General features: G+C 50.7%; 3 protein-coding genes across 6 annotated transcripts in view; 2 read left to right on the top strand and 1 right to left on the bottom strand.

The window, feature by feature from the left end:
* The first annotated feature begins 14,189 nt into the window (after positions 1-14,189).
* On the top strand, positions 14,190-44,387 carry Smarcd3 (SWI/SNF related BAF chromatin remodeling complex subunit D3). 2 transcript variants are annotated; one of them, XM_021164009.3, is made up of 13 exons: positions 14,190-14,323; positions 38,234-38,445; positions 40,218-40,260; positions 40,992-41,114; positions 41,221-41,343; positions 41,581-41,676; positions 41,823-41,924; positions 42,074-42,235; positions 43,053-43,150; positions 43,282-43,417; positions 43,712-43,834; positions 43,942-44,043; positions 44,257-44,387. In XM_021164009.3, exons 2-13 carry the CDS (start codon positions 38,243-38,245, stop codon positions 44,308-44,310), a joined length of 1,365 nt encoding a protein of 454 aa, XP_021019668.1. In that variant the 5' UTR covers positions 14,190-14,323; positions 38,234-38,242; the 3' UTR covers positions 44,311-44,387. The 2 variants fall into 2 exon arrangements, with proteins under 2 accessions (XP_021019668.1, XP_021019667.1); XM_021164008.3 differs by lacking the exon at positions 14,190-14,323 and adding an exon at positions 34,975-35,262.
* Positions 42,692-50,720, bottom strand: Chpf2 (chondroitin polymerizing factor 2). Of its 2 annotated transcripts, none has more exons than XR_015046896.1 (5): positions 49,132-50,720; positions 47,416-47,980; positions 46,595-46,777; positions 43,706-45,992; positions 42,692-43,436 (listed from the first exon to the last, which is right to left on the bottom strand). XR_015046896.1 is itself a non-coding variant. In XM_085836524.1 (5 exons), the coding sequence occupies exons 2-5, from the start codon at positions 49,392-49,394 to the stop codon at positions 44,697-44,699; spliced, it is 2,307 nt and encodes a 768-aa protein (XP_085692650.1). In that variant the 5' UTR covers positions 49,395-49,651; positions 50,312-50,720; the 3' UTR covers positions 44,574-44,696. The 2 variants fall into 2 exon arrangements, 1 of the variants encoding a protein (XP_085692650.1); XM_085836524.1 differs by lacking the exon at positions 42,692-43,436 and having other exon boundaries at positions 44,574-45,992; positions 49,132-49,651; positions 50,312-50,720.
* A 9,778-nt stretch (positions 50,721-60,498) lies between these two features.
* The window catches only part of Abcf2 (ATP binding cassette subfamily F member 2), a 12,351-nt gene continuing 3,468 nt past the window's right edge, over positions 60,499-69,381 (top strand). Inside the window, exons 1-8 of one of the 2 annotated variants that reach the window (XM_085836522.1) lie at positions 60,499-60,605; positions 61,225-61,433; positions 63,741-63,953; positions 64,358-64,712; positions 65,986-66,081; positions 66,837-66,939; positions 69,022-69,117; positions 69,310-69,381. The exon at positions 69,310-69,381 is cut by the window's right edge and continues 48 nt beyond it. In XM_085836522.1, the coding sequence (XP_085692648.1) occupies positions 61,265-61,433; positions 63,741-63,953; positions 64,358-64,712; positions 65,986-66,081; positions 66,837-66,939; positions 69,022-69,117; positions 69,310-69,381 (1,104 nt within the window). In that variant the 5' untranslated portion in view covers positions 60,499-60,605; positions 61,225-61,264. Of the gene's footprint in view, positions 60,606-60,927; positions 61,082-61,224; positions 61,434-63,740; positions 63,954-64,357; positions 64,713-65,985; positions 66,082-66,836; positions 66,940-69,021; positions 69,118-69,309 lie in introns of those variants that run through there. The other variant, XM_085836523.1, reaches the window with a different exon arrangement.

Here is a 69,381-nt window from a genome sequence, read left to right as displayed (position 1 = left end):
TCCCTGGTGCCTGCTGAGAGTTTGCCTGGCTATTTTTCACAGAAGCAGGCTAGGTCCCAGTTCCCACCAGCAGAGAGCAGGGCTGCACTAGCTTGTCTTCCCTCGGTATCCTTGCTGCTCCGACTTCTTGATTTTAGTCCATATAACAAGTATAGCTTCCCAGCACTTGGGAGGTAGAGGCAGGCAGATTTCTGAGTTTGAGGCCAGCCTGGTCTACAGAGTGAGTTCCAGGATAGCCAGGGCTACACAGAGAAATCCTGTCTCAAAAACAACAACCCCCCCCCCCAAAAAAACAGGTGTAGCTATGACAGTTTTCAATTTTTTTGTGATGGTGCAGGTAAAACACATGCATTTACTATCCTTTTTTCTCTCTTTCTTTTCTTCTGAAAGACTTCCATATAGCTCAAGCTGGTCTGGGCTTCCCTAAAGCAGCCATGGTGTTGGAGTTTGTCAAAAGACCCTCACTCACAAAGTCCACAGAGACCACCGCCATCGCAGCAAACCGCATGAGGATTTTTATTGATCCAGCATGTTGGGGACTCCCCTCTCAGCACGCAGGCCTGAGGAGAGACCCAGAACAAAGAAAGAACACACTTTTTATACCTTTGTAAAGGACAGATTTGAGCAACAGGGTTTTCATTGGTGTAGCAAGTAACCCTTTCCGGCATTGGTTGGTTTGTATAGTGACTAAGTAACCCTTTGGCCTAGTGACTCACTTTGCTTGTCCCCATGGTGGGTTATTATGATTTGGTCAGCTTTTAGCTATTAACGTCACAGAGAATTCTAGCAAGGTCAGGGCGGTCTACAGTCTTTCTCAGAATTTAGTGTGGGGCGGGGTAGGGGAATTTCTCTGGGAGCTGCTATCTTGTTATGGTTATTTCTCTGAGAACAGCTAATATTATTTGGGCAGTTGCAAGCTTAGTCATTTTGACCGCTAAAACTATGTTTTTACATTTGTTTAGTCAGCCAGTTTCCTTATCTGGCTCTGCACTTTGCCTGATAGTACAGTTTGGAAAGTCCTTCTAGAAGGGGGAAGGTACTGGGTGGTCTTGAATTCATTTTGGATATTACAATGGATGGCTGTGAGCTATGCTTCCTGAGTGCTGAGACCACAGGTGTACACTGCCGAGTCCGGCTCATTTGGTGCTGGGAATCAAACCCAAGGGTGTGTGTGTTAAGCATCTTAATGATTCTGTAGAGGGAACACACTTTGAGCCTCACCTGATTGGCATAACTCCTACTGGCCAGTTCTGGCTTTTCCTGCAGCTGGCACAGACACAGCCTAGGCATTCCTTGGACTGGCAGGTGGATGGGCCCACCCTCAGTGGAAGGTCTGCTAATGCTCAATGGGGCTTGGTAGACCCATGTTCTTCTTTCACATAACAATGGCTACGCTGGGGCTGGTGAGATGGCTCAGTGGGTAAGAGCACCCGACTGCTCTTCCGAAGGTCCAGAGTTCAAATCCCAGCAACCACATGGTGGCTCACAACCATCCACAACGAGATCTGGCACCCTCTTCTGGAGTGTCTGAAGACAGCTACAATGTACTTATATATAATAAATAAATCTTAAAAAAAAATTTATAAAAAAAAAAAAAAAAAACAATGGCTACGCTGAAAATGTGGTAGCTCCTAAAAGGACAGGCCCACCAGCACTTGTGGGTATAAAGGCCTGGAGTGCCACGGGAAATAAAGCCAAACTGGGGACAGTGTCCAAAGAGTGTAGGACCAGACTGAGGGGACAGCAGTCAGACAAGCTCACAGTTCTCACCGGAGCAGCTGAGTCCAGTTTTCCCTAGGAAATTCCCCATGGCAACATTGGTCACTAATGTCAGTCCTCACTGAAGGAAGGGCTGAGGAGAATGACCCGAGGTGGTCAGAGGCTGAGGGGATACGGTGTCTGTTCCCCTAAGCAAGAGCCAAACTCTCTCATAGCACCTGCTCCAAGGTCCACACCCCAGCTCCTGCTGTGTGCTGACCTGCCTCGTACAGCAGAGTAGACCTCTGCAGGTCCACCTTCCCTTGGCCACTCCGGTTTTCTGGCTTCTATTTGTGTTTGACCAATGACAGTGTCTGTGGGAGATGGGAGATAAGGAAGAAAGGTGAATCTGGGAACATATAGTGACTTTGGCCATGGTCACATGCCCTTGTGTGTGGTATCACGTTCCACCTCTCTGCCAGAGGGTGTGTCACCTCTGTACCACCACAGAGAAGTCAGGGCAAAGTTCAGAACGGGAGAGGAGGGTCTGGGATGAATGCTGTGGTTCCAAGGTTCCAAGGTTTCCTCTTGGGGTGCCAGGATGCCATAGGTACTCTGGACCTGAGGAAGTCAGGAATGGGGTCCACAGTCCACATTTCCCCTCAGGATGTCTGCACTCTGGGCAGGAAGGGGAAAGCAGGGCCTGAGTGGAGCAGAATGTGGTCCAGTTGGGAGTGCTGAATGCTGCAGGGGCAGGAGAGGAGAAAGGCCTTCTCTAAGGGCTCTTTTAGGCAAAAGCCTTCCCCTGTCGCTATCTAATGAAGCAGCCCTCTGAGATGATCTTAACTTGTTCATATTTCAGTGTTGGGATGCATGTAAATGGTGTCTCTGACCTCTACAGGTAGCCCATACATATGTAACCCCCCCCCAACACACATCTTTAAAAGCAATAAAGATGAATTATTTTTATGATTTTTTAAAAATTTTTATATATATGAGTACACTATTGCTGACTTCAGACATACCAGAAGAGGGCATCAGATCCCATTACAGATTTTGTGAGCCACCATGTGGTTGCTGGGAATTGAACTCAGGACCTTTGGAAGAGCACCAGGTGCTCTTTCTTTTGGGTGGGGGGGATTGTTTGTTTGTTTGTTTGTTTTTCGAGACAGGGTTTCTCTGTATCGCCCTGGCTGTCCTGGAACTCACTCTGTAGACCAGGCTGACCTCAAACTCAGACATCTGCCTGCCTCTGCCTCCCAAATGCTGGGATTAAAGGCATGCGCCACCACGCCCGGCTGAGTCTTATTTTTAACATAAGAAATGAAGTTGTGAGGGAGTGTGGTGAGCTGTTCGGAAGACTGTGGTGATGTCACCTGGGAGACTGGAAAAGTCATCTATCCCAATGTCTTCAGTCATCACCCACAACACGAGGACAGGACACTGGTGAGAGCCAGTGAGGACACAGTGGAAGGACACTGGAGACAGCACCTGCAAGGCAAGCCATAGCCAGATGCTACATATTTTTTTTGATGGAGAGTTGTAGCAAGGGCTTAAAAGAGGAGGGCCCCAGATCAGAGCTGGTGATTGAGAAAGCTGCTCTGGAGAAGTGAGAAGAGGGGAGGGGTCGGTCTGCAGTAGTGAGAGGAGCAGAGTAAGATGAGATGCAAGGATGTCAGAAGGGCTCCACAGGTGACGGTGACTTCGACTAACCCTGTCAACTGGAGTTCAATCCCCAGGATCCACATGGTAGGAGGGAGTTGTGCTCTGACCTCCACGTGGGGATTCTCCTATCTCTACATCTCACCTTGCTGTTAGAGCACTCAGAACACAGATGCATGCTGATGTGCCCAGAACTCAGGTCCGCACACTTGCATGGAAGTACTGTACTCACTGAGCCGTCTTCCCAGCCCAGTCTCCCTATTTTAAAAACAACTAGCTAGGTGGGTCCCCCAAGAACTGGAGTGGGGGCCCTCCCTGAATCTGTTGTCTGTCTGTGGATCTGGTCCCCTAACTGAGCCGCCTGGTCTGGCTCAGCGGGAGAGGACTGCCTCGTCCCAGTCTGCAGTGTGGTGATAACCAGGGGAGGCCTCCACTTTCTCAGAGGAAAATGGGAGGAAGGCTGTGGGAGGGGCTGTATGAGGGGAAGACCAGGAAGGGGGGCTGTGACTGGGATGTAAAGTGAACAAATAAATAAATAAATAAATAAATGAAAAAGAAAACATAGAAAACCTAGCCAGTCTGTGATGATACTCATTTGTAATCTCAGCACTTGGGGAGATTGAGGCAGGAAGATCAGGAGTTTGAGGCCAGCCTGGACTATCTGGTGAGCTTGAGGCTGGCCTGGGATACATGGGAAGTTGGCTTTTGTTTGTTTGTTTGTTTGTTTGTTTGTTTTCTTTTTTTAAAGAAAGAATGGAAAGAAAAGAAGAGGAAAAGAAAAGGAAAGGAATGGAGAGGAGTGGAGAGGAGGGGAGGGGAGGGGAGGGGAGGGGAGGGGAGGGGAGGGGAGGGGAGGGGAGGGGAGGGGAGGGGAGGGGAGGGGAGGGGAGGGGAGGGGAGGGGAGGGGAGGGGAGGAGAGGAGAGGACTCTTCAGCCTGAGAAGAGTTTTCTCTGGTCAAGAGCAAAATCGGGGAGTTCAGCTCCCAGCAACCACCTCGGGCTGCTGCACCCCACCTGTGACTCCAGCTCCAGGGCATCTGACATCTTCCTCTGGCTCCACAGACACAGCAAGTTTCTCCTAACATCAAACCCGGTGCACCAAGAAACCTGTGCTGCTAGCCTTCCCCCAACCCATGTAAAATCTTTCCTCACAAAACAAAACCAAAAGCCGGTGGTGGCAGTGCACACCTTTAATCCTAACACTCGGGAGGCAGAGACAGGTGGATCTCTATAAATTCAAGGTCAACCTGGTCTACAGAGCTACACATGCACACAAAGACACATACAAAATCTTCCCTCCCAAGCCTAATGTGCTGGCACACGCCCTGGCAAATTTGGTTTTCAGGTCAGATTTGTCTACACAGCAAGTTCCAGGCCAGCGGAAGTTACATACCCTGTATTTTTTTTTTTTCTTAAAGAAAAAGAAAACCTTCCCTCCCTTCCTTGCTTTATTACTTATTTACCTACTGTCTTTGGAATTGTGTGTGCACGTGTGTGTATAGGTATGGGGGACAGTGAAGGTGTCAGGGGCCCCTCCTCTATTACTCCCCAGCTATTCATTTAAGGCAAGGTCTCTCCCTAAACCTGGGGCTCCCATTTTTTTCTCCAGGAAGCCAGCAAGCCCCAGCTCTCCTCCTGCCTGTCACTGGGGAGCTGAAGTTCCAGGCACAGACAGGATGCCTAATTCGTCACATTAGTGCTGGAACCTTAACTCAAGGTCCCGACGATTGTACAGAAAGTACACTTAAGTGTGGAGCCCATGCTACAGCTCTCTGTATTTTTTATATATGATTTTATGTAGCCCAGGATGGCTTTGCCTTTGAACTCACTGTAGCCCAGAAAAACCTTGAACTTCTGATTCTCCTGTCTTTACCTCCTGAGTACTAGGATAGCAGGTGTGTCAGACCATGCTAGTCTATACAGTGCTGGGGATCAGACCCAGGGCTTCATGCTAGTAGGCAAGCACTCTCCCGACTAAGCTACGCCCTCAAGCCCCTGTCATTTTTTATTGGATGTTTTTATTTTGAAATAATTGTGGATTCATTTGCAACTATGAGAGAGACCATGAGCAATCTTCTGTGTCTTTACCTCTTGTCCCCCAATGGTAACCCCTTGCAAATCTATAGTAATACTTCAGTCACGCTGTTGACCATATGCTCAAGTTAGGTCACTGTGGCTGCTGTAATGGCCATAAACTTGGTAACTTGACTCCATGAACTGGAGTCAAGGTGCAGACAAAGCTGTGCTCCCTGTAGAGGCTCAAGGGCAGAACCTGTCCCTTACCTCTCAGCTTCAGCCCTGGCTCATCTCTGTGTTCCGTCTTCATTCCATCTCTCTCTCTATCTCTGTGTCTCTGTCTCTCTGTCTGTGTGTGTGTGTGTAAGACATTGTGTGTTGTGTGTCATTTCTTCATTTCTCAGGCACCTTCCATCTATTGTTGGAAACAAGGTCCAGGCTAGCTGGCCAGTAGGTTTCCCCGATCCACTTGTCCCTGCCTCCCATCTCACCATCGCTGGGATTACAGGTGTGTGACACTGCACTTGATCTTTTATATGGACTCAGGTCCCCAGACTTGTAAGGCAAGCACTTTATCAACGGAGTCAGCTCCTCAGCCCTACACTCTGCCAAGAAGGACTTTTTTTGTGGTGTTTAAGGTTCACCCAGGTAAGCCAGGATCTTCTCTCCGGAGTTCAGTTGGTCACAAGTCAGAGACCTTTCCAGAATAGACGGCCTAGGTCCTGGGCACTGGGGTGTGGGCAAGGCTTCAGGAGCCCGCATCAGCCTGGCTCAGCAGTGTAGACAGGGCTTTTCTTTGCCAGGATTCTGTTCACCCTCCTTCCACGCCGCCCTGTCTTAACTCCTGGCAACCACTACACTGTTCCCTATCTCTTTGATTTTGCCATCTCAAGGATGATATATAAATGGAACCATGCAGTGTGCGATTTTTCTTTTTACTTACTTGGCTTTTTTTTCACACTTTTCAATAACTCAAAAGATTGAAACCAGCTCTCAGTTGTCCTGAGGTCCCCTTGCGAAGCTATGTCTAGCATCAAAATGTCCCTTTTTATCTGGGTATATTCCCCAGCCTGTGAGTACAACCATCTACCACTCTCCCACTAAAGAACACATGGGTCCTCTCCAATTTGGAGCTGTCCTGGAGAAAGCTGTTGTGAACATGTTTGTGGGCAGGTTTGGGGGTGAATGGGAGATTTCTCTGTGATGGACACTCGGGATTGAACACACTGGGTTAACAAGTTCTTAGTCATAATAAGACTACAAACTCTCTGCTGATGGGTGTCCTTTCCATCCCTGTCTGGAGGATATGATGGCGTGGTCTCTTCACATGCAGCCAGCAGCTGCTGGGGTCCTAGTGGCAGGGCAGGGTATTCTGTGCAGTGCGCAAAGGCTGTGCTCACCACCTGCCCTCACAGGGGCTACCTCCTGTGGCAGAAGTGACTGAGTCTCTCTTGTTGGTTTTTCTGTTTCTTTTACTTTCTTTTCTTTTCTTTTCTTTTCTTTTCTTTTCTTTTCTTTCTTTCTTTCTTTCTTTCTTTCTCTCTCTTTCTGTCTCTCTTTCTTTCTTTCTTTCTTTCTTTCTTTCTTTCTTTCTTTCTTTCTTTCTTTCTTTCCTTCTCTCTCTCTCTCTCTCTCTCTCTCTCTCTCTCTCTCTCTCTCTCTCTTCTTTTGAGACAGGGTTTCTCTATAAAGGCCTAGTTGTCTTGAAATTCACTCTGTAGACCAGGTTGGCCTTAGACACACAGAGACCAGTCTGCCTCTGCCTCCCTAGCACTGGGATTAAATGTGTGCACCACCACCCAGCATTTACTTGATCCTTCTGTATAGTTCTGTCTGTCTGTCTGTCTCTCTCTCTCTCTCTCTCTGAATTCTGAGTTCAGAGTTCTTTACAAATACTAAGTACAAATACTGATATGACATATGGGTTTTTTTCTCCTATGTTGTAACAAACTTTCTCTTTAATGAAAATCAATCTATTGCTTACCCGAACATCAAGTCTAGTTCTTCATTGAGCCCTGGTCTCAAAGGTGCAGTTGATAAAATGGCTGTGTCTAAAAGTCTCATACTTTTCTCTTTTGCACTAGATTGTGACCCACTGAATCCACATTTTACAGAGCCTAGGGGGGTTCTGACTTTGGGTGTGTGCTCATTCTGGCTTTCCTCCATTGTTAACTTTAGGATCTGTATTAAGCTCAGGTGGGCACATTTTTCCATAAGCCCACCTATAGGCAATGCTATAGCACAGTGCCTTGTCCTTTGCTTCTGCATCCTTTCCGCCCATCTTCTGTATCATCACACAAGCCTGGGCTAGTGGCAGTGTACACCTCAAACATGGGATGAACACTCAGTAGTCACTCTCTCAGCTCTTTCACCAGCTGTGAGATTCTACATTGATGCCTGCCCATTGCAGAGGGAAGGTTCTCTGACTGAGGTTGAGAGCAGCGTTAATGCAGGGCTATAAACACAAATGCTCTGGGGCCTCCCTGACCAATAATTTGTAGAGAGGTGTCCCGTGCCTGATGCTGAGATTTTCACTTAATAGCTTATGTCTTCTGGGGGAAGCACTGTACATCCATGTAGGATGCCTGTGATATAAATGGCTATTGCTGTTTGCTGTTACTACTAGAAATAAATGGTAAGACACTATTTCTTTTCTTTTTTTTTGTTTTTGTTTTTTTTTTTTTTGTTTTTTTTTGAGACAGGGTTTTTCTGTGTAGCCCTTGGCTGACCTGGAACTCACTCTGTAGACCAGGCTGACCTCGAACTCAGAAATCCGCCTGCCTCTGCCTCCCGAGTGCTGGGATTAAAGGTGTGTGCCACCAACGCCCAGCAAGACACTATTTCTGAGGATACTATACATTTAGATGCAGGTGCAGGACATAGAGAAATCAAGCTATAACCAACCTGAAAACATTCTTCCTGCTGGCTGGCTTCCACAGTGTCTAACAGTGTGTGTGTGTGTGTGTGTGTGATATTTTTTTAAGACAGGATATTTGTTTGTTTTTGCATAACTCTGGTCATACTGGAAAGAACTTTCTCTATAGACCAGGCTGACCTCAAACTCAGAGATTCATCTGCCTCTGCTTCCTGACTGCTGGGATTAAGGCATACACCACCACACCTGACTTTTATTATTATTATTATTATATTAAAGTTAGCTTACAAAGTAGTGTAGTATTTATTTATTTATTTATTTATTTATTTATTTATTTATTTATTTATTATATCTAAGTACACTGTAGCTGTCTTCAGATGCACCAGGAAAGGGCATCAGATCTCATTACGGATGGTTGTGAGCCACCATGTGGTTGCTGGGATTTGAACTCAGGACCTTCGGAAGAGCAGTCAGGTGCTCTTACCCACTGAGCCATCTCTCCAGCCCCAGTAGTGTAGTTTTGGTTAACTTATCTCTACCGCTGAATTGAACTTTGTGTGCTGAACCAGTCTCGCATGGCTAAGGTGGACAAGTCGCATATTTTTCTTGCCTCTTACCCATCCCTCTCATCTGATAAGTTCTACGTGGGCAGAAACATTTCGGTTCATTTTGTTCTCAGTGTGCTTTATTGCCTGACTCTCAACAATGGCCTTACTAATAAGGACACCACACTCTTTTATTGAATAAACAGAAGGGAGGAGGAGGCTCTTCCCAGATGATAACAAGGCGTCCTTAAGATGGGATCATGTCAGAGGCCACAGGAGAGCCTGGTGAGTCTGGATGCCTGCAGGGGGGATGTTCGTGGTCAGCCAGGACTTGTGAGCTGACTTGATGGTATACAGGAACGTAAGCAAATAGAGGTAGATATATGCAATAGAATCTTAATCCAAGCTTAAATAAATAAATAAGTAAATAAATAGTAAAATTGATGCGTGCATTGTGACCTGAAAGAGCCCAGGAGTGTACTGTGCTAGAGTGTTGGATTGGCTTATGGAAAATTAAAAGATTAGCAGTTGCCAGGGTCTTGGGAGTGGGAGAGAGGGATGAATATGTGGAATGGGGTGGGGGTGGGGGTGGGGCCTTCAGGCAAGTGGAGATATTCCATAGGGCACCAGAGAGATGGGTGCATATCATTACACATTTGTCAAAGCTTGTGGAACTGCTAGTGAGAACTCGAGGCTGGGGATTGCCTCACTGAAAGAGTGTGAGACCCTGGGTTTGTTCCCTAGTATGGCAAACCAACCAACCAACCAAACAAACAAACAAACAGTTGTGGAGAAGTATGCCTATGATCCCAGCACTCAGGAGATAGAGGCAGGTGGATTAGGAGTTCAAGGTTATCTTCTGTTACATAGCAACTCCAATTCCTCCTAGGCTACATTGGACCCTGTTTCAGAAGGAAGGGAGGAAGGAAGGAAGGAAGGAAGGAAGGAAGGAAGGAAGGAAGGAAGGAAGGGAGTGCTATCACTCAGAGGGTAAAGGTCCCTGCTACCTAGCCTGATGAATTGAAGTGGAGCCCTGTTCCCAACACTGTAGGAGAGAAACTGATTCATAGACATTTTTTCAACAACCTCTATCTAGATACGTATCATGGCATGGAGGCAAACATGTGAGTGCATACACACACATACACACACACATACGGAGAGATAAATAAATAAATAAATGTAAAAAGGAAAAAAGTGACAAGCTGTGGCCTGCTCTTTTCACTTTTCTGGAGGAGTGCTTTGCATATGTATAGACTGTATGTGACATACACAAGCACACAAGTCATATGTGTGCTTGCACACACAGCACATGCTTGCACATGCCCACACTCACAGACATTGGTACTCTTTACACACTGTCCTGTACCTATTGCTCCCCCCGACTTGTATCTGAGACTCTTCTAGATCAATATATATCTTCTTATTGAAATGTCCTTAGAAAACATTAAGTGATTGACTTAGGGTTTTTTTGTTGTTGTTTTTTTGTTTTGTTTTGTTTTGTTTGAGACAGGGTTTCTCTGTATACCCCTGGCTGTCCTGGAACTCACTCTGTAGATCAGGCTGGCCTTGAACTCAGAAACCTGCCTGCCTCTGCCTCCGAAGTGCTGGGATTAAAGGCCTGCGCCACCACTGCCCGGCTTAAGTGATTGTCTTACAGGCACTATTTATGCCTGTCACTCTGCTGACAGGACATAATCTATTATGTGCTGATGGGATTCAGATTCTTTTCAAATTCTTACCATAAATGCAGCATTCTGGGGTCTACACTCACTGTAGCCTAGTCCAACACCAGCCTGGTCCCTCTTAGCTTCCTCGCCCAGCTCAGGTATCTGGGGCTGGTGCTAGCCCTGATTTCCTGAACCCACGTCTTGTCTTATTTGTTGTCAGATACTGGGTGTGGTCAGGAAGGCCAGGCTGCCATGCCTCCTGGTACCATTACAGAGTCCCTGTCCAGAGGCAGAGAGACAGGAGAGTAGTGCACAGTCAGGACTGTAAGCACCGTGGTAATCTCACTGACTTTTCTGCCATTGTTCCCTGCTGACTGACTGAGAAGTGCCTGAGAACCAGATCCACTTTCCGTCACTTACCCCTGATTGGGGTGCTTGGCGTGGCTTCCCTACCAGCTCTGAGGAGGACAGAAGAGGGGTGCCACAGCCTGCAGACAAGGGTCAGAGGGATGGGGTACCCGTGCTGTGATCTCAGGTAGAGGCAGGAAGATCAAGAGTTCACAAGAGTATACTCTGCTACATAGCAAGAATGAGGCCAGGCTGGACTACATGATGTCCTCTCTCAAAAAGGGGCGGGGGAGGTGGCTCAACCGGTAAGCCATTGACTGCTCTTACAGAAGACCCCAGGACTGTTGTTAATTCCAGCTCTAGGGGATATGACTCCTTTTTGCCTTTGCGGGCAGCTGACACATGAACATACCCACATACATTCACACAATTCCAAATAAAAGTAATCTTTTTTAAAATGATATATTTTGCCAGGCGGTGGTGGCGCACACCTTTAATCCCAGCACTTGGGAGGCAGAGGCAGGCAGATTTCTGAGTTTGAGGCCAGCCTGGTCTACAGAGTGAGTTCCAGGACAGCCAGGGGTATACAGAGAAACCCTGTCTCAAAAAAAAAAAAAAAAAAAAAAACCAAAAATGATGTATTTTTATTTTCTCTATTTCTTTTCATAAAGTTTTAAGACAGTAAAAGGGAAAAAAGAAAGTGTGAGAAAGATCTGCCCATGCCTGGGAGACCCCTAGATCCTGGGGGCGGCAGAACCAGGCAGGGCTTAGGGCTTAGATTCCAAAGTGTCCTTCATGTGAGCAGAGTGGCCAGGTCTCTGTGGCAGGAAAAAGTGAGCAGGGCAAGGCCTTGACCTCAGCTTCTTCACAGCAACCTGCTGTCTGCTATGTCCTTGGGGAGCACCGCTCCCAGGCGTCCAGCAGGCTCACTCTCTGTGCTCAGTCTCTGGTCCCTCCTCACTGGTTTATTCCCACACAAGCTGGCCCTTGCTCAGCTCTTTGAACTCATTTGCTCTGCAGGTCAAGAGTGTCAGATACTTTGCTAGTTGGGATCTCGTTTTTTTTGGAGGCGGGACTCTAGGAAGACCAGGTGACCAAAGCCAGATTTGGCTGACCCTATATTGTGAAAGACCTTGATGTCTGCGTCGACTAGCCAAGCTCCACCAGAGATCTTAATTAGGTCCTGAGTGCTGCAAGCGTGTCAAAGCCTTCCTCTCATAGTGCGCACCGGAACACTACCTTAGAGGAGAGCATTTCCTTGGTAGGTAACATCTGCAGCACTTAAAAGGCTCCTGCTGTGTGCGAGCACATAGCTGTGTGCGAGCACATAGCTGTGTGTATACATGCCCATAGTGTGGAGCTGTGTGGACACAGAATGCTTGCAGCGATTTGTGGAAGATGGGCATGCAGGTGCATTTTCAAAGATACTTGTACACAGTCTTGAAGTTCATCACGGGTGGGTCTGGGTCTGGCAAGGGCTCAGAGCTGAAGATAACACGCACCGACTGATGGGGCAATGCTTCTTGCTTCGATCCCTAACTCATTATTAAGTGCCTAGCTCTTTGCAGACGCTCCCTGCTCCTCCCCCGCTCCAGGCTGCAGCAGCGCAGGCGCCAAGCCGAGCGGAGCTCGGAGCGAGGGCGGGCAGCCGCGCTCCGGGGCCGGGGTCCCAAGGGAGCAGGTGAGCGACCCGCACCGCGCGGCCCCCACGGCCCTAGGCGAACACACCGCCCAGCAGCGCTGCGCCAGCGCCCCCGCCTTCCCTGCTGGCAGTGCTGCCTCGCCTCTGCTGGCATCCCCCTCCTCCCTCTGCCTGGCATCCCTTCTCTTCCATGCCTGGCATCCCTCCTTCTGCTCTCTGGCATCCCTCCTCCCCTTGCCTGGCATCCCTCCTCCTCCTGCTGGCATTCCTTTTCCTCTTTCTGCCTGGCATTCCTCTTCCTGCTGCCTGGCATCCTTCCTCCTTCTACCTGGCATCCTTCCTCCCCTACCTGGCATCCCTCCTCCCTCTACCTGGCATCCTTGATCATCCCGCTGCCTGGCATCCTTGATCCTTCGTCTTCCTGGCATCCTTCCCTTTACCTGTCATACCTCCTCCCCTTGACTGGCATCCCTTCCTCTACCCACCTGGCATTTCCCTGCTTTCCCTTGCTTGGCATCTTCCCTTTACCTGGCCAGTCCCCTCCTCCCTATCTGTCATCCTCCTTCTCCCTTGCTGACATCTTCGCATCTCTCCCCATGCTCCCCATGCTCTTGATTCTCTTCATTCCCTCTGCCTGGCATCCTCCCTGACCCAGTTAGTACCTCTTTCTCCTACCCTCTTCTAGCCAACTCCCATCCAGGCTGACACCTCATCCCTACCTGAAACTCTCTCTTCCCACCTCTACTTGGTACCTTCCTATGCTTCCTCCACCTGCGTCCCCTCCCCCCATCCTTGTCTGGCACCCAGCTGCCTGGCACCTTCCCTTCCCTGTCTGGCATCACCCTCCTCCCCACTGCCTGGCACCTCCCTCATGCCTAGCACTTTGCCCACCTGCTCCTCCTGGCAGCCTTCTTCCACTTGGCCTATCTGACAACCTCTCACTCCTTCCCTACCTGGCACCTTCCTCCCTGCCCACTGCCTGGCACTTTCCCAGACTCCACTTGCTCCTCTCCTTCCTGGACAGCCCTCTCCCATTCAAGTTATCGCTCTGTCCTCCCTGACTGCACACTCCCACCCTCAACCTCGGACTGCAGTCTTTTCCCTACTTTATATTTCTACTTCATCCCCCTTGGCACTTCTGTCACATGGCCCACATCCCACCTCAGCATCCTCAGCCTGGGTCCCACTCCATCTTCCACCTGTATGCTCTGCATGTTCCTGGTCCACTCTCAAACCTGCCCCCGCCCCATCTGTATTCTCTTGCCCCAAGTCTGAGGCCTCTCTACTCTTCCCAGAAGGGAATGGCCGCTGTGTGGGGAGGGGAGAAGGCAGTAAGTACAGGATTGCATGGAGCAGGTTGCCTTAACGCTAGGCACAGTCCTGGCCGGAAGGTCTCTTCTAGCTTCAAAGTCCCATTCACACCCCTATGACCTGCCTTCATCTGTTGGGAACAGGTCTGTGCCTGGGGTCTCAGCTCCTGGCAGAAGTTCTCTGTCCTGGGCCACGTCCATGTGCGTCAGGCACATACTGTGCCCACCTTGAGTTTCCCTGGCTTCAGGTTGTATCGGGCTGGTCCCTTCTGTACCATCTCCCATATTCTTCCTCAGACCTCCTGTGGGCCTTTAAAGGAGGCCTGGAATGTAGCCTCCCCACAAGGCCCTTGAGAGCCTGCCCTGGGGCTCAGGATCCAGGCCACTCCTCCCACAGCCCTCTCCTTTCAGATCCTCCTCAGCATGGCCCTTGGTGCTACAGGAGTGGCAGGCTCTGGGCCCAGGCACCAAGTGGGCACTGGATGACTCCTCACTTGCAGGACCCTGCCATCTATGACTCCAAGTGTTCAGCACCCACCCAACCACCGTGGTACAGGTAGGTGCTTTCTTCCCTGCCAGCCTTGGAGCAGGAGCTTCGACGAAAGCCTGCCAGCTGTAGGCTCTGGCCTTGCTTTCCTCCCCGCCCCCAACTGTCTGCCCACTGGTCCCAAGCGTCCACACAGTGTCTCCATGCATCTCTTCCAGCATGGGGCGCTCTCCTGAACCTGATGACATCTGCCATTTAGCACCTTCCTCCACATCTGTACTACCTCTTCTAAGTGTCCCTGCCTCTCCCTAGGAGTCCCTAGGTCCTGCTTTGCAAAGCCCCTCTGGTCTAGGAACAAGTTAATCTGAAACCAAGTTCATGCGATTTGATTTGATCTCCTCTGCATCTGCCCTATCCACAGACCCTTGGATGCATGTCATCTCTCCATTCACACGTGCCTCCCGGGAACCCCAATGCTTCCTCTCACCCAGGGATCCCCATTACCTGACAGGAATCTGCTGGTCCTTGACAGACAGGCTGAGCAAAGCCCCTCAGAGGCCTCAGACAGGGGTTGTTTATGATGGAGGGAGCTGTGGCAGCCGTCCTCTGCTGCCATGCAGGCTTCAAGCTCGGATGAACTCCCTTTAGGAAAAGAGGAGGGTGGCTTTGGGGAGTCTTACACCAGTTTCCCCTCGTCCAGAGGGACATACCTGGCTTAGGAAAGGAAGGCCACTTTTCACGAACCTTTCTGGATATGGCAAAGGGCTAAAAGAAGTACCATAGGTGGTGTGGACCTCTAAGGAGGGGGCATCAGGAGACCCTGAACAGATGTAGCTTCAAGGCAGTCTGAGAAGACAGGGCTTCAGAAGGCCTGATGCTTGGGGTATGTGTAGGCAGTGAGGCCTCTCTTGGCCTCTACTTCCTCAGAGTAGGGCAAGAAGTCACCCCAGGCCTGTCCCTAATACTCTCCCTCCACCTTCAACACACACACACACACAACTGGGCCCAGCTTAGGAAAAAAATGGTATAGGGCTTTGTCAGCTGAGTAAGACAAGCTTGGCTCCGAGTGTTAGAGCCACATGGTGACTGTGAACAAGTCACCTGCCACCAATATTCTTGAAACAAGCACAGTGAGGGCAGACCCACATCGATACTGGGAGTCTCGGAAAAGTTAGGACTCCCGTTTCCTTTCTCACCGCAGCACCTCAGGTGACAAGGAGACCTCGTCCTAAGTCTGTGGGGACTTTTGTAGTGAAGATTCCCAAAGCAAATGGGCAAACAGGTGGATCCAGCAGGCTTGTCCTGGAGCAGGCTCAGGCTCCACATCCTAAGGTTTTAGTTAGAGGAGGCTGAAAGTGGGGGATGGTGCAGTCTCCAGTAGGTACACAGAAGCTGTCTGTCCTGGGCTAAGGTTCAGTAAGAATGGCTCCTTTAAGGGTAAACTGAGTTAAGCCCCTGATGCTTTCAGTAGCCACAGGTGGGTCCCTGAAGGACATTATCTCACTGTAAGGCTGGGCAGTGCGGGGGAGAAAGAAAACCTGAGAGGAGTGGGGTTTGGGACAGTAATAACTGGTCCCAGCGTGGCCTGGGTCACTAGATGGCTCCTGGGAAGCCAGGAACCCCAGCACACCTGCCTTCACTGTTTGGGGTGGCAAAGTAGAGGGCTTGTTTGGTTTTCGATTTGAGAATCACACAAGCAAGAAGTCAGCCCTCATGATTTTGCTGGCCAGGGCACGTGTACAGGCATTTGGATGCGCACGGGCCCTTCTGTGGCTTAATGGTAGCCTGTTCAGTGTAGCTGGGTATGCAGCCGCTGCAGGCTGCTGGCCCCAAGGACTCAGTGTGCCCTTGGGAGTGTTAGTGAGTTGAAGGTGTCACTGGGAGGTGGCTTTGCTTCTGGGAGGTGGGTGAGTGAAGTACCCTGGGCTTTGGTAGGTTTCTAAGCCTCTGGAACAGACACAGGACCAACCTGAGGCCCCCGTTTGCCTGCTGCTGGTGGACACTTAGCCTAGAGACATCTCCTAAGAATGTGGCTCTTGTCCCCAGTATCCTTTGATGGTGAGGTGTGTGGGAAACCTGGGAAACTCACAGGAGACTTGGTGGGAGAGCTGCTGTTCCCTTAAGCCATGCTACACACACTCTGCTCCCTTTTTCCCCAGCTGTGAAACCAGTTTCCTCGTGACCTAAGCTTACTTCTAGGCAATTTGAGAATGTGCCTCCCAAGCATGGCTCCGCACATGCCTTTACTGGAATTTACAAACTTGGATCGACTCCCATTTGCACCGTTTCTCTAGACTACAGAACACTCTGGGGCCTGGAGGGAGGAACAGCGTGCTCAGGGAGGGCAGAGGATTCGAGAGAAGGTGCCGCAGGCAGGCGTACTTTCCACCATGTTCCAGAAAGGGCTTGGCGGCCTTGCAGAGTCAATGATGCAGGGAAAATTGGTACCTAGGGTAGATGGGGAAGGGAAATGTGTTGTAGCCCTGGGCGAGGCTAGTGTGAGAGTAAACTCCGTGGTTCTGTGATTCCTGCATCCAGATTTCCCCTTCCTTAAGCTAAAACCCAACTGCTTGATCAAACTCCTGCTATTTCAGCCTGTCTCTTGTGAGTTATATAAAGAATACAGTGCGATAGAACTGAGCGAAGTCTTCAGCAGTGTCCCAACAGTGTCCCACGACTGGGGTGTGAGCTGTGTCATGCTGACTGGCCAGACAGATCTTTATGCAGCATGCTTAACCTGAAGATAAAATTTAGAGTCCCTCAGAGCTGGAGAAATGACTCAGAGGCTCTGCAGAGCACTTGTTGGTTTTTGCTGAAGACCCCAGTTTGGTTCTGTGATTCCAGCTCCAAGAGCTCTCCTGCCTTCTTCTGACCTCCACCTGCACCAGGCCTAAATGTGGTGCTCGTACTGTGGTGCTGCAGGCAGGCAAAACAAGCGAACAAAACAAAACAAAACAAGCCGGGCAGTGGTGGCGCATGCCTTTAATCCCAGCACTTGGGAGGCAGAGACAGGCAGATTTCTGAGTTCGAGGCCAGCCTGGTCTACAGCAGAGCGAGTTCCAGGACAGCCAGGGCTATACAGAGAACCCCTGTCTTGGAAAACGAAAAAAAACAAAAAAAACCAACCAACCAAACAAAAAAACCTTGTATACATTAAAATCAAATCTATTATTTTTAAAATTTAGAGAAACTAGTAAAGAGATTACTTTTTTCAAGAACTAGCCATCATGTTGATGTGTGTGACTGTGTGTCTGATACGCACAGGAGTCTGCCTCACGCAGCTCCACAGTCAGACTCATTCCATGTTCAAGTATTGCTATGGAGTAGAGACTTTCCCGGCCTCTGACTCTGGCCTGGACCTCAGGGTTGCAGACCGTAGAGCTTTTCTGCTCCCATCCTTTCCATAGGGCTCTCCTACACATCCTGTTCCTCTTTTGAGGAACAATTAGCTCTACCTTTCTGGAGAGGCTCCCCTGCAGGCTGGACAGACTTGTGGCAGATGGTGAGTGCTGCCTCCTGAGCTGGACATCATGATGCTTGCATACCTGCAATCCCATCCTCAGGATGCTGAGGCAGAGGGATTGTCTTAAGTTCAAGGATAGCGTGGACTACTTAGTAGGTTAAAGATGCACACTCACACAGGGACATCAGTTCTCCAAATGCAAGCGTCTTGTTTGCAAAATTGGACACAAAGCCTTTCTTCTTCAGGGCCTCGTTGCCTGCGAGTGCAAGACACTGCACAAAGCTAAGCTGGGAACGATGCTGTAGCCTCGTCCTCCACAGGTGCCACCTGTAAGGTCGCAGTCCCTGCTCAGAGTGTCCACATTGCATCATTGGTCAGCATGGTTGTCCAGCCTTTGCTGTACTCCGAACTCCCGTAAGGCTTGATCTTAGTGTATTCTGTCTTTATAGCCAACACCTTTCATTCTGTTGAATCTGCATGTTGGAGGGGCGTCTCTCTTGCCTTTCATAAAGTTTTAATTTGTCGTGTTTGTGGTCCTATGAATCGTATACCACAGACAAGTCACATCCCAGCGCCCAGTTTCACTTCTAACCTCTCCCAGAACATCACTGTGGGGTTTTTTTTGGTCCTCTCTTGACTCAGTTTCCTCTCTTTACAACTGCCCTACGAGGCCTCTTAATTCAGAAGAAAGTGCTTAGTCTAGGCTGGCCTCAACTTGATGTGTATCTGAGAGGGGCCTTGAACTTCTGGCCACCTCCCAAATGCTGGCATTACAGCCATGTCTTATGTAGTTCTCGGGTTTGAACCCAAAACTCTGTGCATGTTTGAAAGCGGCCCCTTCAGTGGGCAGTGGCCCAGCTTTTGAGACACTCCAGCATCTGCCTGCTTCCTGGGTAGCTCTCAGACCTGGGAGCAGAGCCCTTAGGCACCACAAGAAGTGGAGCGCAGCAGGTGGGTGGACAACAGCAGCCAATGTTGCTGGACTTTCTTGATTGTTTTAAAAATGTTTTCTGGTTAATTGAGCCTCGGAACACTGTGGTGTCAATGTGGCTAGAATGGTCATCACTTTTAAGATGATCGTACTGAGGCTCAGAAATCTAAGTAATTGTCCCAGCGGCTAGGGCAAGAGTCCCAACTGGGGTGTCTCTGAAACATCCGGCTCTCAGAGTCATGCTGTGCCCATACCCTGCTGGTCCTCAAGAGGACAGACAGCCACCCTTTGTATGCCCCCACTCCTTCCCAGCCTTTCCTCTTTTATATCCAGAATTGAGGCTCAAGGTCAAAAGTTTTACAGTCTCACACAGAGCCCTTGCCACTGTCTTATAACCATGGCTGGGCCCCTAGGGGCATGTGGGTGGCAGCCTCTAAAATAAGGAATGGGAGGCATTATGGAGTGTCTCTTGAGGAGTGGCCTCTCTGAAAGGGACAGCCTTTCCTTAGCTCCCTCTGGTTACTTTCATATGGACTCATTGACTTCAGTCACCAGGTTACTAAATTTCTAAGAGACTCTAGAAATTTAACCTCCCCCACGAAATCACCCAACTTTTAGGGATGACAGCAAATTCAAGTTTTTAGACCTGGTGTGAGGGCTGGAGAGATGGCTCAGCAGGTGATGCTCTGTCATGAGGACCAGTTCACACCCCAGTCCTCAGAACAAGCCAGGCATCCCAGGAATGCCTGCAACCGCAGCTCTGAGGATGGATCAGTGGCGCTCTCTAGCTTCCAGCCTAGCCAAGAAAAATGGAGTCCCAGGTTCAGAGAGAGCTCTTGCTTCAAGGGAGGATGCTGGCTGTTCTCCTCTGATCACTGTGTACACACCCGCACACATATGCTCATGCATCCACACAGACATGCACAGACGCACATGCATGTATACATACACACACATATACAAAAATAAATAAATATTTTTTGAAAAGACATTGTTTGGCCAGAGCAACACTGAACCCCACTTCGCCCTGCCACCCCTCTTCTCTCCCTCAGCACAGACGCCGAATCAGCCATCTCAGAGGCTAAGCCCATCCAGTTGTGCGTGTTTATTTGGAGGTGGTTGCAGCATGTCTCAATGTAGCTATGATACATAGGAGGGCTGGGTGAATGTGGTGGTGTAATCTTGTGGCTGTGTAATCTTGTCCCTCATCAGGGAAGTGGGGCAGTGGGCCTGCTCTGTGCCCTTTGCTGGATACAGTGGCATAAGTAGTCCTACCAGAGCTGAGACAGGACCCTAACATGATACTGGCTGGATGTTACTATTGTCAAATATGTTTGCTAAGAATTAAGATCAGCTGGGCATGGTGGCACACACCTATAATTCTATGGTGGCATATAGATCTCTGTTAGTGCAAGGCTAACTCGTGTTTATAGTATAGGGCTAGTATAGTACATAGCTAGGGCTGTACAGGGAAATCCTGTCAATAAGGAAAAAAGAAAGAAAGAAAAAGAAAGAGTTCAAGGTTAGCCTGGACTACAAAATACGACTCTGTGAGAATCCCATGTATATATTAAAAAATATGTGTGTGAGAACATACCCTGTTGGGCACAGAGACATCTGTACAGAGGTTTTCTTCAACTTCCATCCCTTTTCAATACCAAGTGTAAAGACTTATATGAGCAATGATTTGAACGAAGGCTGGTCGCTGCACTCCCCAGACGTCTGAATGCCACACAGCTAGAGATGGTAGCTGTGTTTGGTGTTGGAATCCAGAGACTCCCAGCCAGTTGAGTAATGAGCTAATTCTCCTAAGATACATATTGGCAGGAATTACCCAAGTACCCACTTCCGAGTCCGAGGGACGGCTCTGCAGCGTGAGGTTTGTTTAAGCACAGTGCGAGGAGAGAGGGTGTGGAGGTTTCAAGGCATGTGAGGATAGTGGGGGCATGCGTTCCACTCGTGAAAAGCTGTTCCAGGGGAGGGGGCCTGTGACCCGAAGGCTGTGTTCCTATGTCATCTCATTACTCCTGTGCTAACCACAGTGACCCAGGCAAGGAGGTAGCATACCCATTTTCAAGATGGCACTTTTGTGGAATGCTCAGATTCCGTCCCCGCGCTGAGGTGCTGACAGGGGATGTACTACTGGGACACACGTGTCTGAGGTGTCACATCCAAAGCCTTCCAGAGAACAGACACCATGCTCAGGTTCCAGATCAGGGTCACAGATAGACTGGCAGTGTGTCTCAGGAGCCCGCCAGAGGAACACCAAAGGACGATATGAGTGAGCTAGAGTACCACAGCAGTTGGGCCCGCACCAGCTTGTCCCTGTGTCTCCTCACGTTGCCCTGAGCTGTTTTCCCTTCTATAGCACACTAGTCACAGAGGACCATGGCCTCCCTGTGACCCCATGGTTACTCTACAGAGTCTAAGTTCACATTCTGATGTACTGGAGATGGCCAGAGTTAGGGGTTCACTATTCAAGCCACACAGGGGAGGGAATTGCGATAGCTGCCTTCAGTGATGCGATGTGCCTTTGGTCAGAAAGAAGATCTCGAAGTACCTCGGGGAGGGGACCGGGGCTCAGACCTCTGGCAAGCAAGGCCTTGAGGGACAAGTGGGCACACTGCTGTCACTGAGATGCTGAGGGATGAGAGCCTGGCTGCTGCCTGGCTCCAGGCCTCCTCATGTGGGGACATGCAGAACCTTATGTGGCACTAGTCACTGGCATTCAGTGCTATTCCATCTGATGAGCCCCCAGCTCAGCTGCTGCAGCCAGCCATGCTGCCACGTCCAACAGAAGTAAAGACATGGCTTCATGCTCGTCAGCATTCACTCACAGCACCTCCTTGTCACGGGTGCTGATGGGGTTGGCTCATTGAGGGCCACTTAGGGGATGACTGCTTCTTTGTGTCCTAGGAACTCCCACTATTTGCAGCCCAGGCTGTCAGCTTCCTGGCGACTTCATTGCAGACCCCTCACACCTTGGACTTGTGTTACTGCACTCGACTTTGTGGCCAGAACCATTCTGGGGCACTGCCTTGAGGCAGGAGCTGACATCAGCTCCTCTCTATGCCGTCTTCAGGAGCTTGACTTCCAGTCCACATGTGCAAAAAGCCTGGAGGTGGCAGGGACTCAATGAGTTTGAGAGCTGGTCAAGGGGTTTGGATTCTGTTAGTGTGATAGTGGCCACCTTCATTTCTTAAAAAGGACACACTGTGTCCCTAGTCTCACCATTTAAAGTATTGATCTGGCTACGGTACATGACACAAGTTGGAGAGCCTACGATACAGATGGGCTTAGAGGATCAGGGAGAGACAGAACCCCAACCTTATCCAGTAGTGGGTATGAGGGTGGAAGGGAGGACATCATTAGTAACAACAGAAAAACATGGACAATACTGGGCCCCAGTGCTCGGCTGAGATTTCTGGCCAGCTTGAGCAGAATGGCGCTAGAGGGGAGGGGCCACTGGACTTTCCTGCAGGTAGAACTCTGGAAGCAGATAAGGGCTTCATGGCTGTGTGGCATGTTGGTAAGCTGCTGCAGAGGCCACTGCAGCAGGGATAGGTGGGGCCTGTGCAGATGTGGCGTACATGCCTGTGTGAATGAGGGGTATAGGCCTTTGTGGATATGGGGTACATGCATGTGTGAATGAGGGCTACAGGCCTGTGTGGATGTGGGGTACAGGCCTGTGTGGATGCAGGGTACATGTCTGTGTGAATGCGGGCTACAGGTCTGTGAATGCGGGAACATGCCTGTGTGAATGCGGGGAACAGGTCTGTGTGGATGCGGGGTACAGGCCTGTGTGGATTTAGGGTACAGGCCTGTGTGGATGTGGGGAACAGGCCTGTGTGGATGCGGGGTACAGGTCTGTGTGGATGCGGGGTACAGGCCTGTGTGGATGCGGGAACATGCCTGTGTGAATGCGGGGAACAGGCCTGTGTGGATGCAGGGTACAGGTCTGTGAATGCGGGAACATGCCTGTGTGAATGCAGGGTACAGGTCTGTGAATGCAGGGAACATGCCTGTGTGAATGCAGGGTACAGGTCTGTGTGGATGCGGGGTACAGGTCTGAGTGCATGTGGGGTACAGGCATTGTGGATGCGGGGTACAGGCCTGTGTGGATGTGGGGTACAGGACTGTGTGGATTCAGGGTACAGGCCTGTGTGAATGAGGGGTATAGTTCTGTGTGAATGCGGGATACAGATCTTTGTGGATGTGGGGTACAGGCCTGTGTGGATGTGGGGTGTAGGTCTGTGTGGATTTGGGGTACAGGCCTGTATGGATGCAGGGTACAGGCCTGTGTGGATGCAGGGTAGAGGCCTGTGTGGATTTGGGGTACAGGTCTGTGTGGATCCAGGGTTCAGGTCTGTGTGCATGCGGGGTACAGGTCTATGTGTTTCAGGGTACAGGCCTATGTATATTTGGGGTACAGGCCTGTGTGAATGCGGGGTACAGGTCTGTGTGGATGTGGGTATACAGCCTCCTGTGTTTTGCTCTTACTCAGGTTAGGAATTGCAGGTTTATCCTCAGCCTTGATTTGAAGCATCAGACCCTGCCCTTGGCTATTTGATTTTATTATTTTCTTTTATGAAACAGGGTCTCATGTACCCTCAGCATAGAACTTGTTGTGTAGGTGAGGTTAGCTTTGTACATCTGATTCTCTTGCCTCTACCCCCTGAGTTTGTTTGCTTGTTAACTGAATATTTGGGGACATTTTCACTCCTTCCATTCCTGTTTGCCCATAGCCTAAGGCTACATACAACACAGATGGGGGATAGAGGAGGCCGATAGATAACTCAGGCACTTGCAGGAACAAAGCCCCAGATTCAGCTGCCAACACTGCTTAGACCAGGCTTGATGGCACACACCTATAGAACAGGCACACACCCATAGAACAGGCACACACCTATAGAACAGGCACACACCCATAGAACAGGCAAACACCCATAGAACAGGCACACACCCATAGAACAGGCACACACCTATAGAACAGGCACACGCCCATAGAACAGGCACACACCCATAGAACAGGCACACACCTATAGAACAGGCACACACCCATAGAACAGGCACACACCTATAGAACAGGCACACACCCATAGAACAGGCACACACCCATAGAACAGGCACACACCCATAGAACAGGCACACACCTATAGAACAGGCACACGCCCATAGAACAGGCACACACCCATAGAACAGGCACACACCTATAGAACAGGCACACACCCATAGAACAGGCACACACCTATAGAACAGGCACACACCCATAGAACAGGCACACACCCATAGAACAGGCACACACCCATAGAACAGGCACACACCTATAGAACAGGCACACACCTATAGAACAGGCACACACCTTAGAACAGGCTTGATGGCACACACCTATGTCCCAGCATTCGGGAGGTGGATAAGGAAAATCTGAAGTTCAAGATTATCTGCAGCTACATGGAGGTTTCTGTGCCTGCCTGGGTTCCCTGTAACAAAGGAAAACAAACTAGAGGCAGCTCCATCCTGCCTCTGCAGAAGCCTTGCCACTGCAGAAGCCTTGCCACAGCTGCAGTTCTTCCTGGGTTAGTCTTGAACGGGCTCTCTGGACACCTGCCGTCAGGTTCCATCTGCCATTAGTATAAAACCCTCAGTAAGGTAACGCCTGAGCCCTAAGGTGCCTCTCCCAAAGGAAGGGCACCAGTCTCTGCGCCCAGAGCCATGGCACTCTGCTGCCCACGCTTACTTCACCTCTAGCTCACGGCTCTGCACAGATGACCCACGGTGGCTTCTGTACCTCACCTGTCTTGGTATGGCACCCCTGTACCTCTGCAGAGCTGCCCAGGCTCCTGGCACTCAGCAACCCCCACCCATCTGGTCCACTCAAGGACTATAGGGTTTCCAAGGGAATGGGGGTGCTCTTCTCACAGTGTGGACACTTGCTCACGGTGTACAGACAGGGGGCACTGGTTCCATGGGCTAGATGCCTCTGCCATCAGCTCCAACTCACGTCTTGAAGAATTGTTCTCATGGCTTTGTCTGAGGTTCATGCTCAGGACAGACACTCCTGTGTGGCTCCTGAGCACTCCTCTCCTCTCCCACTGGTTTCCCGTGTTGTGACCTATCTGCACACTGTGGCACTGTAGCACTAGCCTGTTCTCCGCTGGAATGCGTCCAATGATTTGGGAAGAGTCCAAACTCCCCAGGGATCCCAGAGCCTAGCATAATTAGTCAGTCTGAGTAATTGCCCGGCTATTTTCTAGGAGCCCTAGCCAGTCTCTCACGTGCTCCCTCCAGGGCATTTGTGCAGTGCTCCCATCCTCCTCACCTCCTCAACAGCTGAAGGGCCCTGAGGGCCCTGCCACTGTGCACTAGCAGAGGCATCAGTTGGGCCTGCACTATGAGGTGGAGGCAACCCAGGTAGCCAGTAGCACTGGGGAACTGGGAAAGGAGCTATGCATCAGGTATAGAGTTGGCCCACACTGTAACCTCATAGCCACTGTGAGCCAAGGCTTGGCTTCCTGGACTGCAGACAAGGAAAATAAGCCTTAGAGGTGTCAAAGAACTTGGTACTGAGCCAGGTGTGACCCCAGGACAGGACTGCAGAGCCCAGAGGCAGCCCCTCCTCCCAGAAGCAAGGGACGGTGGCTGGCTGGGAATTGTCTCCAGTATAACACTGGAGCAAGAGTCTAGTAGAAGATACTGGAGACCAGGGATGCTTCAAATGTCCAGCAGTATACAGAGTAGCCACCACAGTCAGTCGCTCTGGAGCAGGAAGTGTTAAAGAGGCTGTGCTTGGCACCCTGCCCCAAATGCCCATGGTGCCAAAACTGAGAAAACATGTTCTATAGCTTCAGTTTAGAACATCACACCATGGTGTCTGCAGAGATTCACTCAGGACCATGAGTTAGGAACATAGAGGAACACAGGACAAGGCAGGGAAGCAAAGCCAAGTTGTCAAAGCCCTGATCCAAGACAGTTGATTAACAGGTCAGAGTGGCCAAGGCACAGACCAGTTCTAGGAGCAAGGCCTGTTGCTTCCTGCTCCCAATATAAGGAGATGCAGAACCCAGTGTTGACCATGAGGTCCTTGGTCATGGACACACCACATAGCCCCTGAGGATAGCTTATTTGATAAAGTGCTTACCATGCAGGTATGAGGACCTCAGATTGATCCCCAACTCATGTAAAAAGCTGGGACATCCTAGCACACACTGCAGCCCCTGTGCTGGAGAGGCAGAGATATAGGTCCATCTTAGGGCATGCTAGTCAGCTTAGGATGGGCAGCAAGCCCCAGGCGATTAATAAACACAGAAAGTCAAGATAGACAGCTTCTGACCTCCATACGCATGCACACCTGCATATACATGTGAATATATCCACACACCACACACAGAAACACACACTTGGGGAGGGAGGAAGACAGAGATCTGTAGTGTGTTCTTTTTTTTTTTTTTAATTATTATATGTAAGTACACTGTAACTGTCTTCAGACACACCAGAAGAGGATGTCAGATCACATTACAGGTGGTTGTGAGCCAACATATAGTTGCTGGGATTTGAACTCAGGACCTTCAGAAGAGCAGTTAGTGCTCTTACCCGCTGAGCATCTCTCCAGCCCCCGTAGTGTGTTCTGTATAACCAGCATCTTGCTATACACATCACTTCCTGAGGGCTAGGGTAGGGCCTCTGAGTTCCCCAAGCTTATGTTTCCCAGGTAATGCTGGAAAGGCAGGATGAGGTGGCGTGCCCTTCTGGTGCACAGCAGAGATGTGTGAGCATGACTCCTCATGTACATGCTTCCTCATGTTACACAGATGCACACACGTGTCCAGCTGTAATCCAGATAGAGCCATAGGAACTTGTTACAAATTTAACCAAGATTTTTTACACAGGAGCTAAGGAGACCACCATGAGTGCATTGCTATTTCTTTACCTTAGCCAACTTGGTGGTAACTCTTTGAAGATTTATATTTCCAATGTTTGAAACAATGTGCTTGAGTTTGGGGTGAGGTGTTTAAAAGATAATCAAAGGTAAATCAGCTTAAAGACAGACTTACAGGAGTCCTGATTCTCTCTCTGTGTCTGTCTGTCTGTCTGTCTGTCTCTCTCTCTCTCTCTCTGCCTCTGTCTCTGTCTCTCTTGGTGTGTGTGTGTGTATGTGTACATGTGGTGTTTGCATGTCTATGTATGGTGTACATGTATGTTTGTGGATGTGGTCTGTCTATGTGAGTGGCTGAACCCATTGTTTATGCAAGTATGGAGGCAGAGGTTGGCATTAGGTGTCTTTCTCTGCTGGGCTCCACTTTATTTTTGAGGCAGAGTCTCTGTATGAACCTGAGGCTCACTGATTGCCTAGACTAGCTGGCCAGCTAGCTCGAGGGATCTGTCCACCTCTGCTTCCCACATGCTGGGGTTACGGAGGCCCTTCACTGGGCCCAGATTTGTATGCATGTTCTGGGGATAGGACCCCAGGTCTTTATTCTAGCTGTCTTCCTATCTCCCCGGCTCTGTGATGTCCTTCATTAACAAAGCAGATGTGTGGAAAGGGGGCAATGCCTCTTTCTCTGCAACTTCGGACAAGTGTGCCTTCCACAGGAGATTCTGGGGCAGTAGCTTGAGATGAAGGGGAAACCCAAGGACCTCCATCCATATCAGGAGATCTGGCATGCAGCCCCGGTAACAGCGCAGCGACTTTGGCAAGTCACCTGGCTTCTGAGAACACCATTCTCTTTATCTTTAGATTAGAAACCCTCTCCTGCAGACAGGCGCCTGAGGTATCTGTAAGGAGAAGGCAGGTCCATGTGTGTGAAAGTGTTTGGTCAACAGTAAGAAGTCCTGTGCAAATGAAGCCGTGTGGTTATCACCGAGATAACACTGGTTCCAATAGCAGCCTCACCCAGCATGGAAAGAAGCAAACTGCAGATCCCAAGCTGTCTGACTTAGGTATCCTCATCAACAACGTTGATTGATTGCAGACTCTGTGAAGCCCAAGATACTTGAGAGGTATCAGCAAAGAAGACTGATAAAAGGCTTACCTTCTGGGAGCCTGTACCCTAAATGGGTAGGGGGTGGGGGAGTGGTGGAGAGAGACTGTTAACACAGGAGGGGGGTTATATAGACTAGGAGAGTTGGGGAAACTGAGCAGGGCAAAAGCAAGACGAAACATGGAGGGAAGAAAGAAGATGCAGGTTTCTTTTAATTAATTAATTAATTAATTAATTAATTAATTAATGTATTTACTTATAATGGACAGAAGTGTACATGGGCCACAGTGCACAAGTCTGAGGATAGCTCACCCCAGCCAGTGCTTGTTTGCCCTTCACCATGTGTGCTCTGAGGATTGAACTTACAGCTTGGAGGCCCTCACTCAGGCCCCTTGAATTATCTCTCTATATTTGTCTTATTTATATGAGACAGGGCCTCCCTTTCAGCTGCAGCTGGCCTGGAACTGGCTGTGTAGACCAGGCTGGCCAGAAACTTGTATAAGTCAGCCTGCCTGTGCCCATGCCCGTGCCCCTGCCCCTGCCTCCCCAGTGCTGAGGTCCAAGCTTTGCACCTCCCTGCCCAGCCTACAGTTCTCAGTAGGGAGACAGACTGGGTCTGGGTGGGAACAGATCTTCAGGGGTGTGAGACCTGCAAGCAGCGGCTCCCGAGTAGAATAAGGAGCAAGGTGAGGTGAGGCTGGAAGAGATCCGTAAGAGGCCATGAGCAGCCCAAGCAAGGGAAGATCAGGAAGCCAGAGCAAAGGCAGAGCCTGGGGGCAGAGCTCAAGCATTCACAAAAACCATCCCCCACTCACACCACCCTTTTTGTTTGTTTTGTTTTGTTTTGTTTTGTTTTGTTTTGTTTTGTTTTGTTTTGCTTTTGCTTTTGAGACAGGGTTTTATAGCCCTGTCTATTCCAGAACTCACTCTGTAGACCAGAACTCACAGAGTTCCTCTGCCTCTGCTTCCACAGTGCTGGGATTATAGGTGTGTGCCACCACCCAGCCTGTTTCTAAATCAATAGTGGTTTTCCCCGATGGGTGACAGCCTGGTCTTATTCCTGAACATCGTCAAACTGAACAAGTAAAGCCTCTGCAGGTGCAGGAAAGCCGGAATCTCCCTGTTTTGCATCCTTCCTATGCGTGCATGCAAGCACAAAAGCAGTTTGCAATGTTGAGTGCACTCAGATTGCAGTGTCTGGAGCAGGCTGGGAAGCTGACCACTTAGCACTGGTGGTGCTGACCCAGAGGATAGGAGCAGAAAGGGGAAATGGTTGGATTCTGGATCCAGAGCCAGGGGAATATTTCTTCAGGTTGGATGTGGGTATGAGAGAAAGGTAAGGTTTTATTTAGTGTGGCTCCGAAAATGGGGACCTGGGCCATTGGAAGATGGAAAGAGCAGAGAATGAGGTAGAACCATGGGATTAAATTTGAGCAGTCTGTTAAAGATCTGAATGGAAATGCTAAGCCAACAATTAGAGGGGAGTCTGAAGCCTGGGAGAAATGCCTGGGTTATGGGAAATCTTCAGAGGCCGACACACGGTACCGGTGGGAGCAGGCCTCCAGAAGGCTGTGGTACCCGTGGGCGAGACCTAATGGAGGACCACGGGAGCTGGACCCTTTCGAGGTGCTTCAATATGGAGAGGGAACATGAAGAGCAGGACAGATAAGGAGGGGCATCCAGGAGGCAGGAGGACAGCAGAGAAGGAAGCAGTTTCCTTGGTCAAACATTGTATAGTCTGCTAAGTAATACAAGGCCTGGAATTCAATGGTAGTATTGGACAGTGTGGAGACCAGGGTGTTCCTGATGGGACACTCTCAGTGGGGTGTGGAGCCACTGGAATTTGAGTTCAAGACAAGTGAAGATAGCAAATGTGGATATACTCCTGAGAAGTCTTTTCACAACTGGGAGAAATGGGGTGAGCAGAGTCCTTTGCAGATGGGGAAACAATACCATGTGTGCTAGCAAGAAGGGTTCAGTAGAGATGGATCATTGATGGGAGGGAAGATAGTCAAGGGGTAGATCAAGAAAGGTCAAAAGTCAATAAATACGGAATAAAGTTGACCTGGGTGTGGCGTGTTTAACGCACATGAGGCCCTGGCTCAGTTCATCAATCTGTGCCTTCCTTGCATTCCCAGAGTTCACTGGGGGGAGAGTGGGACACCAGACAGCATTCTGTCCAGAGATGAGGACAGCTGTTTCTCCCAGGGAGGACGGGGCATTCCTAGGGACACACAGTGTTAGACAAAGGGACATGAGCAACCCTCCAGAAAACCTTGGGGCTTCCTAGCAACAAACACTGAAGACTCCACCAACATCTGCAGACATAGCAAGCAGGAAGTCTGGGATATATGGTGTGGTAGACTCGCCTTAGAGCATCAGACCCATGAGGCTGGCAGAGGGAGGCCTCAGAGGCTACTGTGAGACTGATGGGCTGCTGCACCAAAGGGCTCTGAGCTCTAGAAGAGAGAGGAGAGAGAAAGCATGCAGCTTTGTGTACCCAGGCCCAGGCCATCATCCCTCTGTGTGAATCTTCTCATATTTCTAAGCCCCAGACTCTAGCCAGACCTGTAAGGCGCAGATCAAGGAGGAGGAGGTGGGTTGACTGTGTATGGCACATCCTTTTCTCCCAGGGAACTGCCTGATTTCAACCATTAGTGCAGTCCTGCCTACAGGCAGAGCCACACTGGGCTGCAGTAAGCTAGCACCCTTCAAGACCCCCCAGAAACATGGCCTCACACATAGCCCATTTCCTCAGAGAAATGTGCACCTAGTCTCAGTGGCTCCCCCTTTTTATTTATTTATTTTTACAGTGCCTTAAGCTATTTGGAGTGACCCACTCCTAGAGACCACCTAATTAATGGAGGCCTTGAGGGGGATGAAAGAAAACTGGCTGTGAATCCAAAACCTGCCTTCCCTCTAGGCCAGCGGGATGCTCAGAGCCCCAGAGGCCAGCTCTGCGCTCCTCCTGCGACCAGCAGCCTCAGCTCCCCGATGTTTGCAGTTCATTGTGTGTGCGGTGTGTGGGGGTGGGAGGGGTGTCAAGGAGCGTCCCATTAGACTGAACAAACCCACGCAGGCAGAGCGAAGGAGGACTGTGCATCAGCTAACCTTTATCATGTTCCTGCCCACGGCGCAGGACCCTGGGGACCCCACGGTAAGGTCTTTCCCTTATGGCAGGGGGCCCATGGCATGGTATGTGGTGTTGAGGGTACAAATGAGGTGTGGCAGGGGGGGCAGAGAGTGACTCTAAGGAAAAGAGGGGAGGCAGGTGTCCCTGCAGACTTCACAGAGGAGTGGCTGGCAAGCGGTTCAGGCCTCTGTGGGAACAGCACCCACTGGCTGTGGGGATATGTCTCCATGTCTCTCTGCCCCCTCCCTACCAACCCTACCCTCGTTTGCCTCAGTTCTTTTCTGTCTGTGGAATCCTTGGATCTCTGAGCAGGGAAGGTCCTGGGATCCCTGCCTGGGCCAAGACTCTCTTTTACCCCTGAGGAAGCAGGAACAGGCAGATAGCAGCCGCTCGTCCAAGGTCACACAACTCCTTCTGTGGCCGATTTTTTTCTTTGTTTTTTTGTTTGTTTGCTCATATTTGCCGTGTGTGTGTGTGTGTGTGTGTGTGTGTACATGCATGCAAAACTAACACAGAAAGGCAAAGTCACACAGAGAGGCAGCCCTCTTTACAGTAGCAGGCGGTGTGCTGGGCACAGATGCATTCTGAAAACAAATAGGGAGGTGCGCAGGCACAGGGACCACTGTGAGTGATTCCCCCAGGACCGTAGCTGAGTCTCTCAGGTGATGGAGGAAGTGGGGGATGTTGGGGTCTCAGAGGTCTCTCCTCCTACTTCTAGAAACTGGGACTGGTCCTAAGTTCTAGCCAGAGTTCCCAAGGGACTTGGAGCTTATTCATCAGACTAGGTCCCCTGACATGTCCTAGGATTTAGTGACCAAAGGAGAAGTGTTAGGGACAGGCTAGGTCACAAATATCAGGAGACCTGGCAGTTAGAGTTCCAAAGGGTCTCTCTTCACACTCCCCACCCCCTGATAAAATTAGGGTAATTGTTTTTTCTCTGAGGGAAGTTTTACTGCTGGGGTGAGGGAAAGCTGACAGGAGAAAGGGGTCTGTCTCTCTGGCAAGATGTCCTTTCTCCCTCTTCGCTCCTTTGTTCCTCTTCCACTCCCTCCCTTCCTCTCCCCAGCTAGCTTCCCTCCTTTCCTTCCAGCCCTTCATTCTCCCTTCCCCACCCCCTCAATTCCCCCCTGCCTTGTCCCCAATCGGGACCTCCACAGAGGGCGGGAGCACAAGACTCTTGGGCTCCGGCTGGGTCTGGGTGGCCATCTTCCCGCAGAGAAGGAGTTAAATCTCTTCCCTGCATCCCTCCTCCCTTCTCCGCCTCCCCTGGCCGCCGTGGAGTCCTGCAGCTGGGCCCTGGGCTGACCTTCACCGGGAGGGAGGCCGCAGCGCGCATGCTCGGCCTGGGGAGCCGTGCGGGCGGAGGGAGGGCGGTGCGGGCCGGCGGCCGGAGCCCCCAGTGCACCGGCTGCGGCCGCTAGCTCCGCACGGTGGGGGGCGAGGCGGCCCGTCCGTCCCGCAGGCCGCGGCGCAGCGCTCCCTGCGCGGGGAGCGGCGCTTTGCCATTTGGTGCTGGTGGTGCTTCTGCGAGGGAAGGAGAGATGGGGGGACGACAGGGGGGACTCCAGCTCCGGGACGCAGCGCGGCCGCCCTCCCCTTGCCCCAGACACGCTCTCGGCCTACCCGGGTGTGGCCTGCGCCCAGTCTGGTTGGAAGAAGGCCGGGCTCTTCGCCGGCACTGTGGGCTACGTGTTACTGCCCAGCACCCTGGTGGCACCGAGGTGGTGGGGTTACTGTCCTTTGTGAGAAGGGCTCCCTGGCCACAAGTCCCCCACTAGACCTGCTAGAAGAGCATGTTAATGTGTCTGCTCACTTGTGAACGGCCTCTCATTGTATGGGATGTGGGGAGGCCAGAGTGTGCCTCTATGTGCAAATCCATGTGGCTCCTTGTCCCTGTGGCAGTATGTGTGCTCCAAGGTGTGTGGTTTTTGTGCAGCATAATGATACCCCCAGAGGGCCAACTCCAAAAGGACCTGTCTGTGGGTCTGACTGGTGTGCCCCATTCCCTTAGTTCTGGCATCTCCCACAGCTTTCTTCACCACCAAGGCCTCCCAGGCCTGATGCCTGTCCTTCAGACTTTCCACACCCCCAAAGCTGAGGTGACAGCCGCCTCCTGTCTTCTCCTCAGAGGTAGCTCTAAAAGTTGAGGACACCTAGCTTTTCCTAAAGCCTAGAGTTGTCCACCTCACTCCCAGAAACTCCAAAGACTGGGATTTCCAGTCCCTGCTAGGAGCAGAGGTCGGGGTAGCTGCAGTGACTCACATCTTCAGGTAAACGGCCTATGTTCATTGGCCTGTTAAGCTTTGCAGATGTTCTCAGTTTTGATGCTGTAGACAGAGCCCCTGTACCCAGCCAGGCTGCGGAAAACATGGGCCCAGTGCCATTTCTGCCTTTAGGAGTCACAACCTCCTTGGGAGACCAAAGACAAAACACCTGAAGTGAAGGGCACATGAGGCATTCCGGCCAGCCCAGTTTATGGACAAGATGAATGAATGATATGGGACATTTGGATAAGACCAAAATAGGTTCCCGTAAGTGAAGCAGGGAACCAGGGTCCAACCTGGGCTTTAAAGGATGGGACAGGCAGAGAGTGGAGGCATTGCAGAATGGCTGAAGAGCCTTAGACCAGGGGATGAGTGGGGTGGGGGGAGAGTTGGAGGTGAGCTGCTGGCCCCAAGCAGGTTATCTTTCCAGCCACCGCCGTTACTGTCTGCTGCTGCTGGAGTCTGCCCATCCTGGAATACTGTCCCCCATAGCATTTAAGAAGATGTTTTTTCTAGTCTTTCATGGTGACAGTGGCCACCTGAAAGGACAATGACAGCTAGGCATAATAACAGGACCTGCAGGAAACAAAGATACAGGCCATATAGACTGGGAGAGCATTCCTCTGCTCCTTATCCTGACCCATGAAGACATTCTGAAGGGCCAAAAGTTAGGGTCCCTCGGTGCAATGGGTCTTGAGGGCTCAAATTGTATGTGTTCCCACTAGTTTCCTCAGGCATTGTCCCTCCCTTTATGGGCAGCCCCAGCTAGCCCATAAACCTGACCCTTGGTTGTCCCGAAGCCCGCGGACTCCTCCTTCGGAAGGTGGGGACAGGCGTGGCTTGTGGCATGGGCGGAGCTTGGGCTCAACCTAGGGATCTCAGGATCTGTACCCTCCTTTCTGTTCTTCCTCCCCTCCGGGGCTGGCCAGTTCTATCCACACTGTCCCATTTAGGGTTTCCTCGTCTTCCGACCCCACACTCCTGCTTTCTCTTCGGTTCTGGAGCGGACTTCACCAACCCCGAGCTCTCTGGGTCTCCGCGCCAAAGCCATCAAGCCCTGCTTGCCTCACCCTTTCCTCCTACCCACCCAAGTACCCACCCTGGATCCGCGCCATTCCTCACAATGTACTCCTCCTGTTCTCATGAGCCCAGTCCATGTCCCCCTTTCGGAAATATTTCCCCTATTGCCCTCACTTTCTCGCACAGAGACAAACAAAGACTCACAAGCCCAGAAATAGACTCCAACAGAGCTGAAAGACACAGGCCGTGTCCTGCCCCGCACGCACGCGCGCAGGCTCGGCGGCTCTTGTGAAGAGAAGCACACAGACGGGGCGTTTGTCAGTGCACGCACATAAACATCCACACCCACAGCCTCTGCGCCGTGCCACAAAAGGGTGCAGACACACGGTGTGCGAGACAAGGGCACACACATCTGCGGGCGCCCGGGAGCCCGCCTAGCCCGGCACACCCACCGCGCTGGCCCTGGGACAGGAGCAAGGCCTGCTCCGGGCTCGGGCTCCCCCCCAGATTCCTTCCAGCAAATGTTTCCCTACTTGGCCTGCCTGGTCCCTGGGGAAAGGGCCTCAGAAATGCTGCAGGAGCCACTTGGGGGGAAAAAGTTGGAACTGTCTGTTCCCTGCCTGGCCATGTCGGCGAATTCCCTAACCGAGAAACTATTTGTGGCGAGGGCAGAGTGGCTGGCGAGCCCCTTGTCACCTCCCGTGGTGTTCCCTCCCCGAGCCGCCACCGATGGGCCCCGGGCGGCCTGGGCGCAGCGCAGCTGCCCATCGCGCAGCCTCCGGGCAGATCGGCTCGTCTCGCCGCTTCTGTGCGCCGTTTGGACCACGCGGAGTGCACAGGAGGGCCGCTCCGTCCCCGGCGCGTCGCAGGCAGACCCCGGGCCGCCGGACTATTTCTGTCTTATCAGTGCAGGAATGCGGCAGCCGCGGCGGCGGCGGCGGCGGCGGCGGGCGGGCGGCGGCGGCGTGGGCCGTGGGCCGTCAGGGCAGCCCTGAAGGGGCCCCCTCCCCACTCCGCTCGAGTAGAAGTGTGAGAGAGCCCAGCAGGACTCAGAGGGGAGAGTTGGAGGAAAAAAAAGGCAGAAAAGGGAAAGAAAGAGGAAGAGAGAGAGAGAGTGAGAGGAGCCGCTGAGCCCACCCCGATGGCCGCGGACGAAGTTGCCGGAGGGGCGCGCAAAGCCACGAAAAGCAAACTTTTTGAGTTTCTGGTCCATGGGGTGGTGAGTGGGGGAAAGTTAGCGGGGGAGGGTGAGCGAGCTGGCTCGGGCTGAATGGAGGGATGATCGGGAGGGGCCGCCGGCGCGCTCCCGCTCTCCCACCCCTTTGGTTGAGGGGCGCACGGTCACGGCCCAACCCTGGGACCTTGCCGGCGCCCTGGCATCCGAACACGTCGCCAAGCGGTCGGCTGGGGATGGGCGCGCGGCGGCCGGGAAGAGAGGCGTCGGCTTGGGTTCTTCTCAGGGGCAAGGGGTGGGATGTGGGCACCGTGCCTCCCCCAAGAGGGGGGTCCCCTCTGTAACTGACATGTCTCACATTCTTTTACTGGTGGGCTCAGGTGTTACCCCTGCCCTGGGGGTGGGGGTGGGGTGGTGACTCGAACACACAGCTAGGGCAGGGCTGCCTGTTGTCCCTGTTCATCCTTTGGGACAGGGTCACTCTGACTAGGTCTGAGCAGCTAGGAGCAGGTGACCTAAGAGCAAAAGCTCTCTGCTGAACAACCTCTGCATCCTAGCAGGAGGGCCTTGAGGACTTGGCCCTGCTGTCAGAGCTGAGAAGGGTCTACTGTGAGACCTCAAGTTAAGCAGTCAGAAAATCTCCTTGGCAGGCTCAGCCACCAGAAGTTGATGACCTTAACACCTCAAAGGTGTGAAGGAGGGGCAGGAGTTGGGGACATGAGGCCTAGAAACCAATGGGATTGTACTATACTGTTCTAACACACACACACACTCACGAAGATGTGTGAGGAGTCTGAGGGTACCCAGGAACCTATTGAGGTGGAGAGCCTGGTGTGAGGAGCTCTAAGCCTGGGCATATGGAGGGAAGAGTCAGTCAGATTTACTATGGCCAAATTTGGTTGTGACTCCAGGAAGCACCTTTTCAGTGAGAGGCAAGGGCCCCCAGAATCTGACCCTTATGAGGCTGTTACTGATGGCAGGCCCCTGGGGGCCCCTAGAAGCCTTCTTCTCAGGGCCTCATTAGACCCAACAGTATCAGTGGCCTTGATGAATAGGAGAGCGGCTGATAGGAAAGAGGGCTTCTCTGTGGCAGCCTGTTCTCTAGCCATAGGGATCTTTGGGGTATAAATTCCAAGGCAGTCCTGTGGGTTAGTGGAGTTACCAATCCTGACCTAGCTTGCTAAAGAGGAGTTGCTTTAAAGACTACCATCCAGTGAAGAGGCTCTGCATATGGAATTGAATATGGCCAGCTTGGTAGTTCAGTTCTTGGATGATTAGAGTCCCCTCTATAGTGATGGAGAATGGCTAGGCTTGAGCTTCCACACTGGTGACAGTGGTGCTGTGAGTGACAGAGTCAGGTGGAATGGGGGAGGCAAGTTCAGGGACAGGCCTGTTTGACTACAGAGGAGATGGGCAGAGACAGCTGCTGGCTCTGGGTGGAGACCTCAGGGTTAAGCAATGTAAGAGGAGAAAGGAAGCCCAGGGTTAGGGTTAGGGCTTCTTAATCCAGGGGGCAAGATGGGAAGGGCGTGTGTGTGCATGGCCTTCTGTAGCCCAGACTGGCCTCAGCTTCACTATATATCAGAGGGTGGTCTTGATTTTCTGCCTTCACCTCAAGATTAGGATTATAAGTATGTGCTATCATGCCGGGCGTTGGTGGCGCACGCCTTTAATCCCAGCACTCGGGAGGCAGAGGCAGACGGATTTCTGAGTTCAAGGCCAGCCTGGTCTACAAAGTGAGTTCCAGGACAGCCAGGGCTACACAGAGAAACCCTGTCTCAAAAAAAAAAAAAAAAAAAAAAGTATGTGCTATCATGTGCAGTTTATTTGATGCTGGGGATCGAACCCAGAGCACCACATGTATTGCACAAGCTCTGAACCAAGCTACATTCCCTAGCCTGAGATGGTAGTGTTTAAATAATAGGGGTTTCGTTCCTCTCTCCCTAATACCCTTCCTGGCCTAAGTCCCTAAATCTCAGCCCCCTTCCTGGGCTTGGACAAGTGAAATCTGAAACACTCCACTTGCATTCACATCTCATCTCTTTTGATTGACTGCCCAGAGCTGGTGGCCAGAGAAAATCAACCTGCCTCATTTCCCTCCAATTTCTACCCTTTCTGGGATATTGAGAGGAATAGGTCGTCTCTGATGTGGGCAGATGGGAGGGGAAAATGGATACTGCTACAGATGCGGCTTCCTTCACATCCCTGCACTGGCAGTCCACTTCTAGTCCTGTTCCCCACTTGCCACTCAGGAAAACCTGGCAGAGTCTGATGACACCAGACCCTCAGGTCCCCTTGCCCAATCTCTTGAATCACCTTGGGAGAAATGAAATTAAAGAGGCAGGTTAAGTCAGTGGGTGTGGAGACCTGGAGTTAGCTGTACCAGTTATGTTTGAGATTGAGGTGCCAAAAGCAGGGGGCTCCGAAATGGAGATGGGGGCTCAAGTACAAAACACATCAGCCCCAGAAGTGGGGTGTGGAAATCGGGAAATGGAGAATGAGGGCAAGAGATCAGCCCCTCCCTCACCGCAGCGAAGCAGCGGGGAGCAGGGCCCGCCAGGTGCTGCCTTTGCCAGGAAGAGCAGGGTGACCTTGGTGAGGTCGCTGTTTGCTTTGAGCCCCAGTTGCCCCATCTGTCAAGTGGGGATGAAAAGACCTGCTCTGACTGGCTTGCAGAGAACCGTAAGGATACGAACATCCTTTGAAAGGTTGAAAGGCGCCATTAATATTCATTTTGGGGGTACCTTGCACGGCTCTGAGACTCGGCTATGCTCTGGGCAATTTCCTGGCTTCAGTTAGCTTCATGCAAGGAGACGCTGAGCCCCCTCCTCCAGAGCCGCGCAGATTCCCGCGCCCCCGCCCCTCCCACCAATCACTCCCACTCATCGCTCAGCGCAGGGTTACCAACCCAGGGTCTTGGAGAGGGGCGGGAACGCAGGCACGCTGGCCTAGGGGTCGGGACCGAATCTGACCTGCCGGCGCTGGTTTCTGCTTCACCTCCCGCCCCACCCCCCAGCGCCCCGGGATGCCGTCTGGAGCCCGAATGCCCCACCAGGGGGCGCCCATGGGCCCCCCGGGCTCCCCGTACATGGGCAGCCCCGCGGTACGACCCGGCCTGGCCCCCGCGGGCATGGAGCCCGCCCGCAAGCGAGCAGCGCCCCCGCCCGGGCAGAGCCAGGCACAGGGCCAGGGCCAGCCCGTGCCCACCGCCCCAGCGCGGAGCCGCAGGTGAGTGCCCCCCAAAACTCCGCCCCCCCCCCCGCGTGAAAGGGCGTGCAGGGGCGGAAGGGAGAAGCCTCAGGGACCAGGTGGGTGAGTGGTGGGGATGGAAAGCTAAGGTAGGATGGTAGCAGCGACCAAGTCATTCTAGCTTGGATGTTCTCTGGAGAGGGCTTAGGGGGCACTGGTCTGGTTCTTTTGTGTGCCCACAGTGAAGACAGGCTGCAATAGTCGGCTGCCAGTGTCCCTTCTCTGCACGCACCCTTCATTCTTCTGCTTGTCACCTGCTAAATCCTTTCTCCCATCCTGTACCCCAAGTTCTGGGAGATGCTTCAGTCTTTGGGGAGAAGCAAGGCTGGCAATAGACCAAGGGTTGAGTTTTAGCTGTGTGTTTTCTAAAATGTAGTCCTCTGGTACCTCCGGGCCAGTCCCGAGTCCCGGACTGCGTCAGATCCCCTCTAGATTTCTGCAGCCCTTATCCTTGGCAGTGGGCATGAAGAGGGCGTTATAACCCCTCTGAGGGAGCAGTTCTGTCCCCAAGCCACCGGACCAGCTTATTTCCTCGTCTGAGAAGTTGGTGGCACTCCCATGGTCCCTGCTGGCTCTTGGCAAGAGTTATGCCCCTATGGGCATCGGTATTTAGCCAAACACACATGCTTCCTTTTGCACAACAGATGGGTTCTTATACAAGGTGTAATATCAGTTCTACTTCATTATTAAATAGTTTTTACACATCAAGAAAAATCATAGGCATCCCACAGTAAATCCTTTTACAAAGTGAATCATTATCTTGTATAGCAAGTAATTCTTTGATTTTTTTATGTATAAGTTAAGAGTTTTGTGTGGACAATTTATTTGAAATAAATCAATCCTTTCATGAGAGGCTTATCCAGCCTAAGAATGGGTTTTTGTTGTTGTTGTTTTTTGGGGTTTTTTTTTTTTTTTTCTTTTTTTCTTTCTTTAATGAGTTGCTTGACTGGGCATAGAATGGATTTCTGGATAGAGAGGGGGCAGTGAGTGAGAAAGCCACATGGGGGCAGTGTAGAGCTATCTTCTAGGCTATGTGTTCTCTCTTGGTCAGCCAAGGGTTTTCTACATTGCTTTTGAAACAGAAACATCCAATACCAGGTGCTATCTACCCTAGGTTCAGCCACATTGGTTCCAGTGCTAAGTCAAACTCACATAGAACACTCCTGCACACTACCAGGGTCCTTGTGACTGTGGTGTGTCCCTTGGTTGGCAGATGGTCCAAGACCACAAGCATCTCCTGCCCTTAAACAGTCCCTTCCAAGCCCAGAGCCATTGGCGTGCCAAGTCCCACCACTTCATCCCATGGTGGCTCAGGAGCTCCAGGAACCAGGTGGAAGAGTCATCTCTCCCCTCCTTGGAGCTCGGGCTCTCTTGGCAGGAAAGGCTCCTCAGAAGCTATCTTCTCTCTCCTCTGTCTTCCCCACTCCCAGGCTTTTTGCAAACACTTCTGCAGTCCCCATCTTTTGGCAGCATCTCCTCTTTCACTAGTTCCTCCTAAGTCTGAATTTCTCTGGCTCTGAGGATGTGGCGAGGTATAAAGTGGGGGCAGGGGGTACCCGGCCAGAGAAAGGATCTGCTTTCCAAGGGAAGTACCAGCTCCATGGCCCTGCTGTAGCCCTCAGACAGGCAGACAAGCAGGCTGTGGGAACCCCAGCCAGCAGGCGGAGATGTCGGGATAATTTAGCAGGTGGCCTCGTTACTCCCAGATCTGTCGCCATGGTAACCTGGTTTTTTCTTTAAAAAATGTACAGTGCCAAGAGGAGGAAGATGGCTGACAAAATCCTCCCTCAAAGGGTGAGTTCCTTTCACAGCAGCCCCCAGCCAGCCCCCACCCCTTTGCTCCTCCATCCTCCCCTCCTCCCTTAGGAGCAAAGCTTTGGGCTCAGCGTCACAGCCACTTTCACTTTTTGTTTTAAAAGCTCATTAGGAAGTGAGGCTCCCTTTGCGAGAGGGTGGGGCTGGACTGAGGGAGGGAGCTGGAGAGCCACGGAGGGAGGAGGGGCAGAACACAGGGCCTGAGGTTGAGGGGGCGGGATGCCAGTGGTCCAAAGGCATAAAGGACAAAGAAGGAACCAGAAACTGCTGAGTGGAGGGAACAGAAAGTAGCAGGAGAGCCTGGACATGTAAAAGGGGCAGCAGGTGTGGAGCTCCCGAGGCAATCTACACCACCTCCCAACTATCTGGGGTACCCAGAATCCCTTAGCACTTTTCAGGGACCCAGGGTGTCTGTATGAGTAGGGGGTGATAGGATGAGGCTAGGCACTTGCACCTGCTGGGCTGCCAGTCGCTGCTGCTTCCTGGTGATGAGATGCATGAATTGTCCTGGAGGGAGAAGCAATTTTATCCGCACACAATGAGGCTATATAATAGAGTCCTGGGGACAAGTCCTATCTCCACTCTCAGGATTCCACAGCCTGAAATCAATTGGACAGCTCCTTACATGTCCTTTGTGTCCTGGGGTCACACAACAGACGAATGTTCTGCAAGATGGTCTGAGGCCTGCTTCCACCTTGTCCCTCCTCCAGATTCGGGAGCTGGTACCCGAGTCCCAGGCTTACATGGACCTCCTAGCATTTGAGAGGAAACTGGATCAAACCATCATGCGGAAGCGGGTGGACATCCAGGAGGCCCTGAAGAGGCCCATGAAGGTGCCTTAGTATGGCAGTAGGGACAGGCACTGCCCAGTAGGAGGAGGCAGGGGGCCCTGGGTCGGAGGACACAGCCCTCGTCCTGTACTACACTTTCTTTCCACAGCAAAAGCGAAAGCTGCGCCTTTATATCTCCAATACTTTTAACCCTGCGAAGCCTGACGCGGAAGACTCTGATGGCAGCATTGCCTCCTGGGAGCTGCGGGTGGAGGGGAAGCTCTTGGATGATGTATGTCCTGGTCCAAGCCTCTCCAGGTGTCCTGGTGTGGGTATGGGCTGAGTCAGGGTTAGGACTAAATGTCTGCACTGGGAATTGGGAGTCAGCCCAGGCTGGGGCAGGTGGGCCTGGGGACAGTCTGGGTACAGTGGGCTGCCTCTGAGTATACTACTTGCCTGCTGCCAACTTGGCCCATTCTGTGTCCATGGTCCCTGTTCTGCCCCCACAGTCCCTGTCACTTTCCCACAGCCCAGTAAGCAGAAGAGGAAGTTTTCTTCCTTCTTCAAGAGTTTGGTCATTGAGTTGGACAAAGACCTTTATGGCCCAGACAACCACCTTGTTGAGGTAAGACAGATTGCCTCTGCCCTTGAATCACAACCTCCCTGTCAGCCCTGAAGCAGCTGCAGATTTGGATGGAGGACCATCCTAGAGCCCTAGGCTCTACCAATCCAGATGGGTCTGTGTGTAACTTAGCTCTTCCCCCTGGACAGTGGCACCGGACACCCACAACCCAGGAAACAGATGGGTTCCAAGTGAAGAGACCAGGGGACTTGAGTGTGCGCTGCACCCTGCTCCTGATGCTGGACTATCAGGTTGGTTTTACCCCGTGCCTGCATGCCACCCACACCACAGACCCCACTGTCTTCCTACTCACCTTCTCTAGGAGCATACTGCCAAGGACCCTAACCTCCATGCCCCTGAGCCCTACTTCAATCTTACTCTCCTGGTAACTTTTCTCTAGCCTCCCCAGTTCAAATTGGACCCCCGCTTAGCCCGGCTGCTGGGGTTACACACACAGAGCCGCTCAGCCATTGTCCAGGCACTGTGGCAGTATGTGAAGACCAACAGGCTACAGGACTCCCATGACAAGGAGTACATCAATGGCGACAAGTATTTCCAGCAGGTAACAGATGTCCTGAGCCCCAGGACCTGGGGAGCAAAAGCACCTCCAAAGGTGGCTGTCTCCTCTTGCTGAGTTCCTGGATACCAGGAATGTTCAGGGCTATGGTCCTGGAGCCGAGAGCAGGGTCTCGTCCGGGCTCTTCCACGGTCTATTTAGCTGCTCCCCCAGGGAGGTGAATCTGGGCCCCTACTGGTAGGGAGGGCATCTGGTGATGGAATCTCCTTGGTACCTGGAGTTGGGAGCTCTGAGGTGCCACCAGTCTTGGTCTAGACTTGGGGTCACTTTGCTATTCTTTCTGCCTCTCGTCTGAGTGAGTGCCCTCTTTGAAGTGAGGAGTGGTGGACGCTGTGCGGTCACATGTCTGGCAGCTAGGAAAAATGAAATTGATGAAAAATGACCTGACAGAAGGAGAGTATTACTACTAATGTATTTTAAAATAAACACAGTAGATAGATATAAGGAAAAAGAGTAGTTGGTATTTATTGAGCATTGATCATAAAACTTCAGACACTTGTTGTACACGGGTTCACCTAATTCTCATGACAACCCGTGCAATGGGGCTGTTGATATCCCCATTCTAGAGGTGAAGGGACTAAGAGCTTGCTCACAGAATGTGGCAGACTTAAGACCCCTGCACTGGCCTCGAGATTAGCCATGCCTTTTTCTCTACCTCCAGCCTGGTTCACTGCCATCAGCACCCATGATTCTGACTTGCCCTCAGTTTCTTGTGGTCTTTCCAGAACGAAAGGATTGTTACTAGCTACTGTGTCTTCAAACACACACACCAGTGATCTCCCTCTCAATTATCCTGCTTCAGATTTTTGACTGTCCCCGCCTAAAGTTCTCTGAGATTCCCCAGCGCCTCACAGCCCTGCTGCTGCCCCCAGACCCAATTGTGATCAACCACGTCATCAGGTGAGGTGGCCCAGCCTTCCCCGCAGACAGGGAGTTTAGCTCCCTGCTCCCCTCCTCATGTACCCTCCCCAGCCCTAGCCCTGGGCTTCCGTGGTGTACCATGGACATCAGAGGCTGGACTTCTCTGGCAGCGTGGACCCATCCGACCAGAAGAAGACAGCGTGCTATGACATAGATGTGGAGGTGGAGGAACCACTGAAGGGGCAGATGAGTAGCTTCCTCCTGTCCACGGCCAACCAGCAGGAGATCAGTGCTCTGGACAGTAAGGTGAGGCCTGAGCCCAGAGCTGGAGTGGGGCATTAAACCAAGAGAGAGGACAAAGCACTCAGACCACAGCATGGGCCTAGGACAGGGGGCACATGCAGCCCCTCCCTAGTGTGAGAAGGTGACTTCATTCCAAGGTCAGCTCTGCCCACCCGGCTCCCCTCACGGAACTCAGAGGAAGCAAGGGCTCTGGGGAACTCTCCTTCACAAGAGAAGCAACACCCCCCCCCCACACTGCCCCCTTCTCCCTCTCCCGCAGCACAGGGCAGGTGGAAATCATTGTCTTTCTACCTGTAGATCCATGAGACGATTGAGTCCATAAACCAGCTCAAGATCCAGAGGGACTTCATGCTAAGTTTCTCCAGAGACCCCAAAGGCTACGTCCAAGACCTGCTCCGCTCCCAGAGCCGTGATCTCAAGGTGAAGACGGGGCTCCGGGAGCACTGATGTGAAGACAAGCACACGGGCTGGGGCAGATGGGCATGCACCTCAGGGGGACTCACCACAGGCCCCGTGCTCCCTCCCAGGTGATGACAGATGTGGCAGGGAACCCCGAGGAAGAACGCAGGGCTGAGTTCTACCACCAGCCCTGGTCCCAGGAAGCTGTTAGCCGCTACTTCTACTGTAAGGTAATGGGGGCCCTGGAACCCGAGGCTCCCTCTCCCTCAGTCCTAGCAGCCTTGCCTCTCACCTGGCCACAGTTACTTGTCCACCACCCTACACCCCCATGCAGTAGTCTCCTGGTTCCCAGACTCTTCCAGGGAAGGGGTGCCAGGATGGGGTACCCCTGGTCACTCACCAGGATCACTGTAACCCTGCCCCCGCTCACACTTCCTCTAAAGATCCAGCAGCGCAGGCAGGAGCTGGAACAGTCGCTGGTCGTGCGCAACACCTAGGAGCCCGTGAACAAGCGTCAGGGTGGACCAGCCACTCCGCCCAGCACAGGCCCTGGGCTCTGGACTCCCCCTCTCGCGCTGTGCGGAAGGTGGGGAGGGCTGGATGGATTAAAGGTCACGTAACAGACAGCAGCCTTGTGGTCATTGTGGACGGGGATGGGAAGGAGGAAGAGAAGGGGAAGGCAGTGGAAGCCGGCAGACAAATTCTCCACAACCCTACCACAGATTCTTCTTCTTACCCCTCTCCCTAGACCTAAAAACAGTTTGGCAGAAGATACGTTTAATAACATTTCTTATTTTTAAAAAAATACAGTGGCAAGCCCTCCATCTGTCCGTCACCTTGCCTTGCCCTTCCCGGGGCTATGGCAAATGCAGGGGTGGGGAGGCTAAGTGCTGTTGGCCTGTTCCTGTTCAAACAGAGCCATGGCTAGCTGGGTACGGGCCCCCAGCCCCTCCAGATTGCTGAGGCGACAACGGTGGTACAGTTCCTCACTGAGCCGGGGGCTACAGTCCCGCAGAGAGAACTTCTGCACCAGCCCTGGCTCTACGGCTCGAAAGAGGTGGAGCCCTGAGAACCGGAGGAAAACATCCATCACCTCCAGCCCCTCCAGGGCTTCCTCCTCTTCCTGGCCTGCCAGTTCACCAGCCAGCCGGGCGCGGGCTGCCAGATAGTCAGCATTGTAGAAGCAGCCCTCTGCTGATGCCTGCCGGTCAAATCTGCCCCCAACCGGAGCCCCCCTAGAAGGGTCCACACCAGGGGAGGGGGGATCAGCCCCAGGGACACCTGGGGGAGATCTCTGTGGTGACAGAGCAGGGTTGAACTCCTGAAAGTGGACTGGAAAGAAGGCCTGCCAGCCCGAGATTGCATTCATGCGGCAGCGGTTGAGGACTTCCGACCCAGGTCTTGTCCACACGGTGGTAAGGAAGAACAGTGTGTCCACAGGGTGTTTCTTGGAGATGACATCCATGAGTCGCACCTGCGAAGGGGCCTCTGCTCGCACCGCAAGCCAGGCCAGCCTCGCCGCTGGGTACCGTCGTTCTAACTCAGCTGCTGCAGCCTTCACTCCGAGAAATGGGTCGGGGCCCCCTCGGCCTTCCCGGGGCCCATAGACCAACAACAGGGTGAGCAATGCATGTTCTCGAGGCTCCAGAACACTGGCAGCAAAGGCCTCAAGAAAAGCCAAGGCGGCTGGAGCTTCAGCCACCAGGAGTGGCAGCACTAGCTGCACCCGGGTAGCCTCGGTGACATAGGGCATGGGCAGGATTTCCACTCTGCTCAGTGGCCTCAGCAGGCTCACTCTGCGGGCCAGGGAGCGCCTGTGCCCTCGCTGAGTCACAGCTTCCAGCAGCAAGTCGAGGGTATATTCCATGCCCCTTGCAGGGTCAAAGCGCCGGTAGCCATTGAGAAGCCGCTGCTTCTGGAAGCGCAGGCGGGGCTGATAGCGCCGATTGAGCTGCTCCAGAGCCGTGTCCACGGCGTCCCCTACATCTGCCCTGCTAGCCCCCTGCAGGGGACACTTGGGAGCTCCGTCTGCACAGGCGAAAGTGTGCTGCTCCGTGAAGTAGTCCCAGCCCAGCACCTCGAAGCGAGAGTGTGGAGTGAAAGGGGCTGGGAGCCCAACAGGCCAGCTTAGCCCTGCCTCCCCCTCCGGGGTCAGCACCGTCAGGTTCCGGATCTGGGCCTAAGTTGGAGAGAATGCAGCCAACATTAGTGCTGGTTCTGAGATCATGCCCAGGCTCTGGGGCTCCATCAGCAGAGCCTGGCTAACCACCGAGTCCTTTGCCCATAACTGTCATAATCTAAAATACAGAAGGGAGGTGAGGAATGCCCACCTTCACAACTGCCGCCAGGACCATCTGCTTGGCAAAAGGAAGCAGATCTCAAAATACACAGTTCAATACACTTTCAATCCCGCGCTCACAGGACCAACAGCCTCTTCACGATCCTCTGACCTACCTATCAGATCTATACCCCACTTCTGATGACCCCCACACTACAGAATTCCCCTCCCTTCTATCTTTTGGGCCTTTAGCACAATTCTAGACGCCTAGAACGCTGCTGCCTGTCTCTCTCTGGGCAGAGCACTAATGTAGTTTAAGTAAGCTGCTGGGAGTTTACCTACAGATTTGACGAGCCAGAGTTTACTGTACGGTGCCCTGGACCCCAGGGCCCCTTGTCCCTGGGATGGATGATTAGGCTCTCTCCACCCTAGCCCTGGCCTCCCCAGGACCCCTCTAAGCTCCCAGCCATGGCCCTCGGGCACAGCTCACTGCAGGGGCTCACCTGCAGTTGTTCTATTTCACTGTAAGCCCGCTCCAACTCCAGAGCGCTGAAGCGTTTGTGGAGCCGGTACATGAGGGTGCCCTCGGGGACCGGGTGAACGGCGAAGGCACTCAGGAAAGCAGGGCTCCCCTCCTTCTCGGGGTCCCTATTCTTGGCCAGTTCGAAGGAGCGATACTGTTGCCCCTAGAGGGACCAATCAGACAATCAATGCTGCACACATAAGCTGTGGTCCCCAAAGCCTCGGTCTCCTTAGCTCTCACACCTGTCACCACCACCGCTCTAGAAGGGACCGAGAAGCAGTGGACCCCTAACCGTCATTCCTGCTTCTAATGCCCACATTTTGGAAATAAGGCAATTGGGCAACTAAGGGCCTCCTCTTTCCCCAAGAACCGCACTGCCCAATGAGAATACAGCTGTAGGACATCCCAGCAGGCAGGTATGGGAGATGTCTCGCCCCTGGGATGTCAGCCTTCTATGGTAGAGCTTTCCACCTGGGGGTGGGGGTGGGGCTAGGGTGGTGAACTCTAGAACATTTTCACCTTGTCCTTAATTGTGATGTACACTGGGTGTGGAAAACGGGGTGGGGGATGGCAGGCAGGGAGGTTGATGACTTCAGGCACCTCTCCCTGGCTTGTTCAGGGGTCCCTAAAAATTCACACTTTTGATGGCCCCAGGGCTGTAAGGTGAGCAAGGGAGAGCAGAAGGGGCAAGCTGGCCTCTGGGAAGGACAAAAGGGATGTCTGGAGAATTCAGTTTGGACAGCAATCATTCAGTCACTGCCAACCTTTAGGGGACTGGGACTGCCTTGAAGGGGCTGTCACCTGGTGCTGTGAGACACAGCCGATGCCCAGAGTGTCGATGAGGCAGCGGCCAAGCCATTCATCAGGCCGGGCACTGAGAATGTCCCCTCGGCAGCCATCCAGATGTGGCCGCAAGCGCAATAGGAGACTCCGTGACAACAGGTAGCCAAAGCCCCCATGGCAGTACCGGGCCTGCTCTCCTGTACCAATGAATTCCTCTGCATGGCCTAAGTACAGGTCTTGGTTGATGCTAAGGTGACCAGCAAGAGCTGCCAATCTGGGGGCCTGCACATATGTGTCGTCCTGCATGATGAAGAACCAGTCATAGTCTGCCCCAAAGTGTGTGTGAAGGTGGCGCAGGGTCTCTGACATGAGCCAGGCAGGCCGCTCATCTCCATGAGACACCACCTGCATCCCTGCAGGAGCCCGGGCCCCTCGCTGCCCCGTGAAGTAGAGTAACCGAGGGAAGTGATGTGCTACTGTACGGTTAACCGCGACGGCCAGGGTGGACAGTGTGGCTCGAGAAGTCAGGACAGCCACCAGCAGGCGCTCACGAGAGCCCAGCTCTGTCTGTATATACCGAGTCCTACGGAAAGACCAGAAGATAAGGGGTCAGCTCCTGAGTCATTAAGGGAGCATGTACCAGCCTAGCACATACATTCCCTAGGAATAAAGGAGTGCATTGGGAAAGGGGAGAGACCCCCTCCCTCATCACTAATAACTAGCTACCGGGGTGAGTGCCCACTGAGTGGATGAGGCTGGACTTGGCTACGTGGAGACAGGCTCTACTCAGGTCTATTTAGTAGGTTGGTGCAGGTACAGCTCTGTTCAAGAACAGTGAACATTAACACCAATGGGTAAGACGCTCTCAGACTTGGGGAGGGATAAAATAGGAGCAAACTAAGATAGGAAATAAGACAAGTGCTTCCAGGAAACTAACACTGAGTAGCAACATAAACACAGCAGCAAACAGCTCTAGAGTGAGGGCTGGTGCTGAGGACTGTGCACAGTCACCCTCACCTGAGCGTCAGTGCTGAGGACTATGCAGTCACCCTCACCTGAGCATCAGTGCTGAGGACTATGCACAGTCACCCTCACCTGAGCGTCAGTGCTGAGGACTATGCAGTCACCCTCACCTGAGTATCAGCGCTGGAGGACTATGCAGTCACCCTCACCTGAGCGTCAGTGCTGAGGACTATGCACAATCACCCTCACCTGAGCATCAGTGCTGGAGGACTATGCACAGTCACCCTTGCCTGAGTGTCAGTGCTGAGGACTATGCACAATCACCCTCACCTGAGCGTCAGTGCTGGAGGACTATGCACAGTCACCCTTGCCTGAGTGTCAGTGCTGAGGACTATGCACAATCACCCTCACCTGAGCGTCAGTGCTGGAGGACTATGCACAGTCACCCTTGCCTGAGTGTCAGTGCTGAGGACTATGCACAATCACCCTCACCTGAGCATCAGTGCTGGAGGACTATGCACAGTCACCCTTGTCTGAGTGTCAGTGCTGAGGACTATGCACAATCACCCTCACCTGAGCGTCAGTGCTGAGGACTATGCACAGTCACCCTTGCCTGAGTGTCAGTGCTGAGGACTATGCAGTCACCCTCACCTGAGCATCAGTGCTGGAGGACTATGCACAATCACCCTCACCTGAACGTCAGTGCTGGAGGACTATGCACAGTCACCCTCACCTGAGTGTCAGTGCTGAGGACTATGCAGTCACCCTCACCTGAGCACTTTCTTGTAGGGCTTGTTAGGATCCCTGTAGTAAGGCACAATCCTGGGTCTGAAGTCTTCATCGCCTTGGTCAAGCCCATTTTTTGAGTCTGGATTCTGTGGCCCTCCTGGCTTCCCCACAGCCTCTACACAGGGATCTTCTCCCTCACCCTGGATCCAGGAAACCCGCAGGAGGCTCAGGCTGCATCCCAGAGACAGTCCTAGGATGAGGGGGAGCACTGGCCGCAGCAGAGCCAGCAGGGAGCTCAGTCGCATGGTGGCAAGCCCTGACACAGGGCGCCCCAGGGGCACAGTCTCAAGGATGAGTAGATTGATGGGCCACAAGCCAGCAGTAGCCCACGGTTTTACCCAGAGAACCCGGAGTCAATGAGGTCAGCAACAGAAAAAGGAGCCCAGCATCCCCACCAAGTCTTCCCAATCCTATGTCTGGTCTTCAGTGGCCATGGTGCTGATACCCTCAGTAAAATACTAATGTCTATGTGAACAATGCCACTCCTTACGGGGATTGCAGTCTGTAGTCCAGGAAAAAGAAAAAAGAAAGTGCAGTACTGCCAAACCTAACCCCAGAAGGTCTACAGCCATTTGAAACATGGGCCTAATCCAAGTCAGCAGCACCCAGTGACACGGAGCTTAGGGCAAAGTGCATGCGCCATTCAAACAACAGTCTGACCAAAGGGCCTGCCTCAGACACCCTGTGCCATGCTGCAACTATCCTGGCCCACTATGTCTCCTCAGGCCCCAGAGGGACTGCTGACCTACCGCTGCTGCAGGCGAGCACTAAAGAAGGGGTCAGCGCCTCCTTCCACCCCGCTCTTGAGTGTCAAAGAGAGCCACAGACTCCAGAAATCCCCTCCTTGTCAGATAAGATCACCAGCTATGAATGGTGCCCACCCACCTGCCCACCCAAATGAGGTGAGCAGTCACAGTGACTCAGCACAGCTGGCCTCTCAGAGGAGCGCAATGGCTGATGGAGCCATTTTGCTGGCCATCCTACTCGTCCTGCAAAGCTATGCTGCCCACATATCTAAGAACAGCAGGAGACAAATTACAGACACTCTTGCTGTGGCTAGAGTAACGTTATCAAACAAAGCCGAATAAAGCAAAAGCAAGCCGGGAGACAGCAGCAGTTAGAAAAACGCGGGGGTCTGGGAAGGCCAGCAGAGGCTCACCACCTTCCAACAGGGCACCTTCCAATAGGGCGCCAGCCAGTGCCCTATTATTCCCTTGGCGACCACAGCACCGTGCCAGCCCCCAGAAGAAGGGACAGAGCGAGTCCTAGCCGGCCGTCTGGAGACAGAAATTAATCGCCTACGTCCCACGACTGCAGAAAAGGCCTGGCGTCCAGCTGGATTGCTCTGCGAACTCCGGCGGTGGAGGGGAGCTCGCGGCGGACAGCAGGACCGAGCAGGTTCTCAGGTCCTGCCGGGCAGGGGAACAGTAACACCCAAGCCCCACGGCAGACGGAGCCGCCTCGCGGGTGAGCCCACCCTGTGGCGGGCCGAGGAGCTCCGCTTTGCTGCCGCTGCCACCTCACAACCCAGCCCTCGGCTTCCTCTTCCGCTGCCTGTCAGTCTCCCGTCTCTATGGTGACCGCATCCGGCCCCTCGCTCCTTACAATCGCTCTCTATGGTTGCTGCTGCACCTCTGGATTCCAACGCCATGGCTCCTAGCGCCACGGTGAGTGAATCCCGTCTGCACCAGAGACGCTCCCCAATTCATCTCAACCCTGTTAGCGCTAAAGAAAGATGCCCTCCCCTTTTCTGAGCACGCTTCACCTAAACCGGCCACGCAACACCAGCGCCTATTTAGCGGCTCAAGAAATGTTTCTCTACTAAATTTTCAACACGTAACTCTACTAGGTAAAAGGATGAGGGACGTGTGACCTGGGCTCATGAGGGAACGAACAGACCTGGGCTAACCTAGAACTCAGTAGTTCTAAGGCGGTGAGAATCGCTTGAAAGAAGCCATGGATACTAACACACTCTGGTGTCTCAAGGCAGAAAAGTACGGAGTTAAGCACCAGTCAGGTGACTCACCATGTGAAGGTGGTTGCCACTGAGACTGATAATCTGAGTTCCATGTCTGGTGAAAAGAGAAAACTGACTCCATCAAGTTGTCCTCTGATACCACACTATTGTTAAAGGTGTGTACCACACCTTCCCTATGCTACATCTGTAAGAAACAACTCACTTGGACGGAAGGAAGATTGTCAGTCTTGGGATGTACAAAGCTACCACTTTGGAGAACTTTTATCATTTATAGATGTATGTCAGTGTTCAGAATACATTTGTACTGTCACATTCATGACAATCTCTCTCTCTCTCTCTCTCTCTCTCTCTCTCTCTGTTTTTTCGAGACAGGGTTTCACCAGGCTGGCCTCGAACTCAAAACCGCCTGCCTCTGCCTCCCAAGTGCTGGGATTAAAGGCGTGGCCACCCCGCCTGGCTATTGCTTTATTTTTGACATTGGGTCTGGCCATCTGACTTTGACCTTAAACTCACAGATCCATCTGCTCCTGCCTTTCAGTGCTGGGATCACAATCATGTACCAGCACACCTGACTATAGCCACAATTATTAAACTAAAAGGAGCAGGTGGAATTAACTTAATATTTTATTGTATTAGGTATAAATATATTTAATAAACACACACATTAGGTATAAAATATTTAATATTTTATTGTATTAGGTATAAATAAAATATCAATTCAACATATAAGCAATATGAAAAGCTACTGAACTGACGTTTTACATTTTTCCATATGCAAACTGAAATCCTAGCCATGTTTTACAGTTATAACGTGTATCACTTGTTTTGTTTCCTTGAGACAAGGTCTTGCTATGTAGATCAGGCTGATCTTGAAATCACAGCCATCTTCCTACCTAAGTCTCGAAAGTGCTGGGGTCACCAGTCTGTAGGCAGAACCAAGATGGATAGGTTCCAGGGGGCCTGGGTCCAGCCAGGAATGCCAGAAGTGTTACAGCTCTCAGAAGAGAAGAGATGAGGTTTGGGCAGCTTGCACTGGGCAGATAGCCTAGGTCCAGCTACAGAGGCAGCAACAGTGACCGGGGCAGAGTCAGCAGCAGCGTGAGTCTGGACAGCCAAGGTCCAGCAATGAATGCTTTGGGAAAGAGAACCCTTCCACAAGTGTTACACTCAGTAAAAACAGCCACTCTCAGACGGTCCTTGGTGAAAGAACTTGTGTAGTTTATTCCATGTGCATAAGGACTTCTGAGTAGCTGTATTTCAGGGACCTTGCATCTTCTGTGTTAAGCACTTTCCCTGCTGCTGTGATTGGTTTGTTTTAATTCATTGCTCCAGTGTTCAGTCAGTCTGGCAGTGGGGGCTTCAGGGAGCTGATCACACTGCACCAGGAAAGAAAGGGCGTTGAGTGCAGGTGTTCAGCCGCCTTTCCCCTTTCCCTGCAGTTCAAGACCCAAGTCCAGGGAACACTACCACCTACTTGGAGGTGGGCCTTCCCACATCAATAGGCCTATCCAACACAGTCCCTTACAGTATTTTTGTCTAGTAGATTACTCTAGTTTCTGTCAAGCTGACAAGCAACATGAGCCATCAGAGCTACTTACAGACACTGTGACACTGGGCACTATACTTCTAGACACTTTTTTGTTTGTTTGTTTGTTTTTTTGTTTTTTTGAGACAGGGTTTCTCTGTGTAGCCCTGGCTGTCCTGGAACTCACTCTGTAGACCAGGCTAGCCTGGAACTCAGAAATCCGCCTGCCTCTGCCTCCCGAGTGCTGGGATTAAAGGTGTGCGCCACCACGCCCGGCTTCTAGACACTTCTTAGTCACTAACTTCTTAGGTAATACTGGTCTAGACATTCCCTTCCTCTGTTTCTTCATGTATTTTCTATTAGTTCGTGTTTGGTTGTTTGGTTTTTTTTGTTTGTTTTTTTTTTTTTTTGTCTAGTTTACTTTAGTTTTTAGACAATGTCTTAAAAATGTGGCTAGCTTTGAATGCTGTCCTAGTTTGCTTTCTGTTGCTGTGATAAAACACCAATGAGCAAAAGCAGCTTGGCAGAGGAAAGGGTTTACTTGGATTATAGGTCAAATTTTATTATCAGTGGAAGCCAAGGCTGGAACCTGCACGCAGGAGCTGATGCAGAGGTCATGCAGGAAGGCTGCTTACAAGCTTGCTCCCCATGACTTGCTCAGCCTGCTTCCTGATAGAACTCCAGATCACCTGTCTAGGGATGTTTGACACTGGGCACTAGACACTGGCACGGTGGACTGGGCTCTCCCCCACATTATCACTAATCAAGAAATTGCCCCCACAGACTTGCCTATAGGCCAGTTTTCTCACCTGAGGATCCCTCTTCCCAGATGGCCCCAGCTGGTATCAAGTTGACAAAAAAAAAAAAAAAAAAAAAACCAAACAGGACAAATGTGAACCAATAAACCAGTTCTTGCTGAGCTGTGGCTTTTTGTAAGTAACTCTTTCTTATTAGCCTTCATTTCCTCTCCTCTCGCTCCCAGCACTTATCCATGCACAAGATCTCAACTATGGGTGGGAAGGACAAAATACCCAAGTAGTTAGCAAGTGCCCCCAGATGCTAACTGTGGTGAAGAAGACTCTGCCTGTCAATTGTTTTCTCATCACAGCTGTGATTGTCCCTGATGGACCTGAGGGTAGAGAACCAGACAATCCCAGCCTCGATGCCTGTACTGCCTCTAAGCAGCAGCGGTTTTTCTGCTTGTTTTTTTTTTTTTTTTTTTTAAACAGGCCCTGAGCCTGAGCTTGTGGATAGAATGGTAACATGGTAACAACAACCACCTCAGAATTTGCAGGGGAAATCAAATGTTCTGATACAAACTGTATAATGAATTATTATTCTCAAAAAATAAATCTTGGGGTCGGAGAGATGGCTCAGTGGTTAAGAGCACTGACTGCTCTTCCAGAGGTCCTGAGTTCAATTCCCAGCAACGACATGGTGGCTCACAACCATCTGTAATGGGATCTGATGTCCCCTTCTGGTGTGTCTAAAGAGAGCAACAATGTAATCACATTAAATAAATAAATAAATAAATAAATAAATAATATTGTCTTATAATCTCTTACCTGCTTCCTTATCCATTTACATATTGTTGGAGAAATGTAGCCTAACCAATGGGAGCTCAGTATGGAAGTTCCTCAAAAATCTGAAAGCAGATCTTAATATACCACTCCTGGGTATGTGTATAAAGGACCCAAAGCTACCATATAACAGAAATAGCTGTATATCTAGAGTCGTGGTTTGAATAGAAATGACCCCACCACCACCACAGCTCCATAGGGCGTGGCATTATTAGGACGTGTAGCCTTGTTGGAGTGGGTATGCTCTGTTGGAAGAAGTGCGTTACTAGGGGCTGCGCCATTATGGGGTAGGGTGTGACATACTAGGGTGTGTCACTAGGGGCTGGGCTTTGAGGTCTCAGACACTCCAATCAGACCTAGTAGCTCATGTAGAACTCTCAGCTCTCTCTCTGGCACCATGTCTGCCTGCGTGCTGAAAAAATTAAATGCTTTTCTTTATAAGATTTGCTGTGGCTGGAGAGATGGCTCAGTGGGTAAGAGCACCAACTGCTCTTCAGAAGGTCCTGAGTTCAAATTCTAGAAACCACGTGGTGGCTCACAACCATTCATAACGAGATCTGGTGCCCTCTTCTGGTGTGTCTGAAAACAGTTACAATGTAATTACATATAATAATAAATGAATCTTAAAATAAAAAGAGTTGTTGAGGTCATGGTGTCTCTTCACAGTAATGGAAGCCTAACTAAGACAGAAGTTAGTATCAGGGACTGCGATATTGCTTTTTTTAATTTTTTTTTTTTTTTTTTTTGGTTTTTCGAGACAGGGTTTCTCTGTATAGCCCTGGCTGTCCTGGAACTCACTTTGTAGACCAGGCTGGCCTCGAACTCAGAAATCCGCCTGCCTCTGCCTCCCAAGTGCTGGGATTAAAGGCGTGCGCCACCACCGCCCGGCGCTTTTTTTAATTTTTATTTATTTATTATATGTAAGTACACCGTATCTGTCTTCAGACACTCCAGAAGAGAGCATCAGATTTCGTTACGGATGGTTGTGAGCCACCATGTGGTTGCTGGGATTTGAACTCAGGACGTTTGGAAGAGCAGTCAGTGATCTTAACCGCTGAGCCATCTCACCAGCCCGGGATATTGCTTTAATAGGCCTGACCATACTTTTGTTTAAAGGAGTGTGGACTTTGGAACTTTGGATTTAAAAAGCAGTTGAGTGATCTTAAGTGCTGCTAAATGGGCCATTCTAGTAAAAACATCGAAGACTGGTGCTGAGGTGATTGGAACTGTGCAGGAGGCCACTCAAGAGGTTTCAGAAGAGAATATTATGTGGGCTAGAGACTGTTCTTCTGATGTTTTGGTGAAAAATGTGGCTGCTTTCTGCCTTTGTCCCAAACAAAACTGCCTGAAGCAAAAGCAAAGACACGGAGGTTTGCTGGAATTATCCACAGTAGCCAATTCATGGAGTCTGCCTAGTGATAATTGCCTCAGCAGTGACAAAATGGACACAATACATGGGATATATTCCCACAGTGGAGTATTATTTAGTCTTAAAGAAGCATGTGATTATATTGTTTGTAAGAAATTGGGTGGAGCCGGGCGTGGTGGTGCACACCTTTAATCCCAGCACTCGGGAGGCAGAGGCAGGCGGATTTCTGAGTTCCAGGCCAGCCTGGTCTACAAAGTGAGTTCCAGGACAGCCAAGGCTACACAGAGAAACCCTGTCTCAAAAAACCAAACCAAAAAAAAAAAAAAAAAAAAAAAAAAGAAATCGGGTGGAACTGAAGATCATATTAAGCAGAATAAGCAAGATTTAGAAAGACAAATATTTAAGTTTTTCGTATTAAAATCTAAATTTAAAAAGAGAGGAGGGCTGAGATGACTCAGTTGTTAGAGGGATTGTCTGGTAATCATGGACCCCTGGGTTTGATCTCCAGTATGTATAAACATGGGCATAGGAGCTCGTGCACATAATCCCAGCACTCGTGAGGTATAGGAGGGTCACAAGTTCCAGGTCATCCTGCTCTATACAGTTTAAGGCATAGGCTATATTCAAGATCCTGAGAAAAACAAACCCTGGTCACACAGGTTCATAATGTCAGTCATCTTGTCTACTTCGGAGGCCGAGTTACAAGGATCATCTCCAATTATGTGTGGACGTGGATGTACATGCACTGGGATGGAAGCTCAATTGTAGATATAGGTGGAGCAAACACAGGGCCCTCAGTTCAATCCTTAGCATGGCACAAAGCATACAAACGGATAAAAAAGCATAAAGGTTGCAGGGGTTAAGATGTGGGATAAGGGGGCTAGTGAGATGGCTCAGCAGGTAAGAGCACTGACTGTTCTTCCAGAGGTCCTGGGTTCAAATCCCAGAAACCACATGGTGTCTTACATCCATAATGAGATCTGAAGACAGCTACAGTGTACTTACATATAATAAATAAATAAAATCTTTAATAAAAATAAAAAAAGATGTGGGGTGTAGTGGCTATTCCTGGTTGTCAACTTGACTATATTTGGAATGAACTACAATCCAGAATTGGAAGGCTCACCAGTGACCCTTATCTGGAGGCTTGGAGATCCTTATCTGGATCTTGGTATGGAGATCTTGAGCCATAGTGGCTATGGATTCCAGAAGATTAAATCTCCGAGTTTAAGGAGATTTAATCTGGGCTACACCTTTCATCTGGGATTAAAGGTGTGGTGGAACACACCTTTAATCTGGGCTACACCTTCTGCTGGAGACAATATAAGGACATTGGAAGAAGGGAGTCTAGCTCTTGCTCCTTCGCCTGCTTGCTGTGTGAGACTGAGTAACTGCTAGATCCTTGGACTTCCATCGACTGAACCATTGTTGGGAATTGGACTGCAGACTGTAAGTCATCAATAAATTCTTTTACTATATAGAGACTATCCATAAGTTCTGTGACTCTAGAGAACCCTGACTAATACATGGGGCAAGAAAAATGAAGAAGAATGATAATACATGTTATCACATATGTAGAGATACGACAATAAAACTCATTCTGTGCAGCCAGTGCGAGCTCCCTATCTGTATGTCTGTCTGTCTGTCTATCTATCTATCTATCTATCTATCTCTGTTTTGAGACAGGATCTCTGGGTAGCTATCCATCTATCTATCTATCTATCTATCTATCTATCTATCTATCTATCTATCTCTGTTTTGAGACAGGATCTCTGGGTATCTATCTATCTATCTATCTATCTATCTATCTATCTATCTATCTATCTCTGTTTTGAGACAGGATCTCTGGGTAGCCCTGGCAGTCTTTGAACTTGCTCTGTAGACCAGGCTGGCCTTGAACTTACAGGGTTCCCAAGAGTGCTGGGATTAAAGGTGTGCACCACCATTGCCCTGCCGGTATATGCTCTTTTTAATAAGTCTTCATCCTTAAGAGCTTTCTCAGGAGTCAAGGAGTAACTTGTAAGTACTGAAACTCCATGTGAGCTTGATTAGTAACAAGCCAGGCAAACATAGCTCAGCACCCTCACACTCCACTTGGTTCAGACCATCAATCTTCTAACAATTCACTGGGCAGCCTAGAATCCCTACCTGCCTATACCATGCACAGAGACATCGTTGAAAATCTGGGAACCTAGTCTGTATTGGCCTGTAGGTATACCAACTTTAAATAATGGCAATAAGTTATATTCCTTAATGACCCCTTGATAATGCCTCATTTCTATTCTAACACGTCTTGGGACACATCCTGAAAACAAGAGAGATGGGATAATCTGATCTGAACTAGTTTTCCGTGCATGTGCAATAGGAGAAACTGTGTCCTTTGACATTCTACTACTATTCTGTGCCTACACACACTTGGGATTGCATATAAATAAATCAGATGCAGAAGTCTGGGGACATGGCTCAGGATTTAACAGCACTTACCACATAAACATGACTTGAGTTCAAAGTCTCAGAGCTCATATAAAAAGGAAATCACATGGCTGTAACCTTAGTGCTATGAAGGGTGGTGTGGAGGCAGGAGGATTGCTGGCTGCCAGCCTAGCTCCAGGTTCAGTGAGAGACCTTGTCTCAAGGGAATAAGGCAAAGGGTGACAAAACAGTACACTGAAAATCCTCCTTTGGCTTCCACACACAAATGGGTGCACAGACCCATAGATACATTTGAGCATACACCACACACACAAATAAATAAGACATTTTAAAGGGTTCGCAAGACAGCTTAGCAGGTTAAAAACCCAACAACAACAACAACAAAACTCTTGCCAACAAAGCTTGATTACCTGAGTTTGATTCTAATTGAAGGACAGAATCAATTCAATCAATTGCTATTGTCTGACATCAATGTGCATGTGGTATAGAAATAATAATAATAATAATAAAGTACAATTTTAAAGATTGAATGCATCATGGGAAAGGACACATGTAGTGAGCAAAAGCTTGTGTAAGTCAAATCTGTCTGTTACAGTAGAGAACCATTCATATTACCCTCTGTAGTAAGCAGCCTCTCTTTTCCTTAGACTTCATGAAATGAAGCATCAGACTCGAGGACACTTACTCATGTGCCCTGTGGTCAAGACTGACTGCATTTCTCATCTGTGATATTACTTGGCCTTTGAATAAAGTTCCTTGCTACTTTGTAATCTGTGTATGCTCATGCCAATTGTGTGAAATATCAATAGTACTACTCAACTGGTGGAGGTTATTCTAGGAACATGGTCAGTGGTATTTAAATGACTTAACTCTGAACTCTAAATTCTAGCAGAGGAGAACTGCTTCTACTGTTGGGGGAAGAGAGGCAAGATTAGTGTTTTGTGTCTGTCAGGGATCTTATTCTGACTCCCTTAGGCTTTCCAGTCATTGCCATCTCTGCTGAATAAATTCCAATGAGGCACTGAGTAGTGAAGACAGAGTTTACCATAGAGTAAAATGAGGACACCCTCAAAGGCAGAGGTGCACAGTGGACCAAGAAAATGTTTCTCATTGGTAGGAATGGACAACGGTCACGTGGGTTTTATACTAGTGCTTCGTTTCTGGAACAGACAAATTCCTTAGCAGCAGCAGTTTCCTGTCTAGGCAATTGGCAGGCCCATTTGAATTTCCTTTTTCTTTTTTTTAAAGCTGTGTGTGAAACAAAGCCTCCTTTCACCTTCCTCCCTTTTCTTTCATTTATTTATCTATGTATATGAGTACACTGTAGCTGTCTTCAGACACACCAGAAGAGGGCATCAGATCTCATTACAGATGGTTGTGAGCCACCATGTGGTTGCTGGGAATTGAACTCAGGATCTCTAGAAGAGCAGTCAGTGCTCTTAACTGCTGAGCCATCTCTTTAGCCCGTTTTCATCTTAAAATTACTGTGCTGCCAAAGACACAGGGGGCAGGCTCTGAAGCTGCTTGTGATGTCCACCCTCAATGATCTTCACGCCTAATTTCTATTTAGCTTTGGGAACATGGTGACCTTAGACGAAAAGGGGGTCACTTTCTGAGAATGCACTCAGGGGCATTAAGTTTGCTTCCTTCTGTGTCATCAATGATGACACACCAGTGGACAGGACCCTGGACAGGTAGCAAGGGTCGTAGAGTTGTTTTGTGTATGAGGCTACAGATCTAGTTTATAATGTTCCTAACACTAAGTCTGCTTTAGATTTTAGACAGTGAGACTCAAAGGAAATGAAACAAGTCACAGCTAAGTTTCCATAGAGCTAAAACTCAGCAAAGTGGTCCTTTACTTTAGATTTTTCCACCACATTTGCATGGCTCTGGTGGAACCCAGAAACTCTTGGGTTCAGCACAACGTCTGGCACTTTCAAAAAGTTTGGTTAGCGATGGACGAGGCTCTCAATTTCGGTTCCATGAGACTAGGATGCCTTTTTCGAACAGAGTTCTGTTGGCGTGGTCTACAAAGGGTTACTTCACTTTCAGAGCCACCTCTGCCCAGCAGCAACTCACTCTTCTTTCCCCTCCACCTTCTAACTCTCTTCTCTCATTGTTTGGTCTCGCACTCTTAGGACGCTTGCCGGGAAACTTAGTTGCACTTCCTGCTGGTTAAACCAGTAGAGCAGCCTGGTAAATTTATCTGCTAGGGGTGGGGTATCGTTTGGGAGACCAGCCCACCTCTCGGAGGAGCAATCTGGGATTTGCAGTTTTCAGTTCTTCAAACCGGCTTGGTAGGACGGGCCTCTTGGACTCTAATCCTCCCCCAACCAGAATCATCGCGCGTTCTGATGACGTCACTAGAACTGCGCAACGCCAGGGAATCGTGGTAGTTCCGGAGGAGAGTCCCGCCCTAAGTTCTTACGATTTGAGAACTACATTTTCCAGAAGCCCTCGCGGCAGCGCGCCAAGGGCCGCCCGGGGCCGTGATTGGTTGGGGAGCCGGCCGCACGCGGAGGAGCTCAAGGAGCAGCTCTGTTGCGACAGAGGCCGAGCGGCGAGGCCCCCGTGAGTTGAGGGGGAAGGGGCGCCGGAGGGGAGGAGAGTGTGGACCCGTGAGCAGGAAGCGGGAGGAGAAGCGGAAGGGAGCTCAGGGTCGGAATGGAAAGGGCCGAAAGGGAAAAGAACTGGCCCAGGCAGAGACGCCGGCGAGCGGGGTGTGGGGGAGGTTAGGGGCAGCGAGCGCAGAGACCCTTAGGGACCCGCTGGGGAGGACTCGTGGTTCCCGGAGAGGAACCGCGCTGCAGTCGGTGGGGTGGATGAGAGGGACGGAAGGGAGGTCCGGGACGAACTCCTGGCGAAGAACCGAAAAGGAGGCGGCTGGCAGAGGTGCGCCAGCGCCAAGTTCGGAAACTGGAGACGAGGGGCAGAGCGGTCCCTCACTAAGGCCCTGGGGGAAGAGCGCATCCGAGTGAAGCCGGCGGTGGGGATTGGCGCGCGAACCCCAAGGGAGGAGATGAGGCTGGAGGAGCGGTCGAGAGAGTGTGAGAAGCCGGGACAAAGTTGGCGGGGACAAGAGTTGGGCACCAGAGGCTTGATAGGAAAATTCCAAGGAGGGATGGGATACCACTCAGACATTCTTACCTGTAAGTTTAGAATTTTGGAGTATCCGTTTGCTTTTCTTCAGACTCCTGAAAGGACAGTAACTACCCCTGTGGCTCATCACCATGCCTTCCGACCTGGCCAAGAAGAAGGCAGCCAAAAAGAAGGAGGCTGCCAAAGCCCGACAGCGGCCCAGAAAGGGACATGAAGAAAATGGAGATGCTGTCACAGAACCTCAGGTGGCAGAAGAGAAAATCGAGGAGGCCAATGGCAGAGAGACCACAGGAGATGGAGGTAGGTTGGTGAGTTTTCCTGAGCTGGTTTTTGCAGGCAAGATCAGAATCTGGAGGCAGATGCATAGGCCTTTAATTCCAGCATTTGGAAGGCTAAGGTAAAAAGACGAAGGTTTGAGGCCAGGCTGTCCCCCACCCCCATCTTTTTAAACAGAGTAAAGCACCCACAGACACATGTCTTTATATGCCATGAAACTTTTTAGTGACACCCACACCCGAGTTAAAACTTGTTACTGATGAAGGAAACTGAACAAAAGTGGCAAACACAGATGGGAGGTTTTGATCTACCTTGGTTGGTGCTGCAGTAGACAATAAAAGGGAAGGCAACTTGTACTGTTTCCTGTTTTTCTTCCTACCTATGGTGGTGAGTATATCAGGCTTTACCATATGGTGCTGTCTGTTTTGGGGGGGAGGCAGATGTTTGGAGATAGAAGGGTTTCTCTGTGTTTCCTGGCTGTCCTGGAACTCTGTAGACTAGACTGGCTTGAAATCATAGAGAGATCCACCTGCCCCTGCCTCCTAGCTGCAGGGATTAAAGGTGTGAGCCACCATCCCTGGCTCATATGGTACTCTTCGTGTCACAGGGATAGTGATTATACCAATGAGTAATGGGTAACATACCGTATATCTTCATGTAATTTCTCTGATAATATATTTATGGTTTTGTTATTTAGGTTTAGGGGATTTATTGTAGCATTTTTGCATATTAAATAAGCTACTCACTCACACTGTAAACATAGTTTGCTCTCAGAAATTTTATTTTATTTTTTTCTCTGATGCTCTGACAGAACACTCTGACTAAAATTAACTTGAGAGGAAAAAGTTCATTTCTTCTTGTATTCCCAGGTCCTTTTTTTTTTTTTTTTTTGGTTTTTCCAGACAGCCTTGGCTGTCCTGGAACTCACTTTGTAGACCAGGCTGGCCTCGAACTCAGAAATCCACCTGCCTCTGCCTCTGTCTCCCGAGTGCTGGGATTAAAGGCGTTCGCTGCCACCACTACCCAGCTTCCCAGGTCCATTTTTGAGGGAAGTCAGGCAAGGACTTTTGTTTTTCAAGACAGTTTCTCTGTAACCACCCTGGCTGTCCTGGAACTTGCTTTGTAGACCAGCTGGCCTTGAACTCAGAGATTCTCCTGCTTCTTCCTCTGGAGTGCTGGAATTAAAGGCATGAGCCACTATACCAGGCATCAACTAGCTTGCTTATGTAGCACAGACCCACTCAGCTAGAGACTTCACTGCCTACACTGGACCCTCTGCATTCATTAGAAATTAGGAAAATGCCCTAGACATGGTCACTGGCCAGCCTGATGAGGCAGTTCTTCTGTAGAGGTTCCTCTTGCCAGGTTTATGTGAAGTTGACAGCTAAGTTAACTGTGACATGGGCAAACATTGCAGTGTATGATAACAACCATCCCAGTCTAACCCTGTCTTCATTGCCCAGGAAAACTGCACAGTCCTTCTGCTGCATGTAGACTGCTCACTGCCCTTTGAATCTTACCACACATGGTATTGTCCTTTTACACGTTAAATTCTTGTGCAAACTTGTGGTTTACACACATGATTGTGTTCCCATTTGCTATCCCATGTCATTTTGCAGTGTTACTTATGTCTACTTTAGTCATTGCAGTTGTTGATTCTTATTTATTTATTTATTTATTTGGTTTTTTGAGACAGGGTTTCTCGTATAGCTCTGGCTGTCCTGGAACTCACTTTGTAAACCAGGCTGGCCTCGAACGAACTCAGAAATCCGCCTGCCTCTGCCTCCCAAGTGCTAGGATTAAAGGCGTGCGCCACCACGCCCGGCCTGTTGATTCTTATTTGAGAGACTGTGTTTTGAGGTGTGTGTGTGTGTGAGAGAGAGAGAGGGAGGGAGGGAGGGGGAGAGAGAGAGAGAGAGAGAGAGAGAGAGAGAGAGAGAGAATATGAATCACCATAGATGCACTAAACATATGAAGAAATATCAAGTGGTAGGAATTGTCCCCAAAATAAGATTCTAGAAGGCAGCTAGTGTGATCAAGTTAGGCCATGGGGAAGCTTTATCCATGGCCAGAGCTATGGAAGATGGTGAAGGGGGAAACAGTGGAGGGAAGTGAAGTGGCAGGAGAGAGCTTAGACTCAAAAGGGCTGCTGAGAAAAGCCTGCCTGTGAAAGCAGGGTGTCAGGCTAGTCTGTGTCATGGCACTGTGTAAAGCCCTCCGAACTCTGAATCTGCTTCGCATGACCTGAGCTCAGGTCCTGTGGGATTTGCCTATTGGTCCCAGATCTGAGTCTGTCTGACTGACCCTTCCCAAATTCCACTTCTGCCCCAGAAGTGGATTTGCTGACCAAGGAGCTGGAGGACTTTGAGATGAAGAAAGCTGCTGCTCGAGCTGTCACCGGTGTCCTGGCTTCTCACCCCAACAGTACTGATGTCCACATTATCAACCTCTCCCTTACCTTTCATGGCCAAGAGCTGCTCAGCGACACCAAACTGGAACTAAACTCAGGCCGGCGCTATGGCCTCATTGGCTTAAATGGAATTGGTGAGGCCCTTGGGGGTCAGGGGAGGAGGTTTCTTTCTTGGTTTGTCCGTTACTATGTGTTTAGCACTAACAAAGCAAGAACTTTATTCAATGAGTGGGGGACCAGACATGCCGGGGACATTGGGCTTATGACACAGCTGTGTGTAGCAGGTACTATGGGAGTTTTTGACAGAAGGTGCTATAGAGAGGTTGGTGGGGGAGTGAGGGTGAGGAGTGGTGGTGTGAAGAAGCCTTTGTAAATGAACAGGATTTCACAGGCACAGTAAGATTAGACTTGAAGGGAAGCTGGGAAGGAGAGCCTGAGAGCGAGCCGGTGACTTAAAGGATGGGGATCCTGGTTTGCCTGTTAGGAACCGCCAAAGAGTGGCGGTGAAGGGGCTGAGTGTCGCCTGTCACCCTCTTAGGAAAGTCCATGCTGCTCTCGGCTATTGGGAAACGTGAGGTGCCCATCCCAGAGCACATCGACATCTACCATCTGACTCGCGAGATGCCTCCTAGCGAGAAAACACCCTTGCAGTGTGTGATGGAGGTGGACACCGAGCGGGCCATGCTGGAGAGAGAGGCTGAGCGGTTAGCACATGAGGATGCGGAGTGTGAGAAACTCATGGAGCTCTATGAGCGACTGGAAGAGCTGGATGCTGACAAAGCTGAGATGAGGGCCTCGAGGATCTTACATGGATTGGGCTTCACACCCGCTATGCAGCGCAAGAAGCTGAAAGACTTCAGTGGTGGCTGGCGGATGAGAGTTGCTCTTGCTAGGTGAGTTCTCCCCTTTCCACCATCCCTTGGAGCCCCTGTCTCAAAGGGGAATGTTCACTCTGGTAGGAGTGTTATGTGTCAGATGAGATAGCCGTTAGTGATGTAATGTGGGTCAGTTCCAGTCGTGCTCTGAGCAGACCCAAGTAAAATGGTAGTTAAGTGTCGGTTTTCATCTTGACCCCCTTCCTGCCTTTTGTGCTGCTGTCCTGCTAGTTCTTATGGTAGTATGATACTGGGCACATTGATGCTACCCGTCCTTCTTACCCCGTAAGCCTGAGGTTAAAGTGAGTTTGTAGTCCAGCACTACACCTGCACCCTCCCAGCATGCTGAGATGTGTGTGCTTTCTCTTAAAATTATAAAGTTATGGAGCATCTCAGGCTGCACACTGTGAACAAAATAGGTGCATTTTTGTCCATGACTCTAGAGGCACAAGGTCAGGGGAGCTCAGCTGCTGTAGTAGGTCCTGGAGTGTCGTGTAGTGTAGTGTAGGCTTCGTTTGATGAGAGAGAAGGAAATTTGAATGTCTGTCCTCGTCTCTTCCTTATAAAGCCATGAATGTGTCCTCCTTGGGCTCTATCCTGATGACTGCCTCACCCTGCTCACCTCACTGAGGCCTTCCTTACCTAAGCACCAACATTCAAAGGCATTTACTTCTTACTTCCTCTCTGTGGGGAGTCCACACTGCACTCAAGCCTGCTCCTGGGAAGCAAGTTGTCGAGGCTGCCTGCCTCATGGCCTCTGAGAGTTGGCTTCATGTCTTAGAGCACGAGTGTAGACTCCACTTGCTGGCCAGAAGTTTCTCTGGCTGGTTCAGGAGCTCGTTCAGTGCAGGCTGGAGTGTGATGATCAGAAACGCTCTTAACTGAGTTCCCCAAGACTGCTGACTGCAGTCCGGAAGCCAGGGCTTCAGCTTGTCCCTTGTTTTACCAGTGTAAGAAAAGGACATTGTTTGGCCACTTGCTGGAGTCTGTCAGCCCTGTCAAGTAATCTCACCTTAATGCTTGTTGCCTTAGTAACTTGTTTCCCCTTGTCCTCTGATGCGCACCAGCTCCATCACTACCTTCAGGTGCAGATCTCCATTTTCCCTGCAGTCCTAATTCCTGTAATTCACTTTCTACCTTTTTGTCAGTCCTGAACTCTAGAGCCTTTCCTTCCTCTGAGGTAGTAAACAGATTGGCTTAAGGATTCAGTCCAGACCTGACCAACATGACAGGAAAGCTGCACCTTTCGTTTAGCATTTAAGGTGTTTCTGTTTCCTTTGGCATCCATCAGAGCCCTCTTTATTCGGCCCTTCATGCTGCTTCTGGACGAGCCTACCAACCACCTGGACCTGGATGCTTGTGTGTGGCTGGAAGAGGAACTTAAGACGTAAGAGATGGGGCTGGGAGCTGCAGTCCCAGGGAGGTCAGTAGCAGAGTACAAAGGGATTAGGTGCTCAGAAACTGCCCTGATGAGTGCAGGTGAAGGAAGGCCAGAGACAGGCCAGATGCAGCCAGTGCCAGTGTAGTCAGACTGGCCCTTTCTGTTTCGTTGGGGTGGTATTTTAAGTCTGAAATACATGAGTCTTGTTTTTTCTATGTTCAAAATACAGCATCTTCACTAAAGAAAATGTTTAATTGTATGTGTGCATGTGCACACATGCGTACATAAATCATTTAAAGTGAGTCTAATGCTTAAATTCATGATGTGGTGGTGATACAGAAAAATAATAGTAAATATTGTCTCAACGTTAAATAAACAGGAGCTGCCTTAGTGCTGTCTTCAAAAAGAAAGGACTTCTGTTTCTCTTATTGAGTCTGGGTTGACCCCATCCACGCCTCTTTAGATCCTTTTCTTTAGATCCTCGTGTGTGTATAGACTGTTGATAGCATGACTCTACCCATCCGTACTTCATCCTGTTGACAGAACAGAAGACTTGGGCCTTGGGCTGTCTCACCACTGCAAGGCTCCAGGAGCCCCTGTTACTGAGGGGTGCAGAGTGCCTGCATCCCTGTTGGCTGCCGGAGCTTTAAGGGCACTTGGGTTCACTGAGAGTGTGAGAGGCTGAGGGCTTCCTGGGTCTCACCATGTAGCCTTCTTTGAAAGTCTCTGACTTGAGACCTTCCTGATGTTTGGCTTCACAGTTTCAAGCGCATCCTGGTCCTGGTGTCGCATTCCCAGGACTTCCTGAATGGGGTCTGTACCAATATCATCCACATGCACAACAAGAAACTCAAGTATTACACGGTGAGCGAGCCCTGCCTTCCCTGCTTACTGGCTCTTTGGCTTTGTTATTAAAAATTAAGGCTTGGGGATTTAGCTCAGTGGTAGAGCGCTTGCCTCAAGCACTAGGCCCTGGGTTCGGTCTTCAGCTCTGGAAAAAAAAAAAAAAAGAGACAAAAAATTAAAATAGCCGGGCTTGGTAGTGCACGCCTTTAATCCCAGAACTCAGGAGGCAGAGGCAGGCGGATTTTTGAGTTTGAGGCCAGCCTGGTCTACAGAGTGAGTTCCAGGACAGCCAGGGCTACACAGAGAAACCCTGTCTCGGAAAAAAAAAAAATTAAAAGAACCCTTTAAAGAACTCCACCCCATTTTATTTTAGTCCCAAAGGCCTTTGCTTCTGCCCATAGGCCACAGTTGGCAGCTGCTCTGTGTGTGTGTGTGTGTGTGTGTGTGTGTTCATTTGTTTTGCTGCCTTCACTGTTGTGACAGCTTTGTGCACAAGAAAATAAGTTAGTATCTTAGCAGTCTCCCTGTTGTGCCTTGTCTTTTTTTATCTTAAAAAATAGTTGGTTTTATTATTAGTTTTGATATGTGTACCTGTGTGTGGGTTTGTGCAGGTGAGTGCAGATGCCTGCTGAGGTCAGGCCAGGATTTGATCATCTGGAGCTGGAGTTAGAGGCAATTCTGAGCACCTGCTGTGGATGCTGGGAAGCAAATGAACATTACTAAATAAGAGAAATTGTAATAAAAGTGTTCTCATGAAAAATAGTTAGGTGTGGCAGCATCTATATGAGCCAGCACTATGATGGCTGAAGTATAAGGGTCATACCAAGCTGGATTCCACAGTGAGCATAGGTCTCTAATGGGGAGAGGGAAACATAGACCCCTCCAGGCACAGTCACTGAGGAGCATTCCTAGTTTCTTACATTGCCTTCCAAAACTCTGTATTTGCAGTCATTTGTACAAAATGTCATATGGATGTGTCCTGTACCTTTAATCATCTAGAATCGGTTTGCTTGGTTTTTCTAATGTATATTTTATGTATTCATTGCATATATGAGTATTTGTGCAACTCATGCATATAGTGCCTGTGAAGGCCAGAAGAGGGTGTCAGGTGGACCGACTTATAGATGGTTGTGGGCTACCATGTGGGTGCTGAGAATTTGCAAGAGCAGTGCTATTCACCACTGACCCATCTCCAGCCCCTCTTCTACAATCCTTAATGATCATTCTGTTCTTCAGGTTACATTGAAAATTAGTAACTGCCTTTCTAGATGAGTCTTTCTGTTTAGTATGCCTACATAGTATGATCATTGTATGGATATCCTGAGACTTGTTAGGTCTTTTTTTTTTTTTTTTTTTAATGAGTACACTGTTGCTGGAGTGTCTGACACACTAGAAGGGGCCGTTGGATCCCTTTACAGATGGTTGTGAGCCACAAGGTGGTTGCTAGGAATTGAACTCAGGACCTCTGGAAGAGCAGTCAGTGCTCTTAAGCACTGAACCATCTCTGCAGCTCTCGTTAGGTCTTTTTAGTGGATGGCTAGCTTGAGTCTTGGGCTTTGTCTGGCTCAAATAGAAGCCACGGCAATCCAAGGCATGATCTGCGTCCAGTTGGTTTATTTTTCTTGTCGGGGACAATCCTTATCTATATGTGGCTTCAGCGTCTGGTGTGAGCAGTTAGAGATGGTTGAGGGCCTGTGCTTCATGGTGTCTGCATGTCTGTGATCAGGGCTTCTGCCGACCCTGGGTTCTTCTGGTTAACCTTAGGATTTGCCATGGAACCTTGGCCTGACTGAGCAAGAGGCATGGATTGAAAACATAGACCCAGACATTCCTGGTTGGACTGCAGCGTGGCTTAGTGCTGCACCCTTGCCTACTATGAGCCTTGTGAGCCATGCGAGCCATGTCCTAGGTTCCACCCTCAGCACTGCAGAAATAAACAGCAGGTTCTATTAGCAAGTGCTGCTGCGATACAGTTCTTCTGTTTACTGCTCAGCCTTAGTACAGCAGCCAGGGAGTGATGCTTTCACCCTCTCACCTGAGTGAGAGCCCAGGACTGAGCCCTGGGTAAAGCTGCCACCTTGCCTGGGCATTTCCCCACAGGGTAATTATGATCAGTATGTGAAGACACGGCTGGAGTTGGAAGAGAACCAGATGAAGAGGTTCCACTGGGAGCAGGACCAGATCGCACACATGAAGGTAGGGAAATCACACTGCTCTTCTCCACCTGGATTGGGACGTGCAGAGGGCTAGAGGAGCCTGGGAAGACAGACGTGGGCCGCTCCTTACTCCAGGACACTTGCTGCTCTTTGTTTCCTGTGCACACCTCAAGTCCCTTCCTGGTCTCCTGTCTCTCGCACCCATTCCAATCCTCCTCCTGATGTCTTGCAGAACTACATTGCCAGGTTTGGCCATGGCAGTGCCAAGCTGGCCCGGCAGGCCCAAAGCAAAGAGAAAACACTA

The sequence above is a fragment of the Mus caroli genome, unplaced genomic scaffold (assembly GCF_978045245.1).
Source record: "Mus caroli unplaced genomic scaffold, Mus_caroli_1 scaffold_4, whole genome shotgun sequence".
Classification (NCBI taxonomy): Eukaryota; Metazoa; Chordata; class Mammalia; order Rodentia; family Muridae; genus Mus; species Mus caroli.
The sequence above is the reverse complement of the archived record's forward strand: the minus strand, read 5'-3'. Positions and strand labels throughout refer to the sequence as shown.

Excerpts from the sequence above, each read along its gene's own strand:
- Smarcd3 (XM_021164008.3), top strand. The coding sequence starts at position 35,185 with ATGGCCGCGGACGAAGTTGCCGGAGGGGCGCGCAAAGCCACGAAAAGC. Across the intron at positions 41,925-42,073 it reads TCCTGATGCTGGACTATCAG|CCTCCCCAGTTCAAATTGGA; the intron begins GTTGGTTTTACC and ends ACTTTTCTCTAG. Across the intron at positions 43,835-43,941 it reads CCCAGAGCCGTGATCTCAAG|GTGATGACAGATGTGGCAGG; the intron begins GTGAAGACGGGG and ends GCTCCCTCCCAG.
- Chpf2 (XM_085836524.1), bottom strand. The coding sequence starts at position 49,394 with ATGCGACTGAGCTCCCTGCTGGCTCTGCTGCGGCCAGTGCTCCCCCTC. Across the intron at positions 47,981-49,131 it reads CCCTACAAGAAAGTGCTCAG|GACTCGGTATATACAGACAG; the intron begins GTGAGGGTGACT and ends GTCTTTCCGTAG. Across the intron at positions 45,993-46,594 it reads GTGAAATAGAACAACTGCAG|GCCCAGATCCGGAACCTGAC; the intron begins GTGAGCCCCTGC and ends TCTCCAACTTAG.